Source organism: Cetorhinus maximus, unplaced genomic scaffold (genome assembly GCF_964194155.1).
Source record: "Cetorhinus maximus unplaced genomic scaffold, sCetMax3.hap1.1 HAP1_SCAFFOLD_620, whole genome shotgun sequence".
Taxonomy (NCBI): Eukaryota; Metazoa; Chordata; class Chondrichthyes; order Lamniformes; family Cetorhinidae; genus Cetorhinus; species Cetorhinus maximus.
Genome location: NW_027596562.1, coordinates 6,328 through 61,856, shown reverse-complemented (window position 1 = coordinate 61,856; position 55,529 = coordinate 6,328). Strand labels below are relative to the sequence as shown.

Sequence of the window (55,529 nt, the reverse complement as noted above, 5' to 3'; positions counted from 1 at the left end):
CTTGTGTCCAAAACTTACTGTGTGGAGATTTAATGAGTGATCGTGAAGGTGGTTTCTCCAAACCTCCCAGGGTTTCCTTCCTTCCTTCTCTCCCTCGCTAACTGAGTTAAACCCGGGATCAGTCTCATGGCCCATTCTGGTTCCTGCTTTTCTTCCTGATGAACAGTTAACTCCAATTAAACACTGAAATGACTGAAGACACTTTTAATTGGAAAAAATTCTGAGGGATAGGATTAATCTCCACTTGGAGAGGCAGCGATTAATCAGGGATAGTCAGCATGACTTTTGTCAGGGGGAGATCACGTCCAATAAATTTGATTGAATTTTTCGAGGTGTCTAGTTGTGTCGATGAGGCTAGTGTAGTTGATGTAGTCTACATGGACTTCAGTTAGGCTGTTGACAAGGTCCCACACGGGAAAATGGTCAAGAAGGTAAGAGCCCATGGGATCTAGGGCAATTTGGCAAATTGGATCCAAAATTGGCTCAGTGTCAGGAGGCAGAGGGTGATGGTCGAAGGTTGTTTTTGTGATTTGAAGCCTGTGATATGTGGTATGCTGCAGGGATCGGTGCTGGGACCCTTGCTGTTTGTAGTGTACATTAATGATTTAGACGTGAACATAGGAGTTTACAAATGACACGTAAATTGGTCGTGTCGTAAATAGTGAGGAGGAAAGCCTTAGATTACAGGATGATATAGATGGGCTGATAAGATGGGCAGAGAGGTGGCAAACGGAATTTAATCCTGAGAAGTGTGAGGTGATGCATTTTGGAACAGCAAGGGAATACACAATGAATGGTAGGACCCTAGGAAGTACAAAGGATCAGAGGGACCTTGGTGTACATGTCCATCAATCCCTAATTAGCAGCACAGGTAGATGAGGTGGTTAAGAAGGCAGATGGGATACTTGCCTTTATTAGCCAAGGCATAGAATATCAGAGCAGGGAGGTTATGTTGGAGCTGTATAAAACTCTAGTTAGGCCACAGCTGGAATACCGTGTGCAGTTCTGGTTGCCACACTATAGGAAGGATGTGATTGCACTGGAGAGGGTGCAGAGGAGATTCCCCAGGATGTTGCCTGAGCTGGAGTGTTTCAGCTCTGAAGAGAGACTGTATAGGCTGGGGTTGTTATTCTTAGGGTAGAGAAGGCTGAGGGGAGACCTAATTGAGGTATATAAAGTTATGAGAGGCATAGATCGGGTAGATAGGAAGAAACTTTTACCCTTAGCAGAGGTATCAATAACCAGGGGGCATAGATTTAAGGTAAGGGGCAGGAGGTTTAGAAGAGGTTTGAGGAGGGATTATTTCACCCAGAGGGTGGTTGGAATCTGGAACAAGCTGTCTGAGGGGGTGGTAGAAGCATGAAGCCTCACAACATTTAAGAAGTATTGAGATGAGCAATTGAAACGTCACAGTTTACAGGGTTACAGGCCAAGTGCTGTAAAATGGGATTAGAATAGATTGGTGCTTGGTGGCAGGCACGGACATGATGGGCCAAAGGGCCTGTTTCTGTGCTGTATAACACTATGACCATCTATGACTTTTCCGGTCCCTGCTCCAATCTCCATTTCCCTACATACCAACCCCATCCCTCTCCCTGGGAACAGTCTTGGATTAAGCCAGTCTCTTCACAACTTCGGTGTTACATTTCACCTCAAGGTAAGCTTCTGACCTCAAATCTGTGCCACCACTAAGATCACCTGTTCCAACCTCTGTAACATCACCCGACCTCACCCTGTCTGAGAGCATCTGCTGCTGAAACCCTCATCCCTGCTGTTGCCTCCACCAGACTCAAGCTACAATTCCAACACACTTTTTTTCATTCATTCATGGGAAGTGGGCTTTGCTGGCTGTGCCAGTATTTACTGCCCATCCTGTGTTGCCCTTGACAAGGTGGTGGTGAGCTGCCTTCTTGAACCGCTGCGGTCCATGTGATGTTTGGATGGCTTCAGGTTTACGGAGGGAAGAATGTGGGAGCTGCACTGCGCGTATCTCCCACATTCTTCCCTCTGTAAACCTGAAGCCACCCAAACGTTTGCTGTCTGTGTCTTCACTCGCAGTGAGTCCCATTCCCCGAACTCCCCTCTGCTTCCTGACCTGCCTTGGCTCCCCGTCAAGAAACAACCTGTTTTTAAAATTCTCATCCTTGTTTTCAAATCCAATGAGGATAGTGCAGTTGATGTAGTCTACATGGACTACATCCCTCCCTATCAATGCAACATGCCCTCAGATATCTGCACTGCTCGAATTTTCTATTTTAATCACTTCACCATTATTGACCATGCCTTCAATACCCTCATCCCCAAACTCTCAAAATCTCTCCCTTTGTCTACTGCACCTTCCTCCTTTAAGACACTTGAATATTGCTAAAAAAAGAGACATTCTGTCACAGCTTTTAATCTTGTCCTCATCAGGACAATTGCAAGAACATCAAATTTCAAAGATTATCAGTCGGGCTCATAATGTGACTCATTTACACTTGCGAGAAGCTACATATACTCACGCACAGTGAACTGTCCTCTACAGGCAGAAGGAACATGACCAGGGCCAGTGGCACAATGGATAATGCGTCTGCCTATGGATCCGAAGATTGTAGACTTGACTACTACCTGGCTTGAGGATGCTTTAAGGCGAGGGGATGGCGTTGTGGTATTTTCACTAGACGTGTATTCTAGAGACCCAGGGTAATGCTCTGGAAACCCAGGTTCCAATCGCACCATGGCAGATAGCGGTGATGACCATGAAACCATTACCAATTATTATAAAAACCCATCTGGTTCACTCATGTCCTTTCAGGAAGGAAACCTGCCGTCCTTATCTGTCTGGTCTACATGTGACTCCAGACTCACAGCAATGTGGTTGACTCTTAAATGCCCTCTGCCCTCAGCAGCTTGTCTCTTTTTTCAGTAATAATCAAGTTCTGTTGAAACAAGCGACTATTTAACACTGCTTCAAACTCCTTGGCGAGGCTTCTGCCCGAATATCTCCTTATGCCTCTGGGTGTCACACTTTGTTTTATAATTTCCCTGTGAAGCTCACTGGGATGATGTATGATGTTAATAGAAGTTGTTGTTGTTTCTGACTGTTACCCTGATCTCCTGTTTTACAACAACCCATTGATTTCACACCAAACTCTATCTCTGATTTATTGTCCTTCCTGCGGGTCATTCATCCGGGCCTGCAGCCTCTGTAAAGATGGCGCCCACGCATGCTCTCTGTTGCACATTGCCCCCTATAAAGATGGTGACCGCACATGCGCTCTGCTGCTCTTTGCCCCCTATAAAGTTGGCGGCCGTTAACTCGGGCCTACTTCCGGAAAGTAGACCTCAGCTTCGTCCAGCTAAACGCGGGAACGATGGCTACTTATTGAGGGCTTAGGGCCGACACCGTGAGTTTATGAAGCCTCCCAACCCACCCGCCAGCCCCATCCATGTTCACGGTTTTACTTTCGGCTATAAATTCGCACTCGGTCTTTCTAAACCCACATTTTAACTCCGCTCGCGCGAGCTCTCTTACCGCCTGTTCCAATGGACTGCGCATGCTCCATCTCAGAATGACTGACGGCAGCTCCAGACCAATAGGAAGAGGAGGGCGGGCCTGGAGTGCCGAGCGGGTGCCGCTGGTCCTCCAACCAATCGGAGTGAATGAGAGGGCGGAGCCGGCTGGGAGTGGAGCATGCGCGGTACCAGGCTGAAGGCGGTCAGCTTGAAAGTCCAGCGGGTGAGAAAGAGCCGAGTGCAGGAGAGGAATGGAGCCGGAGGGTGGACTGGGAGGATTCACAAACACCCGGTGTAGGATTCCAAGCCCGGATTACAAACTCCCGGAGCCCAGTTTACACCGAGTGTTTGGAAACTCCTTTTACAGGGGGTTAGAAGGGGAGGATTTACACACAGCAAACTCCAACCCAGAGAAATGTTTGTCTCTTAATTTCTCTCCTGGACTGACAGGGATGGATTTTTAAATAATATTTTTACAGGATTTTCAATGGGAGGATTTGCAGACGGGAAATTCAAACCAAACGTCACATTAACATCTGACAGAGTCACTGGATTCGTCAGAACCTGAATCTTATCGGACTTTGACTGTGGAAGGAAAAAGGTTTGTCTGTTCTGTTTGTCAGAAAAGGTTTCAGGTATCGAAGTGACTGGAAAAGCACCGAGATATTCAAAATCCAGGTTAGACCGCACCTGAACCACTGTAATAAAAATAAAATGCTGGAAATACTCAGCAGGTCAGGCAGTATCGGTGGAGAGAAACAGAGTTAGCATTTCAGGTCAACATGACCATTGATCAGAACAGGAATACTGTATTCAATTCTGAGCAGCACACCTTAGGAAGGATAGACTCTATTGGACTTAGTGGGAGTGCAGCGCAGATTTACCTGAACTTGGACTCCAAAACATGGACTCCAAAATTTAAATTATGAGGAGACAGTAAACAAATGAGTCCGAGTAATTAGAGCACAGAAAGAAGCCATTCAGCTCATTGAGTCCAGCAAGCTCTCTAGAGCAATCCAGTCTGTCCCATTCCCCTCCTGTATCCCCAAGGCCCTGCAAGTTTATTTCCCTCGACATCCAATCTCCATTTTAAATCAGAGTTCATGTCTGCTTCAATCTGCCTCCTTGGTAGTGAGTTCTGGGTTATTATGACTCGGTGTGTAAAAAGTTCTTCCCTGCATTTGTCCTGTCTCTATAGTCCATAACCTTCAATCTAATCCTTGTACTATCAGCTAATGGTAGGACAGGCTCAAGGGGCAAAATGGCCAACTCCTCAAATCATAGAAACTTACAGCACACAAGGAGGCCATTCAACCCTTTGTGCTTGTGCTGTCTCTTTGAAAGAGCAGTTGTGTTTAGTCCCACACACCCACTTTCTATTGTTAACCCTGTGAGTTCCTCAATCTCAAATCCCTGTAAACTCCCTTTTAAAATTCCTGATAGAATCAGGTTCCAGCACCTTTCCAGATCGGATGTTCCAGATCCTGACAACTCTCTGTTGGTGCAGAAACTGCTGAACTCAATGTTGAGTCCGAAAGGTTATAAAGTGCCGAATTGAAAGATGAGCTGCTGTTCCTCGAGCTCCCATTGAGCTTCATTGGAACAGTGCAAGAGGCCAAGGACAGAGAGGTCAGAGTGGGAGTGGGGCAGAGAATTAAAATGACAAGTGACCGGAAGCTCAGGGTCAAGCTCACAGACTGAACGGAGGTTGTTCCATAAAGTGATCACCCAATCTGTGTTTGGTCTTCCCAGATGTAGAGCCAATCACATCGTGAGCAGCGAATACAGTAACTAAACTGCAAGAAGTACAAATAAATCACTGTTTGGTTTCATTTTTCAAAACCTTGAGCACAGGCAGAAGAACGATACTTAATTTGAAGAATAAAGGTTACAAAGTAAAGCAAGTGAATTATCAGAACATTAAATTATATCCCAGTTACAGGGATTATTAATATCAGCAGAAACAAACCCCAACTTTCAGAATGAACATGGTTCAGCCCTGAATGTGATTAACAGCAGCAATAACAGCAGAATCCAACCCCTGCTGTCACTTGTGAACTCGCTGGTTTCTCAGCAGTTGGATGATCAGTTAAATCCCTTCTCACACATGGAGCAGGTGAACGGCCTCTCCCCAGTGTGAACTCGCTGGTGTGTGTCCTGGAGATGATGGTTTTCCCATGCACCAGCTGCCCTTGTATTCTGGGTGCTGTGAGCTGTGAGTTGGGTTGATTCTGTCAACATTCTGGTTGTGTTGCAGATTTACATCGTCCATTTGCCATGCCCCATCTTTCTCTCCGACCACGCAGACCAGAGTCTTGTGTGGGCCCAGACCGGGTGGCAGGTTCCCTTCCCTGAAGGACATTAGTGAACCAGTTGGGTTTTTATAACAATCTGGCAGTTTTCTGTCACTTTTTACTCGTGCCGGCCCCACAAATTCCCAGATTCATTCAGCTCAATTTCACAACTTGCCTTTATGTTTTTGTGGTTCTCTTTCACTCCCTTTGGTCTGTTTTCAATCAATTTCACGGGGTATTAAAAGGGGAGGATTTGCAGTCGGGAAACTGAAGCCAAACATCACATCAGGATCTGAGAGCCGGTCAATATATCATAACCTGAATGTCATCGGATTTTGAATGTGGAAGGAAAAAGCACCGTTCACAATGTGGAGAAACCGTGTTGTGTGTGTGGACCAGGCTTCAGCCAATCATCTGGCCTGTCAAAACATAAATGCAGTAATAATTGAGAGAATCCATGGAAATGGGGGAAGGGGTCCTGTTACCAGCCTGATTTGGAAACTCCTTGGCGCAGTCACACTTTGGAGAGACCATTCACCTGCTCCGAGTGTGGAAAGCGTTTCTCTCATTTATCCAACCTGCTGAGACACCAGTGGGTTCACACAGGGGAGAGACCTTCTAAATGTCCAGACTGTTGGAAGCGCTTCAGTTCTGGTGCCTAACTGCCTTTTTTATATTATTCATTCATGGGATGTGGGTGTCACTGGCTGGGCCAGCATTTATTGCCCATAATGGCAGATTTCCTTCCCTAAAGGGCATTAGTGAACCAGATGGACTTTTTTTTACAACAAGAAACAACAGTTACATCAGATATTTAATTCCAGATTTTAATTGAATTTAAATTTCACCATCTGCAATGGTGGAATTCGAATTCACTTCCCCAAAGCATCTGTTCTGCTGAAGGGTCATGAGGACTCAAAATGTCAACTGTACTCTTCTCCGCCGATGCTGCCAGACCTGCTGAGTTTTTCCAGGTAATTCTGTTTTTGTTTCCCCAAAGCGTTCCCCTGAGTTTCCGAAATACAAACCTAGTGACAATACCACTATGCTCTCGACCTCACCGAGAGTCATAGCCCTCTGTTTGAGAACCCCTGCTGTAAATTCGGGCCAAGGTTTTTGTTTGGAGTCTCCTCTCCGCAAATACTCTCCCTTCAATATCCTGCAAATGGAGTTTACAGAATTATTCACTGTCAGCACAGGATAGAAATTCAGAACAGATAATTCTCGTTGCTATGGAATATTTTTTTCCTCTATTGTTCCCCCAAAGCTGCGAATCTCCACCCAACACGCTCTCCATCTTCATTCTGCTGAAATCCAAACCCATCGCACCATCTCCACCATTTCCTTCCTCCACTCCCAGTTTTCTCCCTCCCTCTACCCTGGCTGGGTTCAGTTCTCCAGCTCCTGTGATTCTTATTCAGGTCCTCAGACTGACCCCAGCTGCCGTCCGGTGGGACACAGGAGGGGACTTCCTGTTGGATCTTATTCAGACCGTAAAGCCACTCGACCAGTTCCTGACCCTGTGGTGGGCGGTCAGGGAGTGGCTTCCCCACAGTGTCTGAATATCAGTGAGATTAACAAATTGGGCTGGAGAAAGACTCAGTTTGAGCGGTGAAACTGCTGGAGGAATGGAGAGCTGGGGATCACGATGAAAGCAACAAAGTTTAAAAACAATAGCGCCCAAAATGGGGCTCAAAAAGATTAAAGGACACATGCTCTACCAACTAAGCAAGTCAGGTATTTAGAAATGCAATACCCATATCGCTTACCACAGTGAGATAACTGTCTGACTGCAATGGGAGGGAAAGGAATTGACCAACAGAAGCCCAAGGGCCCAATGCTTTCCACTCAATCGTCAGTAACATCATTCACAGCTTCTGCTTCTTAGCTGCAGCTCCTTCCAAGCATTTTGATCCATTTTCCTCAGGATCTTTTCCTGGGTTTAATATTTACCTGCTTTGTGACCTCATTTTGATATCGGATTCACTTCAACATCCAACACAATTTGAATTGCAAACCTGACAGACAAACAATGTAAAACAAGTAACTCGGTAACACAAATCCCATGGTGCTCATTTTCAGATTCACAACAGTCAGTTTTTCAATAAAATGGGGGAATTTTACAGTGAAAAGATTTAGAAAGTTGGTGTTTCTTCATTTGTGACTTACTCACACGGGTATCCTGTAAATGCAGCTCGGAGGTTGAGTGACTGGGATATAATCTACCTGTGTTTTCCTGAGCCTGTGCTCAGTGTATTGGGTGGTTTGGCCCGGGTTGGAGTGTCTTGTGTCCCAGGGATGGGCAGTAACCCGCTGATTGAAGCTGCAGTTGCCGCTTTCTGCTGGCAGCGGGTGATTGGAGAGTGTGGGGCCGGAATATTGCTGCTTTTCTGCTTTTCCTTGTCTCACTCACCGTGGAGCTGAGGAAGAGAGAATAATTGATGGGCTTGTTTAAATCTAATAATTTCATGGGTTTCTAATGGGTTAGATGAAGGTGCATAGTAGTTCCAAATCTATTCATATTATATTTGACAGAAAAGTTAATTTTTAAAAAGTGTTCAAGTGGGAACTCACTGGATAACTGCAGAGCTGGGGATATTTTCTTGCATCTCAAATACCCCTTGACAACAGAACTATGTGACAATGAATGCTGATGGGGGGGAAAACAGTGAAACGTACATCCCTACATGGTTTCGAACCATCAACCTTTCAGTCAATAGGCAAATGTGCTGGCCAATTGTTCCACATAAAGTGAGACAAGTTCCAACTGTAAGGTATCCCAACCAGGGTGTGAGTAAGTCAAATCTTCAAACTGACACTACCCAAATGTCAATCATTCTGTTAGATTTAATCTTCCAAAATAATCTTTGGGACATTCATTGTGGATACATGGAAACACTCTGATCTCACCCAATGCAGACACACCCATGTCACTGGGAGCCAGCTCTCCTACAACCGGTGCCGTCTCCCTTCGAGCCTTTCAGCATCTTGTCTGTTTCCAAATATTCTGATTGCCCCGAAGCCAATATTAGGTTTGAATTCCTGATGTGCAGTAACGAGAATCCTTTCAATGTCTCAGATCAGTTATTATCACTGAGAACATCAGAGTCAGTGTTCCAGCGTCTTAAAGAAGGGAAAGGTGCCTTGACTGTCTCTGGTCAGTTGGACAGTTCACCCTTCATTCTCCTCGGATTCCATTCCTCAAAGGGAATTTTCTTTTTCATCTTGAGTTCCCTGACCACATCTGGCAGCATCCTTGGATTGAGAGGCATAATTAACAGTTCAGATGCAGTGCAGTTCTCATGAAAGGTTACAGACCTGAAATGAAAACTGTTCCTCTCTCCACAGAAGCTACCAGACCTGCTGAGAATTCCAGCATTTTCAGTTTTTCTTTCAAATAGCCAGCATCTGCAGTATTTTGCTTTTCTTTAACTGATTAGTGCTAAGAATGTGGAACCCATTACTAGAAGGTGTTGAGATCGATGTCTGAGCTGAAACTGTACAGGTAAACTCACACTGTTAACAGATCATTCACTAGCTGGAAATGGAAAGGGATTCCCTCTATCATCCCATTTACAGACACAGCAACACAGTCTCGTCGGTGCAAGCCCATTCAGATACTTCATGTGAGCAAAGGGGTTTATCTAGTTTTCCCACCTCTTAACAAGAGGGAAAAACATACTTGACCTCATCCTCACAAACCTGCCGGCCACAGATGCATCTGTCCACGTCAGTATCAGTGGGAGTGGCCACCGCACAGTCATTATGGAGATGAAGTCCTGCCTTCAGGACCCTCCATCGTGTTGTGTGGCACTACCACTGTACTAAACGGGATAGATTTCGAACAGATCTAGCAAATCAAGGCTGGACCTCTATGAGGCGTTGTGGGCCATCAGCAGCAGCAGAATTGTACTCGAACACAATCTGTAACCTCATGGTCCTGTATATCCCCCACTCGGCCATTAACATCAAGCCAGGGGACCAACCCTGGTACAATGAAAAGTGCCGGAGGGGATGCCAGGAGCAGAATCAGGCACACCTAAAAATGAGGTGTCAACCTGGTGAAGCTATAACACAGGATTACTTGTGCTCCAAACAGCATAAGTAGCAAGTGATAGATATCAAAGCAATCCCACAACCAACGGATCAGATCTAAGCTCTGCAGTCCTGCCAAATCCAGTCGTAAATTGTGCTGGATAATTAAACAACTCACTGGAGGAGGAAGATCCACAAATATCCCCATCCTCAATGATGGAGGGCCTGACAATATTCCGGCAATAGTACTGAAGACTTGTGCTCCAGAAATTGCTGCACCCCTAGCCAAGCTGTTTCAGTGCAGCTACAACACTGGCATCTACCCGGCTATGTGGAAAATTTCCCAGGTATGTCCTGTACACAAAAAGCAGGACAAATCCAACCTGGCTAATTACTGCCCCATCTGTCTACTCTTCATCATCAGTAATGTAATGGAAGGGGTCATCAGCAGTTCTATCAAGCGGCACTTGCTTAGCAATAGCCTGCTCACTGACGCCCAGTATGGATTCTAACAGGGCCACTCAGCTCCTGACTTCATTACAGCCTTGGATCAAACATGGACAAAAGAGCTGCACCCCCGAGATGAGGTGAGAGTGACTGCCCTTGACATCAAGGCCGCATTTGAGAGTCTGGCATTAAGGAGCCCTAGCAAAACTGGAGTCAATGGGAATCAGTGGAAAACTCTCTGCTGGTTAGAGTCATAACTAGCACGAAGGAAGGTGGTTGTGGTTGTTGGAGGTCAATCATCTCAGCTCCAGGACATCACGAAGGGAGTCCCTCGGGGTAGTGTCCTCGGCCCAACCATCTTTAACTGCTTCATCAATGACCTTCCTTCCACCATATGGTCAGAAGTGGGGATGTTCACTGATGATGCACCATCACGACTCCTCAGATACTGCAGCAGTCCGTGGCCAAATGCAGCAAGACTTGGACAATATCCTGGCTTGGGCTGATAGGTGGCAAGTAACATACGTGCTACACAAGTGTCAGGCAATGGCCAACTCCAACAAGAGAGAATCCATCCAACGGCCCTTGATGTTCAATGGCATTACCATCACTGATCCTCCATTGTCAACATCCTGGGGTTACCTTTGACCAGAAACTGAACTGGACTAGCCATATAAATACTGTGGCTACAAGAGCAGGTCAGGGGCTAGGAATTGTGCGACGAGAAACGAATCTCCTCACTGCCCAAAGCCTGTCCACCATCTACAAGGCACAAGTCAGAAGTGTGATGGAATGATCGCCACTTGCCTGGATGAGTGCAGCTCCCACAACACTCAAGAAGCTTGACACTGTCCGGGACAAAGCAGCCCTCTTGATTGGCACCACATCCACAAACATTCACTCCCTCCACCACCGACGCATATTAGCAGCAGTGTGTACCATCTACAAGATGCACTGCAGGAATTCACCAAGGTGCCTTCAACAGCACCTTCCAAACCCACAACCACTACCATCTAGAAGGACAAGGGCAGCAGATAGATGGGAACACCAACACCTGGAAGTTCTCCTCCAAGTCATTCACCATCCTAACTTGGAAATTTATTGCTGTTCCTTCACTGTCGCTGGGTTCAAATCCTGGAACTCCCTTCCTAACAGCACTGTGGGTATACCTACACCACATGGACTGCAGCAGTTCAAGAAGGCAGCTCACCACCACCTTCTCAGGGGCAACCAGGGAAGGGCAATAAATGGTGGCCATGCCCTTGAAGCCCAAATCTCAAGAATGAATAAAAAAAACTCCAACTTTAAAAGTTCAAAGGATTTAATCCACAACCAGAGCGCTGCCACTGCAAGACACGGTTTAAATGTGCCATGTATGGGAGGAAAAGAATCACAACCTCACCCCATCTGCTGAGACTCCATTGAGTTCAGATCTAACTGTAGGGGTTTGTTCTGCTGTTCATTACATCCTGGAGAAAATTATGTTGCATGCCAGAGCACTTCAGTCGCTGGATGAATTGATTCAATTGAACAATTTTAAATCATGACCGTAAGGTATCCATCGTGTTCTGATTATACGACAGAGTTGATTCCACATTTTCAACTTTCAATGGCGGAGGGCTCACCCAGCATTCTCTGCGGGACAGAATGTGCCCTATCCACACAGCAGCACCCCGCACATGCGCGTTGCGATGTGTTTCATGAGCATGCGCAGTGCTGGTCTGTGTCCGAGGCTGCTCAGAGCGGGTGAGAGAATGTCGAGCGGAGCAAACTAACAGAGTTAGTGGATGTGTGAGAAGGAATGGAGCCAGTGGAGTGGCTTCATAAAGACACAGTGCAGGTCGCAGACCCCAAATAACAAGGTACCTGTCTTGTGTTTACAGAGAAAGGGCCGAAAAAGTCTGGATTTCTCCCTTCGCCAGGCCCGGGGTAAGGGCCGCCATTTTTATAGGGGGCAATGTGCAGCAGGGCGCATGCGCGGTCATCCTGATCCAGGTAGCAGGAGGAGAGAATGTTGTGCCTTTCTATTCTTGACTGACAGGTTGGATTTTGGAAACTCCTTTTACAGAGGGTGAGAAGAGGAGAATTTACACACAGTAGACTCAACCCAGGAGTAATGTTTGTCCGTCCCCAATTTCTATCCTGGACTGACAGTGATGGATTTTGGAAACTCCCTTCACAGGCTATCAGAAGATGAGGTTTTGCAGATGGGAAATTCAAACGAAAGATCACATCAGAGTCTGCAAGAATCACTCGATTCATCAGGACCTGGATATTATCGGTCTTTTCAGTGTAAGCATTGACACCACTCAGCGTGTAAAATTTGTTCCTCACGTCCCCCCTGTATATCTTGCCCAAAATCTTTAAACTTTGTCCCATAGTCCTTTTACGATCAGTTAATGGAAACAGTTTTTCTTTAACTACCTCACATAAACCTCAGCTCCCTCACATCCTTCATAATGTGTGGTGATCACTGGTTTGCACAGACCCAGATGTTCTGTGTCCGTGTGTGTGACATCATCACACATTGACAATTATACTGTGACATCATCACACATCAACAATTACACGGTGACATCACCCCGCTCCCCGGGTATTTCCTCAACTGGGAGATTTTTCTCTGACTCCAGTGCTTCTGATATCTTTCAGGCTGCAGGCTCCAGCAGGAGAGTTTAAAATTGAAAACTGTGAAATTGTTCTAGAGGTGACTTTTTTTCACCATTTAGCTACAACTTTGAACTTTTAGTTAATGTTCTGTCATCTGTGAAACGTTTCACGGCCCTGGGGCTGGTGTGACTCCTTTACTGTGGACCTGAATCCATGTCCCTCTATTGCCCTGTTTCACCTCTGCCCTCTCTGATCACCTCTCTGCCATTGTTTAACTTGTTCTGTCTCGAATAATGGGTGTATTATAGCTCTGTTTAGGATTTTAATGTTACTTCTGCCAATTGTGTCTAAATGAGGTTTCCACCGCTTTCCATCCCCCGACCATGTGCTGCTGTCTTACCAGCTTTATTTTCCCACAGTATCTTTCCTGGTCAGGAATTTTTTTTTCCTGCACTGTAGTCCATTTCTGCTCCACTTCTGAGCTTATATTGACCATCAGATTCGGCATCATTTTTATTCCGCATAATTCATTCCGCACACCTTGAAACATTAACTCTGTTTCATTCTCCAAAGATACCAGCAAATATTGCCAATCCCCAGTTGCCTGTGGAGAAGATGATGTTTGACCTTCTTGAACCGCTGCAGTCCGTGTGGTGAAGGTGCTCCCACAATGCTGTTAGGTAATGAGTTACAGGTTATTCACCCAGTGATGATGAAGGAACAGTGGTATATGTTCCAAAACAACAACAACAATTTGTGTTTATATCACGCATTTAAGGTTATGCAGTTCTCCAAGACATTTCACAGAAATGTTAGAAAACCAGGTTTGACCCTGAGCCACATCAGGCTGGTGACCAATAGATTGGTCAAAGAGGTCAGTTTTAAGGAGTATCCTAAAGGATGCTAATGAGGTGGAGAGGTTTAGGGAGGGAATTCCAGAGCTTGGGCCTTGGAAACTGACATGATGGTAATCAGTGACACAGTGATTAAAATCAGGAATTCTCAGGAAGTCGGAATTTGAGGAGCGCAGATATCTCTGGGAGAATTGTAAGGCTGGAAGAGGCTACAGAGATAGGAATGATCATTAGCTTGGAGGAAAACAAGGATGAGCATGTGAAAATTTAGGTGTCTCTTAAATCGGTGCCTTCAAATCATCTCTATAGTTTGTGGTAAAAGTAGGGAAAATCCCAAGATATTCTGTAAGTGTATCAATGGGAAGAGGGTAACCAGGGAAAGAGTAAGGCCTATTAGGGACCAAGTGGGCAATCTGTGAGTGAAGCCAGAGGATATCGGTAGAGTGTTGAATGAATACTTCGCATCCGTCTTCACCGAAAAGAATGAGGATGAAGGTATGGAAATTGGGGAGAGAGACTGCGAGGTTCTTGAGCAAGTTGATATAGGGAGTGATAAGGTGTTGGCAGGCTTAACAGTGGACAAATCTCCAGGTCTGGATGATTTGTGTCCCAGACTGTTGAGGGAGGTAAGGGAGGAGATTGCAGGGGCTCTGACCCAAATTTCTAATTCCTCTCTGGCCACGGGGGAGGTGCCAGAGGACTGGAGAACAGCTAATGTGATTCCGCTATTTAAGAAGGGTTGTAGAGATAAGCCAGGGAACTACAGACCAGTGAGTCTCAAGGCAATGGTAGGGAAACTATTGGAGAAAATTCTGAAGGGAGAGAATCTATCTCCACTTGGAGAGGCAAGGTTTGATCAGGTATAGTCAGCATGGCTTTGTCAGAGGGAGGTCATGCCAAACAAATTTGATTGAATTTTTTGAGGAGGTGACCAGGTGTGTAGATGAGGGTAATGCAGTTGATGTAGTTTGTATGGATTTAAGCAAAACCTTTGACAAGGTCGTACATGGGAGACTTATAAAGAAGGCAAATGCACACGGGATACCGGGTAATTTGATAAGGTGGACTCAAAATTGGCTTAGTTGTAGGAGACACAGGGTGATGACAGAAGGCTGCTTTAGTGACTGGAAGCCTGTGTCCAGTGGTGAACCACAGGGATCTGTGCTGGGTCCCCTATTATTTATCATTTATATAAATGACATAGATGACTATGTGGGGGGTAGGATTAGTAAGTTTGGGAATGACACCAAGATTGGCCGGGTGGCTATCAGTGAGGTTGAGTGTCTTAGGCTACAGGAAGTTATAGATGGGATGGTTAAATGAGCAGAAAAGTGGCAGATGGAATTTAACCCTGAAAGGTGTGAGGTGATACGCTTTGGAAGGAGTAATTTGACAAGGAAGTATTCAACGAACAGCATGACACTAGGAAGTTCTGAGGAACAAAGGGACCTTGGAGCGTGTGTCCATAGATCTCTGAAGGAGGAGCAGGTTAGTGGGGTGGTGAAAAAGGCATATGGGACACGCGCCTTTATCAATTCGAGGCATAGATTACAAAAGCAGGGAGGTCATGTTGGAGTTGTATAGAACCTTGGTGAGGTCACAGCTGGAGTACTGTGTGCAGTTCTGGTCGCCACATTCTTGGAAGGATGTGATTACACTGGAGGCAGAGGGAGGAGGTTACTGAACAAGACACAGGATGTCAGTAAACAGAATTCGAGCACATGGGATTGGAGTAATATACTGCTATGGATTGAGAATTAGTGAACAGACAGAAAACAGAGAGTAGGAATAAATGGCTCATTCTCAGGATGGCAGGCTGTTACTTGTGGGGTACGGAGAAGAGATTCCCCAGGATGTTGCCTGGGAAGAAACATTTCAAATATGAAGAGAGGTTGGATAGATTTGGGTTGTTTTCATTGGAGCAGAGAAGACTGAGGGGCGACCTGATCGAGGTGTACAAGATTATGAAGGGCATGGACAGGGTGGTTAGGGAGCAGCTGTTCCCCTTAGTTGAAGGGTCAGTCACAAGGGGGCATAAGTTCAAGATGAGGGGCAGGAGCTTTAGGGGGGATGTGAGGAAAAACCTTTTTACCCAGAGGGTGGTTACGGTCTGGAATGCACTGCCTGGGAGGGTGGTGGAGGCGGGTTGCCTCACATCCTTTAAAAAGTACCTGAATGAGCTCTTGGCACGTCATAACATTCAAGGCTATGGGCCAAGTGCTGGTAAATGGGATTAGGTAGGTAGGTCAGGTGTTTCTCACGTGTCGGTGCAGACTCGATGGGCCGAAGGGCCTCTTCTGCACTGTGTGATTCTGTGAATGGCTGTGGGCCAAGCACTGAGCCTTGCCGTACCCCACAAATAACAGCCTGCCATCCTGAGAATGAGCCGTTTATTCCTACTCTCTGTTTTCTGTCTGTTCACTAATTCTCAATCCATAGCAGTATATTACTCCAATCCCATGTGCTCGAATTCTGTTTACTGACATCCTGTGTCTTGTTCAGTAACCTCCTCCCTCTGCCTCTCCCACTCGTCTCTCTCTTTTTCTGGCCCTCTTGTCACATAGAATTCTCCAGCCCAGCGGGTTGTGGATGCTCCATCATTGAATATATTTCAGACTGAGATGGGGAGATTTTTGGTCTCTCAGGGAGTCGAGGGATATGGGGAGTGGGTCGGAAAGTGGAGTTGAAGCCCAAGATCAGCCACGATCGTATTGAATGGTGGAGCAGGCTCGACGGGGTGTTAAGACTTCTCTTGTTCCTATTTATTCAGTTCTTATAGAGGCCAGAGTCTTGTGTAGGCCCAGACCGGGTGGCAGGTTCCCTCCCCTGAAGGACATTAGTGAACCAGTTGGGTTTTTATGACAATCCAGCAGTTTTCATGGTCACTTTTTCCTCGTGCCGGCCCCACAAATTCCCAGATTCATTCAGCTCAATTTCACAACCTGCCTTTGTGTTTTTGTGGGTTCTCGCTCACTCCCTTTTTTCTGTTTTAAGTCAATTTCACAGGGTATTAGAAGGGGAGGATTTTCATTCAGGAAACTGAAACCAAACATCACATCAGGATCTGACGGAGTCGCCCAATTTATCAAAACCTGAATATCATCGGATTTTGAACATGGAAGGAAAAAACACCGTTCACAGTGGGGAGAAACCATACACATGTTCTGTGTGTGGACGAGGCTTCAGCCGATCATCTGGCCTGTCGAGACACAAGCACAGTCACACCGGGGAGAGTCCATGGAAATGTGGGGAGTGTGGGAAGGGATTCAGAACCCCATCTGAGCTGGAAACTCATCGGCGCAGTCACACTGGGGAGAGGCCATTCACCTGCTCCGTGTGTGGGAAGGGATTCACTCATTCATCCAAACTCCTGAAACACCAGCGAGTTCACATTGGGGAGAGACCTTTCAAATGCCCAGACTGTGGGAAGTGCTATAAAAGCTCCTGGGATCTGATGTCCCATCAGCGTGTTCACACTGATGAGAGGCCATTCAGCTGCTCTCAGTGTGGGACTGGGTTCAGGTGGTCATCTCAACTCACTGCACACCAGCGCACTCACACTGGGGAGAGGCCGTTCACCTGCCCTCAGTGTGGGGTAAGATTCACCGATTCCTCCACCCTGCTGACACACCAGCAAGTTCATGAGTAACGACAGTGATTGGATTTTGCTGTTAATCACATCCAGGACTGAACCGTGTGCATTGGGATCTGATTCTGCTGATGTTAATAAACTCCAGAACAGTTATAGGCTTTAATATTCTGGCTAAAAGTCAAATGAATCAGCTTTGACCGGCTTCAGCCCATCATCTGGCCTGTCGAGACACAAGTGCAGTCACTCTGGGGAGAAACTGTTGAAATATAGGGAGTGTGCAAAAGGATTCAATTACCCATCCCAGCTGGAAATTCATCGACACAGACACACTGGGGTGAGACTATTCACCTGCTCTGAGTTTGGGAAGGGATTCACTCATTCATCTCTCCTGCTGAGACACCAGAGAGTTCACACTGGGGAGAGACCGTTCACCTGCATCCAGTGTGGAAAGTGCTCTAAACTTTCTGGGGAAATTATGTCCCACCAAGATTCCAACACTGAAGAGAGACCTTTTAAATGTCCAGGCTGCGGGAAGTGTTATAAATGTTCAGAGAACTGAGGAACCATCAACGCGTTCACACTAGGAGAGACCGTTCAATTGCTCTGAGTGTGAGAAGGGATTCACTCATCATCCCACCTGCTGAGACACCAGCAAGTTCACTCTGGGCAGAGACCGTTCACCTGCTCCGTGTGTGGAAAAGGATTCACTACCTCATCCCACCCACCGAGACTCCAGCGATTCACAAGTAACTACAGTGATTGGGTTTTGCTGTTAATCACATCCAGGACTGAACCATATTCATTGGGGTCTGTTTCTGCTGATGTTAATAAACTCCAGCCCAGTTATAGGGGTTAATATGCTGGATAAAAGTTAAAAACATCAGTTTTACATGAAATATACTGTGTGTCAAATCTTTTTGATATCTCTTTGACAAGTAAGTTCCTTTTGAAGGTCTCTCCCTCAACCCTGTCTCCTCTATCCTCACCAACAACAAGTGTGAGGAACCCATGGAGTTTCTTTGTCACTAAGATTGAGACAATCCGATCAGCTGCCTCTGCTACTTCCCTCCCTTCCACTAACCCACCGGGACAAACTGTCTGTAAAGATCCCCCTTGTCTGAGCCCTGAACCCACATCTTTCTCCAGTTTCTCTCCCATCTCCCTCATGCCCTCTCAATGCTCATCTTGTTGATGAGGCCCAACTTCTGCTCCATTGACCCTATTCCCACTAAACTGCGGATCAGCCAACTTCTCCATGTAGCTGATATTGTTAATGATTCTCTCTCTTTTGGTACTGACCCTCTCACCTTTAAATCCATCACCATCAACCATCCTGATAAAAACAATTTTGACTCCACTGTCTTTGCAAACTACCGCCCCATCTCCAACCTCCCCTTCCTCTCCAAAGTCCTTGTACTTGGTGTCCCCCAAGGATCTATCCTTGGCCCCTCCTATTTCTCATCTACATATTGCCACTTGGTGACATCATCCAAAAGCACCACATCAGTTTTCAGATATGTACTAACAACACCCAGTTGCATGTATAATCAGTGTCCTTTTATATTAATAATCAGGATCTAATGACACGAATAATCAGTGTCTGATTACATTCATAGTCAGTGTCCTATTACATTATTAATCAGTGACCTATTACATAAAGAATCAGCATCATATTACATTAATAATCAGTGTCTTATGACATTAATAATCAGAGTCCTTTTACATTAATAATCAGCATCTAATTACATTAATAACATGATTCCAACTGCATTAACAATTAGGCTGCCTATTGCAGCAATAATCAGGATGCGAATACATTAATAATCAGAATTATTTCAATGAACTATCAGATTCCTATTGAATCAATAATCAGGGTCCAATTACATTATAGTCATTTGCTAATTGTTTCAATAATCATGATCCGATAAGATTAATAATCAGGATGCTAGTATATTGATAATCAGAGTCCAAACACAATAATCTGTTAATAATCAGCCCCACCCCCCACACCCACCTCCTGCTCAACAATTCTCACACCCCTCAACAAATTTCAATCTGGGGTCACATGAAGCTGAGTCATTAAAATGGAGTCACACTGAGAAAAATTTTGGGAAGCAATGATTTAATCCAATCCCCTTCTCGACTTGAAATGCACAGGTCTCATTACTTATCTCATCATTCAATGTCATACCTCCCTGTTCTATCTCCCTGACAGAAGTTATTATTATTCGTGTTGATCAGGTCTCGTTGTGGGTTCTTGTTCTCAGTACTGGTGTCTGTTTCACTTCATTCTTCATCCTGAAACTGTCATAGATTCTGCCATGAACCTGTACAGTACACGGCCTGTTGTCTTGAAAGGAGTGGATGATATTGAGCAGCTTTGGTGGACAGTCAAGTTTTTCTAATGTCTTCTACAGTCCTGCCCTGCTGACGGAGTTGAATTCTTTAGTGAGATCTAGTAAAGTAAGGTAAAGAGGTTTATCCTGTTCCCTACACTTCTCTTGTAGCTGGCGTATGGAGAAGATCATGTCCACTGTAGATCTGCCAGCACAGAAACTGCACTGTGCTTCTGGATACACTCGGTATGCAAGTAGATGGAGTCTTTCAAGCCTGACCTGACCCTAGTGAAGGTCATCCCTGTGATGCTGAGGAGTGAGATGTCTCTGTAGCTGTGGCAATCTCCTCTGTCACCTTTCTTTTTGTACATTGTGATCATTCTTGCATTACTCATGTCCTATGGAATGGATCCTACCTCCCAACAGAGAAGGAGGAGGTCATGAAGGTGCAACAGTAATAATAGTCAGACCATCAACCTGGACATGATTAACAGCAGAATCCAACACCTGCAGTCACTTGTAAATTCGCTTTCTGAGCAAATATCATGACTGAGTGTATCCCTTCCCACACCCAGAGTACGTGATCAGACTTTTCCCAGTGTGAACGCGATGGTGTGCACTGAGGACAGAAGAAGGCTGGAACCTCTTTCCACTGGAAGTGCAGCTGAATGGCTTCCCCTCAATGTGACCTCGCTGGTGTCTCAGCAGACGGGATGACTGAGTGAATCTCTTCCCACACATGGAGCAGGTGAATGGCCTCTCCCCGGTGTGAACACGTTTGTGTGCACTGAGATTAAATGGAGATGTGAACCTCTTTCCACAGGAAGTGCAGCTGAATGGTCGGTCCTCAGAGTGAATTTGCTGGTGTAACATGAGTCTGACTGACCGAGTGAATCCCTTCCCACACACAGAGCAGGTGAATGGCCTCTCTTCAGTGTGAATTCGCTGATGTAAAATGAGGCTGCCTGACTGGGTGAATCCCTTCCCACACACCGAACAGGTGAATGGCCTCTCTTCAGTGTGAATTCGCTGGTGTGTCAGCAGATTGGATGACCGAGTGTATCTCTTCCCACACACAGAGCAGGTAAATGGTCTCTCCTCAGTGTGAATTCGCTGGTGTATCATGAGGCTGGATGACTGAGTGAATCCCTTCCCACACATGGAACAGGTGAATGGCTTCTCCCCTGTGTGAATGCGTTGATGGTTTCTCAACAGGGATGGATAATTGAATCCCTTCCAAAGTCCCCACATTTCCACAGTCTCTTCATGGCGCCAGTCTCCTTTAGTTTCTCCAGTTTGGACAATCAATTAAAGCCTTGTCCACACACAAAAAAAACCCAGGTACGGTTTCTCCCTGCTGTTAATGATGTGATGTTTCTTCAGGCTGTGTAACTGGTTAAAACGTTTTCCACAGTCAATTCAATCCAATGTGCGTATGTGTCTTGTTGCCTTTCCAGTCACACTGATGTTTGAAATATTTTCCCTCCGACAGAATAGACAAACAGTTCTCGTTACACATTCAAAGACTGATTCAGGTCCTGATGAATTGAGTGTTTCTGTCAGATGTGGATGTCATGTTTGGCTTGAGTTTCCTGTCTGTAAATCCTCCCCTTCAAATTACCCTGTAAAATGTGTTTACAAAAGTCATCACAGGCTATAAATTCTGAAAAAACAATTCTAATTTTCATCCAACATTTCTCCTCCTTTGCTCCCCCAAAGCTGTCCCTCACACTGTTGCTTCTCCTGTGCTGAAATCCAAACACATCACACCATCGCAACCATTTATTTTCTCCACTCCGAGATTGTTCCCTCCCTCTACTGTAGCTGGGTTCAGTTCTCCAGCCCCTGTGTGAAGAGTGAGAATAAAATCAAATAATCAATAATTTCTCTGATGAAGAGTCACACGGACTCAAAACAATAACTTTGTCTTTCTCTCCACAGATGCTGTCAGACCTGTTGAGTTTTTCCAGCATTTTTGTTTTTGTGTCAGGTTTCCAGCATCCGCAGTATTTTGATTGAATCAATCATTTCTCCCCTGGTCACTGGGATCGTGAAGCCCCGCCCACTCTCTGTTGCGTCACCAAGACAACCGCGCATGCTCCCTGATCCCCGCTGGAACAAGATGGCGGCCGCTAACCTGGGCCTGCTCCCGGGTAAAAGCCTCGGAGCTGCAGGATTTTATTGGGGTTTGTGGGTGCGAATGAACCCTCCGCCCCCCCGCCGGTTCCTCTGGAACAAATCGCGGGCCTGGAAGGATTGACCTGAGTTGACCAATCAAGTTTCAGGTTTTTCAAGATCATTCATTGCCCTTTTTCCATGTTGCTGTTAATTAAAGATACCGAGATTGATCCCCTCACTCTGCATCCATTTGTGATATTTAGATGAAAAAACCCTCACCCTTCTGCACATTCATTGTTTAAAAGGGCAGCTGTTCTGTTAGTTGTGAAGCACACTGTGTACTGTGGGGTGATGTATGTTGGCTGAAGCCTTTAAAATTCTCATTCTTCTGTTCAATTCCCTCCATTACCTTGCCCACCCCTATCTCTGTGAACTTCTGCTAGTCTCCAACCCTCTTAAAAAGGAAAGACTGTTTCCAGTGCCAGAGGGATTGGTAAGGAGGCAGCTCAAGCTTGAGGTAATTGACAAAATAAGAAGATATGACATGAGATATATCATTCTGCACTGATTTCTTATGGTCTGCAATGCAGCACCTGAAACGGTGGTGTAAGCAAATTTCAAAACTGATAAATTCTTCAATTGGAAAATGTTGCACAACTAGGAGGAAAGGGCAGGAAAGTGGAGCCAGCACAGACATGATGGGCTGGATGGCCTCCTTAAGAACTGTATCAATCTCTGATTTTAAAAACTCATTGTTCCTCTAATTCTGGTTTCTTACTCACCAAAATCCTGCTCACTGATGTTCAGTTTGGGATCCAGCAGGGCCACACAGCTCCAGATTTCATTACACCCTGCTGCACATTCATTGTTAAAAAGGGCAGCTGTTCTGTTTGTGGTACTGTCGGGTGATGTTTGTTGGCTGAAGCCTTTTAAAATCTCATTCTTCTCTTCAATTCTCTCTGTAGGGGTTTGTTCTGTTGTTAATTACACCCAGGATAGAAGTATGGTAGAGGCCGATGCAATTTATTGTATCAATTGATTGTATAATTTTATATCTTGGCCTAAAAACTGCAATTACTATCGGATCAGAAAAATTTATTTGATATGCAATTACGTCCTCCCACCCAGCATTCAATGCGGTACAGAATGTGCCCTATCCAGAGCGCCAGAGTCTTACGCATGCGGAGTGCGGAGTCTGATTCGCACCTGCGCATTGCGGGCTATTACCTCAGCATGCGCAGTGCTATCCTGTGACTGGAGCCGCAGAGTGGGTGAGAAAATGGCGACTGGAGCAGAATAACAGAGTTAGTGGGTGTGCGGGAGGATTGGAGCCAGCGGAGTGGGCAGGGAGGTTTCATAAACACTTGGTGCAGGCCGCAGAGCCTTAATAAGAAACTACAGGCCCCGCGTTTGCAGCGAACAGGCCGGAAATGGCTGGGTCTCTCCCTCTGCTCGGCCCGGGGGAGCGGCTGTGCAGCAGGGCGCATGCGCGGTCATCCTGGTCCAGGTGGCAGGAGGAGACAATGTTGTGAATTTCTATCCTGGACTGACGGATGGATTTTGGAAACTCCTTTTCCAGGGGGTTAGAAGGGGAGGATTTACACACAGCAAACTCAAACCAAGAGAAATATTTCTCAATTTCTGTCCTGGACTGACAGTGATTGATTGTTTTGTAATCTTTTCATAGGATATCACGTGGGAAGGATTTGCAGACGGGAAACTCAAACCAAACATCAGATCAAGATCTGACAGACTCACTCGATTCATCAACCTTTGAGAGTAAGTAATGAGTTTCAGGTCATTATCACTCATTGTGTAAAATTTTTGCTCACACCCCTCCTGTAAATCTTGCTTCATAACTTAAATCTGTGTCCCATAACACTTTTATGATCAGATAATGTGAACAGCTTTTCTTTAACTACCTCATGTAAACCAATCATAAACATGTATAACTCTATCAAATTTCCCCTCAATCTACTTTGCTCCAAGGAGAACAACACCAGTTTTTCCAAACTAATCTAAAATCCTTCACCCGTTGAACCACTCTGGTAAGTCTCCTGCGCACCCTCTTAAGGACCCTCACATCCTTCATAATGTGTGGTGATCAGTGGTTTACACAAACCCAGATGTTCTGTGTCCATGTCTGTGATATCATCACACATCGATAATTACACTGTGACATCAGCACACACCGACAATTGCGCGGTGACATCACCCCGCTCCCAGTGTATTTCCTCAACTGGGAGATTTTTCTCTGACTTCAGTGCTTCTGATATCTTTCCAGCTACAGTCTCCGGCAGGAGTTTCCAAAGCTAAAAAGAGTTAAATTGTTTCACAGCTGAGTAGTTTTGACAAGTCATCTACAATTTGGAGCTTTTAGTCCTCTGTTATCTGTGTGAGGTCAGACAGCTCTGTGGCTGGTGTGACTCCTTTATTGTGGATCTGATTCTGTGTCCATCCATTGCTCTTTTTCACCTCTGCCCTCCCTGATCACCTCTCTGCTGTTGTCTAACTTTCTCTGTCTCTAATAGTGGGTGTATTTTAGCTCTGTTTAGCATTTTAGGGTTACTTCTGCCAACTGCTGCCTTGACCATGTGCTGCTGGCTTACCAATTATAGCTTCCCACCATGTCTTTCATAGTCAGGAGTTGTTTTTCCTGTGCTATAGTCCATCTCACTTCTACCCCTGAGCTTATATTGATGATCAGATTCTGCATCATTTTTATTCCCTGTAGTTCATTCTGCACCCCTGAAATGTTAACTCTGTTTCTCTCTCCACAGATACTTCCTGACTTGCTGAGTATTTCCAGCATTTTCTCTTTTTATTTCAGATTTCTAGCAGCTGCAGTATTTTTCTATTATTTTATTGGCAGGCAAAGTTACTGAGGTGGAAATAGGCGGTCTTAGTGATATGTAGTTAGAAGCTCAGCTTAGGGTGAAATATGACACTAAGGTTGTGAACAGTCTGGCTCAGCCTCAAAGTTGTCAGAGAGATGGATGGCATTGATGGTTAGGGAGTGGAGTTTGTAGCAGGGACTGAAGACAATGGCTTCAATCTTCCCAATATTTAAATGGAGGAAATTTCTGTTCATCCAACACTGGATGTTAAACAAATCAGGATGGTGTGTGACTTGGAGGTGATGGTGTTCGCATACATCTACCCAGGTCCTTCTAGGGGATGGAGGCTGAGGGTTTGGGAGATGTTGGTAGAATTGCAGATGCATAAAATCCCTTTCCTTCACCCCCTGCCTCTCCCATCTCCCTCTCTATTTCCCCCAGTAGATGCTGGTGTTTTGTATAGTCCCTGACCAGTTGGCAGGTTCCCTTCCCTGAAGGACATTAGTGAACCAGTTGGGTTTTTATGACAATCCAGCAGTTTTCATGGTCACTTTTTCCTCGTACTGGCCCCAAAAATTACCAGATTCATTCACCTCAATTTCACAACCTGTTTTTGTGATATTGTGGTTTCTCTCTCATTCACTTTTGTCTATTTAAACTATTTCCCCAGGATTTTCAATTGGGAAACCCAATGTTTCATCAGAATCTAACGGTGTCGCACAATTAGTGGTAACCTGAATTTCATCGGATTTTGAACATGGAAGGAAAAAGCACCGTTCACCGTGGGGAGAAACCGTACACGTGTTCTGTGTGTAGACGAGGCTTCAGCCGATCATCTGACCTGTCAAAACATAAATGCAGTTACAGTGGGGAGAAACCATGGAAATGTGGAGACTGTGGGAAAGGATTCAATTATCCATCCAGGCTGGATACTCACCAGCGCACACACACTGGGGAGAGGCCTTTCACTTGTTCTGTATGTATGAAGGGATTTATTGATTCATCCACCCTCCTGAGACACCAGCTCATTCACACTGAAGAGAGGCCGTTCACCTGCTCCGAGTGTGGAAAGGGATTCACTTGGGCATCCAGCCTGCTGAGGCACCAGCGAATTCACTCTGGGGGGATGCCATTTACCTGCTCCAAGTGTGGGAAGGGATTCATTCAGTTATCCAACCTGCTGACACACCAGAGAGTTCACACTGGGGAGAGGCCATTTACCTGCTCCGAGTGTGGGAAGGCATTCACTCAGTTATCCAACCTGCTGACACACCAGCGAGTTCACACTGGTGAGAGGCCATTTACCTGCTCCGAGTGTGGGAAGGGATTCAGTCAGTCATCCACCCTGCTGAAACACCAGAGAGTTCACTCTGGGGAGAGACCGTTCACCTGCTCCGAGTGTGGGAAGAGATTCACTCAGTCATCAAACCTGCTGATACACCAGAGAGTTCACTCTGGAGAGAGGCAGTTCACCTGCTCCGAGTGCGGGAAGCGATTCACTCAGTTATCCAACCTGCTGACACACCTGCGAGTTCACACTGGGGAGAGACCATTCATCTGCTCTGAGTGTGAGAAGGGATTCGTTAATTTATCCGATCTGTTGAGACACCAGCGAATTCACACTGTGGAGAGACAGTTCACCTGCTCCCACTGTGGGAAGGGCTTCACACAGTCATCCCACTTGCTGAGACATCAGCGAATTCATACTGGAGAGAGGCCGTTCATCTGTCCTGTATGTGGGAAGGGATTCATTGTGTCCTCTGACCTCCTGAAGCACCAGCGAATTCACACTGAGGAGAGGCCGTTCAGCTGCTCCAAGTGTGGGAAGGGATTCACCTGGTCATCCCAACTGATGAGACACCAGCGAGTTCACAAATAATGAACAGGATGTTGCTGTTAATCACATCCAGGACTGAACCTTGTTCATTGTAGTCTGTTTCTGCTGATGTTAATAAACTCTAGCCCAGTTATTGGGGCTAATATTCTGGATAAGGACAAATAAAATATATTTGTGTTAAATATAGCATATTGAGTCTTGTTAATATCTCTAACACAAGTTAGTTTCTCTGGAAGGGCTCTCCCTCTCCCCTCTCTCCTCCATCCTCACCTCTAACAACAAGTGTAAGGAGCTCATGCACCTTCTTTGTCACTAAGATTGAGACAATCCGATCAGCTGCCTCTGCTGCTTCCCTCCCTTCCACTAGCCTACTGGGACAAACTGCCTCTATAATGTTCCACCTTGTCCAAGCTGTGAACCCACATCTTTCATTAGCTTCTCTCCCATCCCCCTTCCTGCCCTCTCAGTGCTCATCTTGTCCATGAGACCCACCTCCTGCTCCATCGACCGTATTCCCACTAAACTGCTGATCCCCCAACTTCCCCATGTTCACTGATATTGTTCACAGTTCTCTCTCTTCTGGTACTATCCCTCTCTCCTTCAAATCATCACACTTTCCTCAAAAAACAATTACTTAACTCTTACTGTCCTTGCAAAGTATTGACCCATCTTCAATCCCCAGTTCCTCTCTGAACTCTTGAAAAGTGTTCACACCTCCCAAATCCATCTCCATCTTTCCCAGAACTCCCTGCTTGAATCCATCCAATCAGGTTTCTGCCCCTGCCACTGTACTGAAACAGCTCAGATCAAAGCCACCAATGACATCCTATGTGACAGTGGCAAAGGGAAACTATCCCTTCTCGACCTGCTTTGACAAGGTTGACCAAGCCATTCTGCTCCAACACCTCTCCACTGTCGTCCATGGGTGGGGCTGCTCTCTCCTGGTTCCATTCTCTATCTAATCATAGTCAGAGAATCACTTGGATTGTCTTCCCTTCCCACTCCCACAGTTACCTCTGGTGTCCCCAGAGGATCCAGCCTTGGCCTCCATTTATTTCTCAGCAACATTCTCCCCACAGCGACATCATCTGAAAACACAGTGTCAGTTATCACATGGACACTGACAGTGCCCAGCTCTACCTCAGCAACACCTCTCTCGACTTCTCCACTTTTGTTAGATTATCAGAATGTTTGTGGATGTGCAGAAATTTTCTCCAATTAAATTTTGGGAAGATTGAAGCCATTGTTTTCATTCCTGAGCTACCAACTCCATTCTTTATCCTATTTCTATCAGGTCATCTCTCAGCCTTCTCTTTTCCAGAGAAAAGAGCTTCAGGCTATTTAGCCTTTCCTGGCGATTATAACCTATCCGTTCCTGTAACATTTGTGAATGAACTTTTATGTCTTTGGCCCTTGCGACGCCTGACAGCAGTTTCGAGTCTGTATGACCCTTCTTCAGAGGGCGTTTCTATTGGACAGAGTGGTTTCTGGGCCGCAGAGAATTGTGGGATTTTGAAAATGGGAGAAGAAAGCACCATTCACAGTGTTCTGCATGTGGATGAGATTTCAGCCGATCATCTGACCTGGTCAAAACATAAATGCAGTCACAACTGAAAGCAGTTGTGCAAATGTTGACAATGGGAAGGGATTCTTTTACCCATCGAAATTGGAAACTCATTGGAGCGTTCACACTGTGGAGAGGCCATTGACTTGCTTAAAGTGTCAGAAGGGATTCACTCCGTTATCCCACCTGCAGACACACCAGCGAGTTCACACTGGGGAGAGGCCATTCATCTGCGCTGTGTGGAAAGAGATTCATTAATTTATACAATCTGATTGCACATCAAAGAGAGCTTTTAAATTTCAAGACTGTGGGAAGTGCTTTACAAGTTCTCAGGAACTGATCCGCCAGCAATGTATTCATTCTGATGAGAGACCGTTCAGATTCCTTCTTTATGGGACTGGATTCAGGCAATCATCCCACCTCTCTACACAAGCGCTCTCATACTGGGGAGATGCTGTACACCTGCACCGAGTGTGGGAAGATATGCATTCAGTCATCCCACCTGCCGAGACATCAACGACTTCACAACGAACTACAGTGATTGGATTTTGCTGTTAATAATGTACAAGAATGAACTATACCCATTGGGGTCTGTTTCAGCTGATGTTAATAAACTCCAGCCCAGTTATAAGGTTAATATTCTGGATAAAGCTCAAATAAACCAACATTCTGTCAAATACAGAGGATGTTGAATTTTCAAAAACATCTCTAAAACAAGTTAGTTATTTGTCACTAAGATTGAGACAATCTTGAGAATCTTGAGACAATTGAGATCAGCTGCCTCTGCTGCTTCTCTCCCTCCCACAAGTACATCCTTGTCCCCGACATCCTTGCAATTCGCATCCAATCTCCGACCACTCTTCCGTCTCCAAAATCATGCTTACCTCCCAAATCCATGCACAATGGTTCTGGAATTTAGGGGTAAAATGACATTGTGAAAGGATTGTTCACCGGCTGTTCTTACGGACAAGACGGAGTTCAAATGTTCTGTGTATGGGAAGAAAAGATAATTGTTCACGCTGCCGACTGAGACTCCAGTGAGTTCACATCTAAATGTAGGTAGTTTTACTGCAGTTATTTACACCTGGGACAGTATTATGGCAGAGGACCCATGCACTTTGTTTGTCATACCAATTGACTGAATAATTTTATATTTTGGTCTTGGGCTTCGTTCGTCATCGGATCACAAAACATAATTTTCTATTCAAAAAAACGACCTCTCAATGGCAGCCTGATTACCCAGCCTTCAACAGGGGCCAGAATGTGCCCTATCCTCACAACAGTACACATGCGAACTAGAGTGTGTGCTTGGAGCATGCGCAGTGCTGGTCTGTGGCTGAAGCCGCTCAGAGCGGGTGAGAGAATGTCGAGTGGAGCAAACTAACAGAGTTAGTGGGTGTGTGAGGAGGAATGGAGCCAGCGGACTGGGCAGGGAGGCTTCATAAAGACACAGTGCAGACCTCAGGCCCGATATAACAAGGTACCGGTCTTGTGTTTGCAGAAAACGGACCGAGAATGTCTGGATTTCTCCCTGCGCAGGCCCGGGGTAACGGCCGCCATCTTTATAGGGGGCAATGTGCAGCAGGGCGCATGCGCGGTCATCCTGGTCCAGGTAGCAGGAGGAGAGAATCTTGTGTATTTCTATCCTGGACTGACAGGGATGGATTTTGGAAACTCCTTTTACAGGGGGTTAGAAGGGGAACATTTACAGACGGTTGAGATCTGACAGAGTCACTCAATTCATCAGGACCTGGATCCTCCTTTTTTAATGCTCTGTATGAACCGTTTCCCAAACCTGCCACTCAGTCCAGGATAGAAATTCAGGACCTGGATTCTATCGGCCTCTGAGTGTAAGCATTGAGTTCCAGGTCATTATCACTCACTGTGCAAACATTTCTTTCTCACATCCCTCCTGTACATCTTACCCAAAATTTTAAATCTGTGACCTATAATCCTTTCATGATCTGCTACTGTGAACAGCTTTTCTTTAACTACTTTATGTAAACCTTTCATAATTTTGTGCACCTTTTGTTGAAACTTCCCTCAATCTACTTTGCTCCAAGGAGAACAATCCCAGTTTCTCCAACCTAACCTTGCAACTAAAATCCCTCATCCCTCAACCCATTCTGATAAATCTCCTCTGCCCCCTCTCAAGGACCCTCCCATCCTTCATAATGTGTGGTGGTCACTGGTTTGCACAGACCCAGATGTTCCGTTCGTGTCTGTGACATCATCACACATCGACAATTACACTGTGACATCATCACACATCGACAATTACACTGTGACATCACCCCGCTTCCCGGGTATTTCCTCAACTGTGAGATTTTTCTCTGACTCCAGTGTTTCTGACATCTTTCCAGCTGCAGGCTCCAGCAGGAGAGTTTAAAGTTGAAAACTGAAATTGTTTCAGAGTAGAGTATTTTTGACCATTCATCTACAATTTGGAGCTTTTATTTCTCTGCTCTGCTATCTTTTAGAGGTTCCATCGTTCTGGGGCTAGTGTGGCTCCTTTCCTGTGGATCTGAATCCATGTCCATCTTTTGCTCTGTTTCACCTCTGCCCTCCCTGATCATCTCTCTGTCATTGTCTAACTTCCTCTGTCTCTAATACTGGGTGCATTTTAGCTGCGTTTGGCATTTAACTGTTACTTCTGCTGATTGTGTCCAAATAAGGTTTCCTCTACTGCCCATCCCCAGACCATGTGCTGCTTTCTTACCAGCTTTATCTTCCCACAGTATCTTTCACAGTCAGGAATTGTTTTTCCTGTGCTATAATCCATTTCTCTTCCACTTCTGAGCTTATATTGACCATCAAATTCTGCACCATTTTTATTCCCTGTAATCCATTCTGCACACCCTGAAATGTTAACTCTGTTTCTCTCTCCACAGATACTGCCTGATCTGCTAAGTATTTCCAGCATTTTCTCTTTTTATTTCAGATTTCCAGCAGCTGCAGTATTTTGCTATTATTTTATTGCAGGTGTTGCTCACAGAACCGAGTCTAGAAACACAGACGGACCAATTAAGAGCCGGTTTGTATCAGGGTGGGTGTTGGTTACAGAAGTTGGTCCCTGGCCTCCAGTGTAGGTCCTTTCTCATCGTGTCATAGAATCATTGAATGATTACAATACAGATGGAGGCCATTTAGCACATTGTGCACATGCTGGCTCTCTGCAAGAGCAAGTCAGCTAGTCCCACTCCACTGCCCTTTCACTAACACAACCAGCAAATATTGCCAATCCCCAGTTGCCTGTGGAGAAGATGATGTTTGACCTTCTTGAACCGCTGCAGTCTGTGTGGTGAAGGTGCTCCCACAATGCTGTTAGGTAAGGAGTTACAGGTTATTCACCCAGCGATGATGAAGGAACAGTGCTATATGTCCAAATCAACAACAGCACTTTGTGTTTATGTAGCACCTTTAACGTAATAAAACTTTCCAAGGCATTTCAAAGAACAGTATGCGTTTATAAAAAGCATTAGTGATTAGGAATGTACAGTCAAAGCTCTCTGCTGTTGACTGAGTTCTGAATTGGCTGGTTGATAGACACTGTAACCAGGTCAGTCTGAGTTTCCTCGCGGTGAGTCTGCAGTGGTGACTTGAGTCTGAGGAGGACGAGAGATTAACCCTATGAAGACAGAGTAAAACAGAACAACTGCGCTTGCACAACGGCAGCAAACACAGCCTTTAAAATAAGGATGAGAATTTTATAATTTAGCTTCTCCTTAACCCGGAGCCATAAGACCATAAGACATAGGAGCAGAAATTAGGCCATTCGGCCCATCGAGTCTGCTCCGCCATTCAATCATGGCTGATAAGTTTCTCAACCCCATTCTCCCACCTTCTCCCCGTATCCTTTGATCCCCTTCCCAATCAAGACCCTATCTATCTCGGTCTTAAATACACTCAATGACCTGGCCTCCACAGCCTTCTGTGGCAATGAATTCCATAGATTCACCACTCTCTGGCTAAAGAAGTTTCTCCTCATCTCTGTTCTAAAAGGTCTTCCCTTTACTCTGAGGCTGTGCCCTCGGGTCCTAGTCTCTCCTACTAATGGAAACATCTTCCCCACGTCCACTCTATCCAGGCCTTTCAGTATTCTGTCAGTTTCAATCAGATCCCCCCTCATCCTTCTAAACTCCATCGAGTATAGACCCAGAGTCCTCAAACGTTCCTCATATGTTAAGCCTTTCATTCCTGGGATCATTCTCGTGAACCTCCTCTGGACCCTCTCCAGAGCCAGCACATCCTTCCTGAGATACCGGGCCCAAAATTGCTCATAATATTCTAAATGTGGTCTGACCAGAGCCTTATAAAGCCTCAGCAGCACATCCCTGCTTTTATATTCTAGTCCTCTCGAAATAAATGCCAACATTGCATTTGCCTTCCTAACTACCGACTCAACCTACAAGTTAACCTTCAGAGAATCCTGGACTAGGACTCCCAAGTCCCTTTGCACTCCAGATTTCTGAATTCTCTCCCCATTTAGAAAATAGTCTATGCCTCTATTCTTCCTACCAAAGTGCATGACCTCACACTTCCCCACGTTGTATTCCATCTGCCAATTCTTTGCCCATTCTCCTAACCTGTCCAAATCATTCTGCAGCCTCCCCACTTCCTCAATACTACCTGTCCCTCCACCTATCTTTGTATCATCTGCAAACTTAGCCAGGGTGTCCTTCATCTAGATCATTAATGTATAAAGTGAAAAGTTGTGGTCCCAACACTGACCCCTGCGGAACTCCACCAGTCACCGGCCGCCATCCTGAGAAGGACCCCCTTATCCCTACTCTCTGCCTCCTGCCAGACAGCCAATCTTCTATCCATGCTAGTACCTTGCCTCTAACACCATGGGCTCTTATCTTACTGAGCAGCCTCCTGTGCGGCACCTTGTCAAAGGCCTTCTGGAAGTCCAAGTAGATAACATCCATTGGCTCTCCTTTGTTTAACCTACTCGTTACCTCCTCGAAGAATTCTAACAGATTTGTCTGAGCCTGTGTAGGTCAGTGAACACAGGAGTGATGGGTGAACAAGACTTGGTGTGAGTAAGCACACGGGCAGCAGAGTTTTGGATGACCTCAAGATTACAGGGAGGGTGAATGTGGGAGGCCGGCCGGGAGTGTGTTAGGATAGTTAAGTCTAGAGGTAACAAAGGAATGGATGAGAGTTTCAGCAGCAGATGAGCTGAGACTGGGGTGGAGTCGGGCGATGTTACTGAGGTGGAAATAGGCGGTCTTGGTGATGATGTGGTTGGAAGCTCATCTTGGGGTGAAATATTTCACTATGGTTGTGAACAGTCTGTTTCAGCCTCAGACAATTGTCAGCGTGAGGTGCAGAGTCAGTGTGTGGGGAGTGCAGTTTGTAGTGGGGACTGAAGACAACGGCTTCAATCTTCCCATTATTTAATAGAATAAGTTTCTGCTCATCCAGTGCTGGATGTCAGACAAGTCAGGACGGTGTGTGACTTGGAGGGGAACTTGGAGGTGATGGTGTTCACATACACCTGCTACCCTGGTCCTTCTAGAGGGTGGAGGTTGAGGGTTTGGGAGATTCTGTCAGGGTTCTCCTGCATCTCTCACTTCTCTCTCGCTCTTTCTCCCTCCTCTCATAGAAGCCTGAATCTTGTGTAGGCCTCGACCGGGTGGCAGGTTCCCTTCCCTGAAGGACATTAGTGAACCAGTTAGGTTTTTATGACAATCCAGCAGTTTTCATGGTCACTTTTTCTTCGTGCCGGCCCCACAAATTCCCAGATTCATTCAGCTCAATTTCACAACCTGCCTTTGTGTTTTTGTGGGTTCTCTCTCACTCCATTTTTTCTGTTTTAAATCAATTTCACAGGGTATTTGAAGGGGAGGATTTGCTGTCGGGAAACTCACATCAAGACCTGAGAGAGTCACTTGATTCATCAGGACTTGAATATTATCAGCCTTTGAACATGGAAGCAGAAAGCGCTGCTCACGCTGGGGAGAAACCGTGTAAGTGCGGGGACTGTGGGAAGGGATTTAATTACCCGTCTGACCTGGAAACTCATCGACACAGTCACACTGGGGAGAGACCATTCACCTGCTCAAAATGTGGCAAGGGATTCACTCGAACATTCGACCTGCTGACACACCAGCAAGTTCACACTGGGGAGAGACCGTACACCTGCTCTGAGTGTAGGAAAGGATTCACTAGGTCATCCCACCTACTGAGACATCAGCTGGTTCACTCAGACCAGAGACAGTTTACATGCTCAGTCTGCGGTAAGTGCTATAAAAGTTACCAGGACCTGATCTTGCATCAACGTGTTCACACTGACGAGAGACCGTTCAGGTGCTCTCACTGTGAGACTGGGTTCAGGCGATCATCTGACCTCATTGTACATCAGCGCAGTCACACTGGGGAGAGACTGTTCACCTGTTCCATGTGTGGGAAGGGATTCACTCAGTCATCCAACCTGCTGAGACACCAGCGAATTCACACTGGAGAAGGGGCTGCTCACTTGCCCTGACTGTAGAAAGGGATTCATTAATTGAACCTACCCACTGAAACACCACCGAGTTCACACTGGGGAGAGACCAGTCAGCTGGTCTGTGTGTGGAAAGCAATTCACTCAGTCATTTGTGCTGCTGAGACACCAGCGAGTTGACAAGTAACAGCAAAATCCAATTACTGTAGTTAATCACATCCTGGCTGGAACCTTGTTCATTGGGTTCTGTTTCTGCTGATGTTAATAAACTCCAGCCCTGTTATAGAGACTAATATTGTTCATACAAATCAATTAAATCAACTTGGTGTGAAATACAAGGTGTGTTGAATCTTTTTAATATCTCCAATACTCTGCTTCTCCCCTGTCACATCCAGCAACAAGTGTGAGGAGCTCATGGAGCTTCTTTTTCACTAAGATTGAGACAATCCGATCAGCTGCCTCTGCTGATTCCCTCCCTTCCACTAACCCACCGGGACAAACTGTCTCTAAGGTTCCTTCTTGTCTGAGCCCTGAACTCACATCTTTCTCCAGTTTCTCTCCCATCTCCCCTCATACCCTCTCAGTGCTCATCTTGTCCATGAGGCCCTCCTTCTGCTCCCTTGACCTTATTCTCACCAAACTGCTGATTATCCAACTTCCCCATGTTAGCTGATATTGTTAATGTCTCTCTCTCTTCTGGTAATGTCCCTCTCATCATCAAATCTATCATCATCACCCATCCGAAAAATCAACTCTTGACCTGACCATCTTTTCAAACTACTGCCCCATCTCCAATCTCCCTTTCCTCTCCAAAGTCCTTGTACTTGGTGTTCCCCAAGGATCTATCTACATGCTGCCACTCGGTGACATCATCCAAAAGCACCGTGTTAGTTTTCACATGTACACTGACAACACCCAGCTCTACCTCACCACCATCCCTCTCCATTCCTCCTCTGTTACTAAATGATCAAACTGCTTATCCCACAGCCAGTACTGGATGAGCAGAAATTTCCTCCAATTAAAAATCAGGAAGACCAAAGCCATTGTCTTCAGTCACCACTACAAATTCCGTTCCCTAACTGCTGAGTCCATCCCTCTCCCTGGGAACTGTCTGAGACTGAACCACACTGTTCACAATCTTGGTCTTTTATTTGACCCCAAGATGAGTTTCTGACCACATATCCGCACCATCACTAACACCTAATATTTCAGTCTCCATAACGCTGCCTGTCTCCACCTGACCCGAGCTCATCTGCTGCTCAAACCCTCATCCATGTCCGTGTTACCTTTAGACGTGACAATCCCAATACATTCCTAGCCGGCCCCTCACATTCACCCCGTCCCCACACAGAAACATGAGGTCATCCAAAACTCTGCTGTCCATGAGCTTTATCAGGCCAAGTCCCGTTCACCCTTCACCCCTGTAGTCATTGACCTAAATTGGTCCCTGTTCAAGCAATGCCTCAATTTTAAAATTCATAACCCTGTTGACAAATCCCTGCATGGCATCGTCCCTCCCTATCTCTGTAACTTCCAGTCGCACAACCCACTGAGATACCTGTGCTATCTCATTCCATACTCTTTAGCATCCCTGATTTTAATTACTCCACCATTGGTGGCCGTGCCTAGGTGCAAAGTTCCGGAATTTCCTCCCGAAACCTCTCCAGCTCTCTCTCCTGATTAAAGAGGCTTGTTAATATCTGCCTCTCCAATCAAGGTTCTGTCTATTTACCCTAATATCGACCCATGTGACTCGATGTCAAATGTTTCTTTATGAAAGTCCTGTGAAGAACCTTGGCACATTTTGTTCCATTAAAGGTATTATATGAATACAAGTTGTTGCTGTTTCACGACAACCAGTTTGTGCACAGTAAGATTCCACAAACAGCAATCAGACTTAACAGATTAATCCAGGCTTTTTTTGGTGGTGTTAGTTAAAGCACGAGTGTTGGTCCCACTGCACCAGGAGATCTCCCCTGTGGACAGGATGTGGAGTTGTTGAACTCTCCTGAGCTGAGAGTGGAGCTGATTGAGCTGTCGGGCCTGCAGTGTACCTTGAAGAACCGCTGTCTGGGATCTTTCCTCTTAATTCACTGACTCCCAGCTGAAGTTGTTGCTGCAGTTAAATAGCTAACTTTGAATATCAATCCCAATTTAACCTTTGGAGCAAAATCTGCAACTTTAAATCAGCTGTAAAAGAGAAAGAAAATTCATGCTAATGCATTTGGGGAGGGCAAATAAAGCTGGAGAATACACAATAAACAGGTGAATATTGGGAGGGGTAGAGAAAGTGAGAGACCTCAGAGTCCATGTCCACTGGTCCCTGAAGGTGGCAGGATAGATGGTAAAGAAAGCACATATTTATCAGAACTCACAATACACCAGAACACACACACTGGGGTGAGGCCATTCACCTGTACAGTGTGTGGGAAGGGATTCACTCAGTTATCCAGCCTGCTGAGACATGAACAAACTCACACTGAGGGGAACAAAAACAGAATTACCTGGAAAAACTCAGCAGGTCTGGCAGCATCGGTGGAGAAGAAATCAGTTAACGTTTCGAGTCTTCATGACCCTTCGGCAGAACTGAGTATAGTTAGGAGAGAGGTGCCTTTCTCCTAACTATACTCAGTTCTGCCGAAGGGTCATGAAGACTCGAAACGTTAACTGATTTCTTCTCCACCGATGCTGCCAGACCTGCTGAGTTTTTCCAGGTAATTCTGTTTTTGTTTTGGATTTCCAGCATCCGCAGTAGCTTTTAGCTTTTTGTTTTTTTCACACTGAGGGGAGGCCATTCAGCTGCTCCGAGTGTGGGAAAAGATTCACCCCTTCAAACAACCTTGTGAGACACCAGCAGGTTCAGACTGGAGAGAAGTTGTTCAGCTGCTCCGAGTGTGGCAAGAGATTTACTCAGTCATCCCACCTACAGACACATCAACAAATTCACACTGCCGAGTGGCCTTTTAAATGCCCAGACTGTGAGAAGTGCTTTGAAATTCCAGTGAACTGATGTCCCATCAACGTGTTCACACTGACGAGAGACCGTTCAGGTGCTCTCACTGCGGGACTGGGTTCAGGTGGTCATCTCAACTCGCTGTACACCAGCGAGTTCACACTGGAGAGAGGCCGTTCACCAGCTCCAAGTGTGGGAAGGGATTCACTCAGTCGCTAACCTGCTGAGACACCAGCGAGTTCACAATTAACAAGTGATTGGATTTTGCTGTGAATCACATCCAGGTCTGAACCATGTTCATTGGGGTCTGTTTCTGTGGATGTTAATAAACTCCAGCCCAGTTATAGGGGTTTATATTCTGTATAACAATCAGGTTTGTGTTAAACACATGGTGTATTAAGTCTTTTTTAATATTTCAAACACAAATTAGTTCCTTTTGAACATAGGAACATGTCTCAGGACATTGGGGCAGCAATGAACAAACTCAGGGGAATATTGGATACTGAGTCAAAACAACATTATATTCTTTCACCATGCGACCTATCTCAGAATTCTCTCATCAAACAGACCATCAACATGAGAGGAATTGACATTTTAAGTCATTCCAAGAGGAAATCAGAGGCTGTAATTATCCAGGGATGTTGTTCTGAAATTTACACTACCTCCCACTGTCACCAAAGCTGGCAATAGACAGCTCATTGTTCTAATTGTGTTGTAGCCTCTGTCCCAGATGTTGTTCAATATAGATTTAATGTTCAGAGAAAGGGGTGAGACTGGATGGTCAAAACCGCTCACAGGCTATGGAGGGTGATGTTGACTTGAATGTGCCAAAAACAATGTTCTTCATAGGCACCAATACTTTATCCCCAGTATTAGTCACTTTGGTCGGTGTTGTCCACCTGATAGGACAGGATGTGTCCTCATGTGTCTGGTTGTATGGGTGCGGGTGTATCCCTGAGTGTGGAAGTGTGTGTAAATGTGTGGGTGTGGAGAGGTTGTCTGAGTGTGTGTGAGACAGACAGAGAATGTGTGTGTGGTTGTCTGTGCTGCTTCTCATTAGCTATAACACAAACCTTCCTCTCCAAGCAGACAACATGGCTCCTGAGAATCCCATCCAGTGATGTGAATGGTACGATTCGGAGATTCTTCATCCAGGGTGAAACCACAGGCTGACCGTGTGCTGTGTAAAACCTGACATCTATACAACCAGGCCCCACTTCTCCAGGAACAATGTGAAGTGTCTGCTGCTTTCCAGATCCATTCCTTTCCCCTCACTATTATCCTCAGATAGTTCACAAATTCCTTGTGTACAACATCCTCCAACATGCCTATGGTTTCCACTTTAAATATTTCCATTGGTCTTTTTCACAGAGAGCAATGGGTTTGCTGCTTTCACAGGAATCAGTTCTGAAATACTGTCCCTCTGATCATTAGGCTCCCTGGAGTAATATACTGATCCAGATCTTCCCACCTAACACAAATCCATATCCCCATCTAAGTTCCAGATTTTAATGTGATTGTCTAATATAGAAAACATATATCATTTAACCCATTTAAACCTGATTCAGCACACCCTCTCCACACATACTACAAGAGGTTGTCTTTGAGATCAGTTGTTCCTTTGTAATCTGGGTTGTTCTGAATGATGACAATATGAACCTTCTTCCTAACCTGTCATAACCCTTGAAAGGGGGGAATGCGTCATTAACAAATATATGCTTCAGGTTAGTAATTCTGCTTAGTCTGAATGACATAATTAATTTAGGACTAACAGAAGGATTAGGGTATGGTCAAACGGACAGATGTCCAACGGGGACACAAGGGGACTTCTTGCTAATGTCGGGATTACAAGGTTAGACATTATTTTTACATTCATTTTTTTAACAATTTGCTGATTTTTGATGGAAAGAGAGACAGTGAGAAGGAGCTAGAAAGCCAAGGAGGTCAGAGGAAGTGCACTTGTGGTGTGGGGTGGGAGGGGAATAACAGAGGAACCAGGTATGGGTGCAGACCATTTTTACAGAGGCATGAATGTACAGGAGCGAAATTATAAACAAGGGCACATGGTTCATTCTGTAATCATGATCAATGCTGTAATGTCTACAAAATACTCCAAACGTACGGGAGAAACTTGTATCGATGAGATGTCTTTGGGGCTCTCCTGTATCCCCATATTTGTCGTTAGTGTTGCTTTTCCATCACACAGCTGACTCATGCCGAGTGTCTAAGATACTCCACAACACCCGTCTGTTGGTTCATTCACTGAAACCACGGACTCTCCTTGTTGTAACGGTGACATTCCCTGTCTGCCCGGTTATTTCTTGAAGTCAGTCAGCCCTTGAATTGTTTGTACATTGTTTCATCATGTCCCACCCAGCTGGCCACCAGTGCAGAGGCATTGGAGGAGGACGGTTTGGACAATGTTGTTAGAGGCTGCAGACAGGCCGAGAAGGACAATGAGGGAGTTTTCCTTTGTCACATTCACATCGGGTGTCATTGGTGACTTTGGGAAGAGCTATTTCGATAACGTGACAGGGACAGAGATCTTATTGGAGGGATTTAAACATGGAGTTCTGGGAAATGTGGACATGGATTTGGGAGGTGATCAGGACTTTGGAGACTGAAAGGAGGTTGGAGCTGGAGCAGGAGTTTAATAGGATAGTGGGGTCAAGTGTTGGTTTTATTGAGGACAAGTGATGATGGCAGATTTGAAGGAGAGATGGGCAGTACCAGGAGAGAGAGAACCGTTAATATCAGTGAACATGGGGAAATTGGGTGATCAGCAGTTTAGCGAGAATAGGGTCGATGGAAAAGGAGGTGGGTGTCATGGACAAAGTGAGCTCTGAGAGGGCAGGAAGGGGAGATGGGAGAGAAACTGGAGAAAGATGTGGGTTCAGAACTCGGACATGGGGGGTCTTTAGAGACAGTTTGTCCTGGTGGGCTAGTGGAAGGGAGGGAAGCAGCAGAGGCAGCTGATCGGATTGTCTCAATCTTAGTGACAAAGAAGCTCCATGAGCTCCTCACACTTGTTGCTGGAGGTGAGGATGGAGGAGACAGGGGAGAGGGAGAGCCCTTCGAAAGGAACTAATGTCTTAGGGATAGTAAAAAGATTCAACATCATCTATTTAATAGAAAGCTTAATGATTTTATTTTCATCCAGAATATTAACACCTATAACTGGGCTGGAGTTTACTAACATCAGCAGAAACAGACCCCAGTGAAACATGGTTCAGTTGCAAAACTCAATCACTGTAGTTACTCGTGAACCTCCTGGTGTCTCAGCAGGTTGGATGACTGAGTGAATCCTCTCCCACACTCGGAGCAGGTGAACGGTCTCTCCCCAGTGTGAACTCGCTGGTGTTTCAGGAGGTTGGATGACTGAGTAAATCCCATCCCACACACGGAGCAGGTGAAAGGCCTCTCCCCAGTGTGAACTCGCTGGTGTGAAATAAGATTAGCTGATCGCCTGAACCCAGTCCCACAGTGAGAGCATCTGAACGGTCTCTCCTCAGTGTGAACACGTTGATGGGACACCAGGTCCCGGAACTTTTATAGCACTTCCTGCAGTCTGGACATTGAAAAGGTCTCTCCTCACTGTGAACTCGCAGGTGCGTCAACAGATGGGATGAATCAGTGAATCCCTTCCCACATTCTGAGCAGGTGAAATGCCTCTCTCCAGTGTGACCATGCTGGTGTCTCAGCAGGTTGGATGACTGAGTGAATCGCTTCCCACACTTGGAACAGATAAATGGCTTCTCCCAAGTGTGAATTCGTTGGTGCACAGTGAGATGAGATGATCGCCTGAACCCAGTCCCACAGTGAGAGCAGCTGAACAGTCTCTCGTCAGTGTGAACACATTGATGGGACATCAGTTCCCAGGAAATTTTGTAGCACTTCCAACAGTCCAAGCATTTAAAAGGTCTCTCGTCAGTGTGAACTCGCTGGTGTTTCAGTAGGTAGGATGAACGAGTGAATCCCTTCCCACACTCGGAGCAGATGAACGGTCTCTCTGCTGTTTGACTGCACCGATGTCTTTCCATGTAATTGAATCCCTTCCCACAGTCCCCACATTTCCACGGTTTCTCCCTGTTGGGACTACATTTATGTCCTGCCAGATTAGATGATTGGCTGAAGCCTTGTCAACACACACAACACGTGTACGGTTTCTCCCCACTGTGAACGGTGCTTTTTCCTTCCATGTTCAAAATCCGATGATATTCAGGCTACGATAAACTGTGCAACTCCATCGGATCCTGATGTGATGTTTGGTTTCAGTTTTCTGACTGCAAATCCTCCCCTTCTAATATCCTGTGGAATTGATTTAAAACAGAAAGAGGGAGTGACAGAGAACCCACAAAAACACAAAGGCAGGTTGTGAAACTGAGCTGAATGAATCTGGGAATTTGTGGGGCCGGCACGAGGAAAAAGTGACCACGAAAGATGCTGGATTGTCACAAAAACTCAACTGGTTCACTAAGGTCCACCAGAGAAAGGACCTTCTACACAGTCTGTGCCCATAAATTCCAAACTTGTGCCTGAACACTAAGGTCTAGGTCATAGGAGCAGGAGTCCTAACACTGACTCCTGGGGAAATCCACTTTCAACCTTCCTCCATTCTGAAAAATCATTACTCTCTGTTTCCAGTCACGCAGTTAATTTTGTCCCCATGTTGCTGCTGCCCATTTTGTTCTGTGAGCTATAACTTTGCTCACAAGTCTGTTATGTGGCACTTTACCTAATGCCATTTGGAAGACCATGTACACCACATTAACAGCATTACCCTCATCAACCACACTGTTAAATCTTGAAAAACCTTAAGCAAGTTAGTTTAACATGATTTTTCCTTAACAAACTTGTGCTGGCTTTCCTGAATGAGCCCACATTTGCTTAAGTGAGTATTAATTTTGTCCAGAATTATCACCCCCAAGGTTAAACTGACTGGTCTGGTAGTTGCTGGGCTTATCATTACACCCTTTTTGAACAAAGGTGTATGATTTGCAATTCTCCTGTCCTCTGACACCACTCATGGGTCTGAAGAAGATTGGAATAATATGGTCAGTGCCTCCACAATTTCCACTCTGAACTCCCTCAGTATCCTTGGATACATCTCATCCAATCCTGGTGCCTTGTCAACTTTATCAGACAGCCTATATAATACCTTCTCCTTATCAATATTAAACACCACAAGTGTTTGAACTATCTCCTCTTTAACCATGACCTGCGCAGCATCACCTTCTTTGGTAAAGACAGATGCCAAATATTCATTTATACCCCATCCATGCCCCCTGTGCCAATGGGTAAATCACCTTTTTTTTAAATCCCTAATCAGCCCCTTTCTCCTTTTACCGGCCTGTTACTAGGTATCAGCCAGAGAAAGCGTTTTGATTTCCTTCCATGTTAGCTGCCAGTCTCTTCTCATACTCTCTCTTTGCTTCTCTTACTTTCTTTTTCCAATTCCTCTCTGAATCCTCTTTCTTCAGCCTGTCTCTCGGTTGTATTAGCCACCTGATATCTCTGTTAGCAGACTTATTCATCTTCATCTTAATCTCTTCTCTTATTTAGTGAGCTGTGAATATGTTAGCCACACCTTCCTCATTTGTGAAAATATGTCTTTACTGTGTCTGATCTATTTCCTCTTTAAGGCAGCCCATTCCTCAATTACAGTTTCTCCTGCCAACCTTTGATTCCACTTTACTGGGTCAGATCCATTCTCACCTTATTGAAGTTGGCTTTCCCCAGTTAATTATTCTTTCTCCTACAAGTAACCTTTGCCCACAGACAGACAGGCCAACTGTTTACCTTCCAGATTTAAAGGCCGATGATATTCAAGTCCTCACGAATTGAGTGACTCTGCCAGATCTGAATTGATGTTTGATTTGAGTTTCCCATCTGTCAACCCTTAACTTCTAAGATCCAGTAAAACAAATTTACAAAAGCACTAACCGTCACTCCAAGATAGAAATTGAGATGAGACAAACATTACTCTTGGTTTGAGTTTGCTGTGTGTAAATCCTCCCCTTCTAACCCCCTGTAAAAGGAGTTTCCAAAATCCATCCCTGTCAGTCCAGGATAGAAATGCGCAAATCCTCTCCTCCTGCTACCTGGACCACGATGGCCGCGCATGCGCCCTGCTGCACATTGCCCCTGTGAAGATGGCGGTTGTTAACTTGGGCCTGTCTCCGAGAGGAGACGCGGGTCGGAATTGTCCCCTCTCCATTCGGTGTAACCGCAGGACCGGTACCTTCTTATTCAAGATTTAAGACCTTCACAGGGTCTTCATGAAGCCTCCCCGCCCACTCCGCCGCCTCCATCCCTCCCCAACTCACCGGCTCCTTTTACTCGCCTGTCTTCGCCATTTGTCAACGTCTTCCACCAGCTCCAGGTACAGACGGTACTGCGCATGCTCCAGTCAGAGATCGCAATGCGCATGTACCAGTCACTGCCAGCTACTGCGCCAAGAGCTCCTGTAGTGAGGATAGAGCACATTCTGCCCCCCACTGAATGCTGGGTAAACGTACCGCCATTGAAAGGCCTTTTCTGATAAGATAATTATGTTTTATGATCCGATGATGATTGGCGCCATAGGGCCAATACATAAAATTATTAATATTGATATGGCAACCATAGTGCACGGCCCCTCCACCATAGTTCTGTCCTGGGTGTAATTAACAACAGAACAAAACCTGACAGTTAGATCTGAACTCACTGGACTCTCAGCAGCGGCACAGACAAGTGATTTTTCTTCCCATATTCTGACTACTGAAACTCTGTCTTGTCAGTTGGAATGTAGCAATTGTGGATCTAATCCTTTGACCTTCTAAAACTGGAGTGTTAGCAGGTGGGCAGTGAGCAAAGGGTTGCACACATGAAGTATCTGAATGGTCTCCCACAGGTATGAATGTGCTGCTGTGTCAGAAAATGGAATAACGAGGTGAATCCATTTCCACATTCAGCTGGTGTGATTTCATGGTGTGATTTTGCAACATGAGTTTCAGCTCACACTGGGATCTCAAACTCTTCTAAGAATGTGCTCTACATTGGCAACCACAGTTAGAGAAAGGTGGTGTTGTAAATTTGAAATAAAAAAACAAAATATTTGAATTTTCAGCAGATCTGGCAGTGTCTGTGGAGAGTGAAAGATGTATTTAAATTTCAGGGCTGTGACTTTCCATCAGAACTGCACTGCATCAGTGAGCAGACTTAAAAACTTATCTCTATTTCTCAATTCACAGATTCTCCTGGATGTGCTGAGTATTGCCATGAATTTCTGCTTTTATCTCTGATTGAAGAAGTTGCATATGAATTGTGCATTAGATTTATTGATGACTAATGTATATTTATTCTCAACCATCTACAAGTGGAAAACTCTTCCACTTGTCTACCCTGTCAACCCCTTTCATTATCTTAAAGGCCTTAGTCAAGTCATCCCTCACTTTCTTTTCCAGAGAAAAAAACTTTTCAATCTGTTAAATCTTTGTGAATTTGACATATTTTCCAATTCTGGCATCATTCCAGTAAATCTTTTTTGCACCATCCCCAGTGCTTCGCTCCTTCCTATAATATGGAGGCAGAGCTAATCTGAGCATCTAAGTCACATTGTCCCAAATTCCTGTATGTTGTAAGGATCATTATGGCAGTGGGAGAGGGGACTGTGGTTTCGAGCTGTTATTCACCATCCCCTGTTTCAGCCATTCTCCCATTAGCTGAAAATAAGATTAGATGAAATGAGCAGATCTCATGAGCCAGCCTGTGACATTATGAATCAATTACAAAATTGTCTCTCAGCCTTACAGTGAAGCAGAGGGTATTTTTCATTCTAAATTTGCTAATTATACCATTAAGAATACCCGTCAGGGAATGACTAGATTTCAGCATGGGGCCAGTGTAAAGCTCATTTAACATGATTACCAAGCAGTGAAGAGGTGAATTTGTAATTCACATGCACCTTGTTTGTGCATTTCCCAGATTAATAGTTGCACTGAGTCTGTTGTTCTCCATCTTGATATGTTCAAGATGGAAATCCATAAATATTTGGGCACTAAGGGATATGGTGATAGGATGGGAAAATGGAGTTGAGCTGGAAGAACATTTAATGGTGGAGCAGGCTCAAGGGGCCTTTTAGTCCAACCCTGCTCCTATTTCTTGTGTTCTTATGAACATCAGTGTGAATCATTTCCATTCAAGCACAGCAGATGCAGCAGCACCCATCCACCTCCTCCCTTCCCTCATTCCAGGGCCCAAAACACTTTCCAAGGGGCACAGTGATTTACTGGTACTTCTTGCTATTCAGTATTGTCTATTCACTGACCACAGTACGGTTTTCTCTACATTGAGGAGATTAAATCCCAATTGGGTAACTGCTTTGTGGAACATCACCTTTCAGTCTCCAAGTGTGACCCTGAGGTCCTGGTCATTTACCAGTTTAATCTCCACCCACTCCCACTCTGACCTCGGCCTCCTGCACTGTTCCAATGAAGCTCAATGGAAGCTCGAGGAACAGCAGCCCATCTTTCATTGGACACTTTACATCCTTCTGGACTCAACATTCATTTTGACAATTTCAGATCATAACTACTGCTCCCATTTTTTCTGACAGTAGGTGCTGGTAATGGTTCTTCTTTTACCATTTATCCCTCCTCTGGGCCTGTGTTGTTTCTCCACTTGTCCCATTAGTTTATTTCCTTGTCTCATTATCACCCAATGCTGCCTTGCACCATCATCCCCTTTGTCATTTAATCACGAGTTCAGGCTCGGACAAGGGGGATCTTTAGAGATAGTTTGTCCCAGTGGGCTAGTGGAGGGGAGGGAAACAGCAGAGGCAGCTGATCAGATTGTCTCAATCTTAGTGACAAGGAAGCTCCATGAGCTCCTCACACTTGTTGCTGGAGGTGAGGATGGAGGAGACAGGGGAGAGGGAGAGCCCTTAAAAAGGAACTAACTTGTGCTAGAAATATCAAAACGACTCAACTGTTCATCGCAAAGCTGATTTATTCCAATTTTATACAGAATCTGTAACTGAGCTGGAGTTTATTAACATCAAAAAGCAAATATCTTGTTAAAAATAGTAAAAAGGTTCAACGCATTGTGTTTAACACAATGCTGATTTATTTGACTTTTATCAAAGCGGGCTGGAGTTTATTAATGTCTACAGAAACACACTATAATGAACATACTTCAGTCCTGAATGTTATTAAGAGCAAAATCCCATCACGACAGTTACTTGTGAACTTGCTGGTGTCTTAGCCGGTGGGATGACTGACTGAATCCCTTCCCACATACGGAGCAGGTAAATGGCCTCTCTCCAGTGTGAACTCTCTGGTGTCTCAGCAGGCCGGATGACTGACTGAATCCCTTCCCACATTCGTAGCAGGTAAATGGCCTCTCTCCAGTGTGAACTCTCTGGTGTCTTAGCCGGTCAGATGACTGACTGAATCCCTTCCCACATTCGGAGCAGGTAAATGGCCTCTCTCCAGTGTGAACTGTCTGGTGCAGCAGCAGGTTGAATGACTGACTGAATCCCTTCCCACATTCGGAGCAGGTGAATGGCCTCTCTCCAGTGTGAACTCTCTGGTGTCTTAGCCAGTCAGATGACTGACTGAATCCCTTCCCACATTCGGAGCAGGTAAATGGCCTCTCTCCAGTGTGAACTGTCTGGTGCAGCAGCAGGTCGAATGACTGACTGAATCCCTTCCCACATTCGGAGCAGGTGAATGGCCTCTCTCCAGTGTGAACTCTCTGGTGTCTCAGCAGGCCGGATGACTGACTGAATCCCTTCCCACATTCGGAGCAGGTGAACGGTCTCTCTCCAGTGTGGACTCGCTGGTGTGCGATGAGATGAGATGATTGCCTGAACCCAGTCCCACAGTGAGAGCACCTGAACGGTCTCTCATCATTGTGAAAACATTGATGAGACTTTAGTTCCACAGAACTTTTGAAGCACATCTCACACTGTGGGCATTTAAAAGGTCTCTCATTTGTGTTAACTTGCTGGTGTCCCATGAGGTTGGCTAATTGAGTGAATCCCTTCCCATGCTCAGAGCAAGTGAATGGTCTCTCCCCAGTGTGAGTGCACCAATGAGATCCCAGTTCCAATGGGGATTTGAATCTCTTCCCACAGTCCCCACATTTCGATGGTTTCTCTCCATTGTGACTGCATTTATGCTCCGTCAGGTCAGATGATTGGATGAAGCCTCGTCCACACACAGAACACGTGTACGGTTTCTCCCCACTGTGAACGGTGCTTTTTCCTTCCATGTTCAAAATCTGAAGATACTCAGTTTAAGATAAATTAAGCGATTCCATCAGATCCTGATGTGATGTTTGGTTTCAGTTTCCCGAATGCAAATCCTCCCCCTCTAATCCCCTGTGGAATTGATTTAAAACAGGAAAAGGGGAGTGAGAGAGAACCCACAAAAACACAAAGGCAGGTTGTGAAATTGAGCTGAATGAATCTGGGAATTTGTGGGGCCGGCACTGGGAAAAAGTGACCATGAAAACTGCTGGATCGTCATAAAAACCCAACTGGTTCACTAATGTCCTTCAGGGGAGGGAACCTGCCACCCGGTCTGGGCCTACACAAGACTCTGGCCTCTACAAGAACATACGAAATAGGAACAAGAGAAGTCCTAACACCCTGTCGAGCCTGCTCCACGATTCAATACGATCGTGACTGATCTTGGGCTTCAACTCCACTTTCCCACCCACTCCCCATATCCCTCGACTCCCTGAGAGACCAAAAATCTGTCCATCTCAGCCGGAAATATATTCAATGATGGAGCATCCACAATTCGCTGGGCTGGAGAATTCAATGTGACAGAGAGAGAAAGAGAGAGGAGTGGGAGAGACAGAGAGAAGGTTACTAAACTAAGCACAGGATGTCGATAAACAGAATTCAAGTGCGTGGGATTGGGGTAATATCCTGTTATAGTTTGAGAATTGGTGAAAAGACAGAAAACAGAGAGTCGGAATAAATGTCTCATTCTCAGGATGACAGGCTGTTTTTGTGGGATACTGCAAGGATCAGTGCTTGGCCCACAGCCATTCACAAACTATACAAATGATTTGAAGGCACTCATTTAAGCAGCACCTAAATTTTCACATTCTCATCCTTGTTTTCCTCCATGGTTGTGATCATTCCTATCTCTGTAACCTCCTCCAGCCTCACAATCCCCCCGAGATATCTGCTCTTCTTGAATTCGATAATAACTGATTTTTATAATTCCATCACTGGTTGCCATTCTGTCAGTTTCCAAGACTCTAGAATTCCCTCCCTAAACCTCTCCGCCTCTCTACCTCATTTGCTTCCTTTAAGATATTCCTTCAGACCGACCTCTTTGACCAAATTATTGGCCACCTGCCCGAGTATCTCCTTGGTTTCTAACATTTCTGTGAAATGTCTTGCTAAACTATATAACAATAAATGTGCGATATAAACACAAATTGTTGTTGTTGATTTGGACATATATCAATGTCCCTTCCTCATCACTGGGTGAATAACCTGTAGCTCCTTACCTACCAGCATTGTGCGAGCACCTTCACCACACGGACTTAATTAGTAATGGGTTGAAAGGTTATGGGGAGAGGGAGGGAAATTGGAGTTGAGGCCAAAATGAGATCAGCCATGATCATAATGAATGGTGGGGCAGGCTCGAGGGGCTGAATTGCCCACTCCTGCTCCTAGTTCTTATATTCTTATGTTCAAGGATCTATGGACATGCACACCAAGGTTCTGTACTTCCTCGGGTCCTACCATTCATCATGTACTCCCTTGTCCAGTTAGTCCTCCAAAAATGCATCACCTCACACTTTTTGGGATTAAATTCCATTTTCCACTGTTCTGCCCATCTGACCAGCCTGTCTATATGTCTAAGGGTTTCCTCCTCGCTATTTACCACACTAGTGATTTTTTTGTGTTACCTGTGAACTTACTGATCATACCTCCTACATTCATGTCTACATCATTAATGTCCACGAAGAACAACAAGGGACCCAGCACCAAACCCTGCAGTATGCCACTGGACACAGGCTTCCAGTCACAAAAACAACCTTTGACCATCACCCTCTGCCTCCTGACACTGAGCTAATTCTGGATCCAATTTGCCAAATTGCCCTGGATCACATGGGCTCTTACCTTCTGGACCTGTCTCCCATGCCAGACCTTGTCAAAAGCCTTAGAGAATTCCATGTGGACTACATCAACTGAACTACCCTCATCTACACACCTCGTCACCTCCTCGAAAAATTCAATCAAATTTGTTAGACATGATCTCTCACCGACAAAGCCATGCTGACTATCCTTGATTAATTCTTGCCTCTCCTCATGGGGATTAATTCTGTCCCTCAGAACGTTTCCAAAAGTTTCCCTACCAGTGATGTTGGACTCACTGGCCTATTAGCTCCCTGGTTTATCCCCACCATTCTTCTTTAATAATGATACCACATTAGCTGTCCTCCAGTCCTCTGGTACTTCTCCTGTGGCCAGAGAGGATTTGAAAATTAATGTCAGGGCCCCTGAAAGCTCCTCCCTTGCCCCCCACAGCACCTGGGATACATCTCATCTGGGCCTGGGGATTAATAGACTTTTAAGGCCCAATAAAACCGCTAATACCTCCTCCCTCTCAATACTCATTTGTTCAAGTATATCACAGTCCCCCTCCCTGATTTCTATACCTACATCGTCCTTCTGTATAGTTAATACAGATGCAAAGTACTCATTTAAAACTTCATCTACATCTTCCAACTCCTCACACAGATTGCCATTTTGGTCCCTGATGGCCCCTAATCTCTCCCTGGTTATCCTCTTGCCCTGAATATACTTATAAAATGCCTTTGGATTTTAACTTATTTCACCCAGCTGTGTTTTTCATGCCCCCTCTTCGCTTTCCTAATTTCTTCTTTAACCCCCTACACGTTCTGTACCCATCAAGGGCTCCTGCTGTTTTAAGCCCTCGGTATGTACCATAAGCTTCCCTTTTTTTCCCCCCTTATCTAATCCTGTCAATTCCTCAACATCCCAGTTTCTCTGGACTTGTTGGTCCTTTGTGGGAAAATGTTGGCCCTGTACTCTCACTATTTCCTTTTTGAATGACTCCCACTGCTCTGATGTTGATTTTCCTACAAGTAGCTGCTCCCAGTCCACATTGGCCAGGTCCTGTCTTATCATATTGAAATTGGCCTTCCCCAATTCAAAACCCTTATTTTCTAACCATCTTCGTCCTTTTCCATAACTACTTAAATCTTACTGAGTTATGGTCATTATCACTGAACTGGTCCCCCACTGATACTTCTACAACTTGCCCAGCTTTGTTCTCTAATAGGTCCAGCACCTCTCTTGTAGGACTTTCTATGTGCTGGCTTAAAAATCCCTCCTGGATACATTTGAAGAATTCAGCCCCTTCAAAGTCTTTCACACTTTGTCTATCCCAGTTAATATCGGGGAAGTTGAAATCCCCGATTATTATTACCCTATTATTTTAACACTTCTGAGATTTGCCTACATATCTGCCCTTCTATCTCTCCCTGACTGTTTGGGGGTCTATAGTATGCTCACAACAATGTGATTGCCCCATTTCTGTTTTTAAGTTCTACCTATACGGCCTGATTTAAGGAACCTTCTAAGATACCATCCCTCCTTACTGCAGTAATTGACTCCTTGATCAATATTGTGACACCACCATCTCTTTTACAACCTCCGCCCCCTTCCTGTCTCACCTGAAGATTCTATACCACGGAATATTGAGCTGCCAGTCCTGCCCCTCCCTCAGCCATGTCACCGTGATAGCAATGATATCATATCCCCATGTGTTAATCAGCATCTGCAACTCATCTGCCTTCCTCACAACACTCCTCACATTAAAATAAATGTCATACAGCCTTGCCATGTTGCCTTGTGCCTTAACTTGACTTTGTACACTCTGCCTTCCAGACTGACTTGTTTTTTCTTATATACTTGTCTGTACATCACCCCCTCCTATACCTCTACTCAGTATCCCACCCCCATGCCAAATTAGTTTAAGAGCCCACCGACAGCATTAGCAAATCTCCCCGCCAGGTTCCCCACACCTTTTAAAGCACTTCTCACACTTAAATTAAAAGGTCTCTTGTCAGTGCGAATGGTGTCCCAGCAGGTGGGATGATGTCCTGAACCTCTTACCACACTGTGAGCAACTGAACAGCCTCTCACCAGTGAGAATTCAATGTGTTTCAGCAGGTCAATCCAAACAGACAAATATTTCCCTTTATTATGAGTTTGCTGTGTGTAAATCCTACCCTTCTAACCCCCTGTAAAAGGAGTTTCCAAACACTCGGTATAAACTGGGCTCCGGGAGTTTGTAATCCGGGTTTGGAGTCCTACACCGGGTGTTTGTGAATCCTCCCAGTCCACCCTCCGGCTCCATTCCTCTCCTGCACTCGGCCCTTTCTCACCCGCTGGACTTTAAATTCCACCGCAACAAAAACAAAAATACCTGGAAAAACTCAGCAGGTCTGGCAGCATCTGCTGAGAGGAACACAGTTAACGTCTCGAGTCCATATGACTCTTCAACAGCACTAAGTAAAAATAGAAGAGAAGTGAAATATTAGCTGGTTTAAGGGGGGGTGGGACAAGTAGAGCTGGATAGAGGGCCAGTGATCGGTGGAGAAAACCAAAAGATGTCACAGACAAAAGTGCAAAGAGGTGTTGAAGGTGGTGATATTATCTAAGGAATGTGCTAATTAAGGGTAGAAAGCAGGACGAGCAAGGTACAGATAGACCTAGTGGGGGTGGGGGGAAGGAATCTATTGGTCCGGAGCTGCCGCCAATCATTTGGAGTCGGAACATGCGCAGTCCGTGGAGACAGACGGTAAATGAACTCGAACGAGCAGATTTAAAATGCGGGGTTTACAAAGTCCGAATGCAGATCCAGAACCGAAAATAAAAGCGTGAACAGAGATAGGGCCGGCGGATGAATTTGGAAGCTTCATAAACTCACGGTACCGGCCCCAATCCCTCAATAAGAAGCCACCGTCTCCGGGTTTGCTCGGCGCTGCGGGAGAAAAGCCCGAGTTAACGGCCGCCATCTTTATAGGGGCAATGTGGAGATTGGCGCATGCGCGGTCGCCATCTTGATGGGCCAATGTGCTACAGGGCGCATGCGCAGCCGCCATCCTCACGGGGACAATGAGCAACAGCCCGAGGGAGACATTCATAAAATGTGTGTTCACCAGGAGTTTTAGATCAGCAGCAATAGAATTATAAACCCACAGTCACTCAGCAGTACAGAATTTAAGTATTGCTGAAAAAGGGAGACCTTTTGCTGATATTTCATGTTGCACCCATCCGGACAGATGCAAAAAAAAAAATTTCCTAGCGAACAACAATTTATGCTGCACGAGGAAAGGTGTTGACTGGTTTGGCCAGTCAGCTCTGATTGGTCAAAGCATCACCATGGAGAATGCACCAAAGAGCCATCATCCTCCATGCTTTTGTTAAATTCAACAAAAGGCCCCATCCCTGGACATGCACCTTCTGTCTGCAGTGGGCAGTTCCCTGTGTATGAATATATGCAGCTTCTAGCAAGCATAAGTGAGCCACATTATGAGCCTGACTGATAATCTTTGAAATTTGATGTTCTTGCGTCTGTCCTGATGAGTACAAGAGAAAAGGTTTTGACAGAATGTCTCTTTTTTTAGCAATACTCAAGTGTCTTAAAGGGGGAAAATGTGATCGATAGAGGGAGTGGTGCAGGTAGAGATTTCAGAGTTTGGGAATGAGGGAACTTAAGGCAAGGTCATTAATGCTGGAGCGATTAAAATGGAGAATGTACAAGATTCCAGAATTCGAGCAGTGCAGATATCTCAGAGGGTTGTAGGGCTGGAGGAGATTACAGAGATAGGGAGGGGTGAGGCCATGGAGGGATTTGAAAACAAGGATGAGAATTTTAAAATCAAGCTATTGCTTGACCAGGATCCAAGGCAGGTCAGGAAGCAAATGGGTGACAGAGGAACAGGACTTGCTACGAGTGAAGACATGGACAGCAGACCTTTGGATGGCTTCACGTTTACGGACAGTAGAATGTGCGAGACCAGCCAGGAGTGTGTTGGGATAGTCGTTCAAGTCTGGAGGTAACAACGGCAGTGATGAGGGTTTCAGCAGCAGATGCACTGAGACAGGGTGAGGGCGGGTAATGTTCCAGAGGTGGAAACAGGCGATTTTAGTGATGGCACAGATATGAGGTCAGAATCTGATCTCGAGATCAAATGTAACACCGAGGTTGTGAACAGACTGGTTTAATCTCAGACTGTTCCCAGGGAGAAGGATGGAGTTGGTATCTAGGGAATGGAGATTGTAGCAGGGAATGAAAACAGTGTCTTCAGTCTTCTCGGTGTTTAATTGGAGTTAATTAGTCATCAGGAAGAGAAGCAGTAACGAGAATAGACCATGAGACTGATCCCAGGTTTAACTTAGTTAGAGAGGGAGAGAAGGAAGGAAGGAAATCCTGGGAAGTTTGGAGAAACCACCTTCACAATCACTCATTAAATCTCCACACAGTAAGTTTTGGACACAAGGTTAACGTCTGCTATTCTGTATGGTCAGTCAGGGGGTTTCAGATTAATGTTTTGTCACGAGTCATGACTGAAGTGAATGATGAAACATATTGTTATCTTCAGTTGGACAAATTTGTTTAAAAGATACAGGAAGAATTATCCAAAACTCTGTTTGGCTTCAGCACAGGGAGGAGGGAGAATGTGTGGGACAGTGATTTGCAGCTTTTGGAGAAGAAGACAGGAAATAATGTTCCATAGAAATGAGAATTGTCTGCTCTGAATTTCTATCCTGTTCTTACAGTGATCACTTTTGTAAACTCCTTTTACAGGGTATCGGAAGGGGAGGATTTACAGAGGGGGAACTCAAACCAAACATCACATCAAGATCTGACAGAGTCACTCGATTCATCAGAACCTTAATATTATCGTCTTTGAACGTGGAAGGAGAAGTGGTTGTTCTGTCTGTGGGAAAAGATTTCAAACATCAGTGTGAGTGGAAAAGCACCGAGACACACACACACACCCGAGTGAGAGTGTTCCAGTGAACTGACTGTGGAAAGAGCTTTAACCAGTTTCACAGCATGAAATAACATCACACCATTCACAGTGGGGGGAAATTGTACACGTGTTCTATGTGTGGACAAGGATTCAACTGATCATCAAACCTGGAGAGACACAGGGCACTTGAACCATGGAGAAACTGTGGAAATGTGAGGACTGTGGGAAAGGATTCAATTACCCATCCCAGCTGGAAATCCATCGACGCAGTCACACTGGGGAGAGGCTGTTCACCTGCTCCGAGTGTGGGAAGGGATTCACTCTGTCAGCCAACCTGCGAACACACCAGCGAATTCACAATGGGGAGTGACCGTTCGTCTGCTCTGAGTGTGGGAAGGGATTCACTCAGTCATCTGACCTGCTGATACACCGGTGAGTTCACAGTGGGGAGAGACCATTCACCTGCTCCGAATGTGGGAAGGGATTCAGTCAGTCATCTGACGTGCTGAGACACCAGCAGCTACACGTTGGAGAGAGGCCGTCCACCTGCTCCGAGCATGGGAAGGGTTTCACTCAATCATCCCACCTGCAAACACACCGAATTCACACTGAAGATACAGTGTTCACTTGCTCCGAGTGTGGGAAGGGATTCACTCAGCCATCCCACTTGCAAACACACCAGTGGTTTCACAACGGGGAGAGACCATTCACCTGCTCCGAGTGTGGAAAGGAATTCACTCAGTCATCCGGGCTCCGAACACACCAGCGGTTTCACACTGGAGAGAGACCATTCACCTGCTCCGTGTGTGGGAAGGGATTCTCTCAGCCATCCAGCCTGCTGAGACACCAACGGTTTCATACTGGGGAAAGACCATTCACCTGCTCCATGTGTGGGAAGGGATTCACTCAGTCATCCCACTTACGAATACACCAGCGAATTCCCACTGGAGAGACACCATAAGAACATATGGAATAGGAACGGGAGCAGACCATTTGGCCTCTCAAGCTTGTTGTGCCATTCAATAAGATCATGGCTGATCTTCATGTCTTTGAATTTCCACATTCCCATCTAACCTCGATAACCTTT

General features: G+C 45.5%; 2 protein-coding genes and 1 long non-coding RNA gene across 3 annotated transcripts; 2 read left to right on the top strand and 1 right to left on the bottom strand.

Moving 5' to 3' along the window:
• Window positions 1-12,451: 12,451 nt before the first annotated feature.
• Window positions 12,452-16,859, top strand: LOC144674300 (uncharacterized). Its single transcript, XR_013574501.1, has 3 exons — window positions 12,452-12,563; window positions 13,452-13,558; window positions 16,739-16,859. It is a non-coding gene; the product is annotated as an uncharacterized LOC144674300 (long non-coding RNA).
• Window positions 16,860-16,862: 3 nt separating this feature from the next.
• LOC144674294 (uncharacterized) lies at window positions 16,863-37,647 on the top strand (the record flags this gene model as incomplete). Its single annotated transcript, XM_078535721.1, has 6 exons — window positions 16,863-17,327; window positions 17,503-17,776; window positions 17,942-18,062; window positions 25,390-26,489; window positions 33,977-34,212; window positions 37,483-37,647. Coding segments are annotated over 6 exons (2,361 nt in total), but the record flags the coding sequence as incomplete, so codon positions are not given.
• A 554-nt stretch (window positions 37,648-38,201) lies between these two features.
• Window positions 38,202-47,674, bottom strand: LOC144674296 (uncharacterized). Its single transcript, XM_078535722.1, has 3 exons — window positions 46,641-47,674; window positions 40,955-41,440; window positions 38,202-38,319 (listed from the first exon to the last, which is right to left on the bottom strand). The coding sequence occupies exons 1-3, from the start codon at window positions 47,672-47,674 to the stop codon at window positions 38,202-38,204; spliced, it is 1,638 nt and encodes a 545-aa protein (XP_078391848.1).
• Between the last annotated feature and the right edge of the window lie 7,855 nt (window positions 47,675-55,529).

What these genes read in the sequence shown, in the direction of transcription:
- LOC144674296 (XM_078535722.1), bottom strand. Translation starts at nt 47,674, where the DNA reads ATGGAAGGAAAAAGCACCGTTCACAGTGGGGAGAAACCGTACACGTGT. An exon ending in AGACACCAGCAAGTTCACAA is followed by an intron (nt 41,441 to 46,640) that starts GTAACTGTCGTG and finishes ACATCGGTGCAG; the next exon opens with TCAAACAGCAGAGAGACCGT. An exon ending in TATAAAAGTTCCGGGACCTG is followed by an intron (nt 38,320 to 40,954) that starts GTGTCCCATCAA and finishes CTGTCCTATCAG; the next exon opens with GTGGACAACACCGACCAAAG.